We start from the raw sequence: 72089 nt of genomic DNA on the forward strand, positions 1-72089 counted from the left end.
AGGTTGTAGGAACAGTTTCCAGGCCTTCACCCTGCGTGCTGCCTCCAGCCCTTACAAGCACACAGGGGTACCTCTCACCCCCTTGGGCCCGTAGATGTAAGGAAGTGCAGTTTCTAAGCCCTGTGTCCCAAAACGGGACTAAGCTCGCCCTTGCCCCAGGCACTGGGAAACATCAAGTCTGCCCAGGAAAGAGCGCTGGATCTGTACCTTGACAATCACCCTTTCTTTTCAGGGCAGAGTACCATTCCCATCCCATTGGGGGTGGGGGGGTGCGGGGGGTTGGGGGGAGGGATGACACCTGCTCATGTCTCCAGGGGAAGATCAGCGTCCTGCCCCACCTCAGTCTATTTTCTGCAGCCATTCTCATGTATATTTCTCAACTGTGCATGTTCTCTGTGGTCTGGCAACCTGACAACAGTTTTTGTGAAGTGAGATATTGCTTCACTTCGCTCACCCTCCTCAAGATTCAGCCCATGGAAAACGGAAATTTGCAAATCAGGATCAGAAGCAGTGACTGTACCATCGATGCTGTGTGCGTGTGAGAGAGGCGGGAGAGGTCTGGTGGCAGAAGGAGATGTGCCGGGAATACATGAGGCTGAAAACTTAGCCTGAGAAGGTGTCACAGCCTGGAATCAAAAAGGGAGGCCTGGGCAGGCACTGGCAGAAATGCTGTGGGGGCGGGGATGCTTGATTTTAGGAAAGACAAGACTTGTTGAAAGAACAGGGAGAAGGACACAGAATGGTGGGGTTAGTGTTGGAGAGCAGTGAAAGACAAGGCATGCCAGGCAAGGTTGGGGAAGACTGAGCGAGACCAACAAGGCCAAGTGCAATTTGGGGGATTTGTGTAGCAGGCTTGTCCGTCTCCCTCTCAATAGCCCCTTTCCTTCATCTTCCAACCTACATAACTGAATTGCCTAGTTTATCGTCTTACTAGAATGCAAGCTCTGTAGGGCATGGATTTTTTTTTTTTTTTTTTTTGCCTATTTCTTTCAGTAATGTATCTCCAGCTCCTAGATTAGTAGGTGCCTAAGAAATAATTTATTGAATGAATGAATGGATTCAATAACATGTAATAGGTTGAAAGAGAAAAAAGAAGACAGTGAGCTTTTAGCTCATTGATAAAGAGTCTGCAGCTTTGCTGTGGAAACAAACCAAAGGAGGACAAAACACAATTTCCTCCAGGGGCTGGGTTTGGAGTGCAAGAATGTCTGTGGCCGATGGGTACCAGTTGCTGTAAAAACTGGAAAGGCTGAAGAGACCCTACCACTTCTAGATCTTCACCTCTGTATCTCCCCCCATAATTGTGTAAAGTCTAATTCCTACGATAAACCCCTCGTCCCGTCATTCTAATAGGGACCCGGTTCTCCTGCCTAAGCCTTCATTGACAAAGTTACTGATAACAGAAGTAGTCCAGGAGAACAGAAGGTGAGGATGGGAATCTGGCATTGGTTTTCCTAGTGGTTAGCTTTAAAGGCATTGACGGCCGTGTTTCCCCTGGTCAAAGGTACACGGTATGGCCCAGAGTGACAAACGTGTCACCTAAAGTACTGTCTAGTCACCTGGAGTCAAATCCCTACAGTACGTAAAGGCTTTGGATGGCCAAGTAGTTGCTGCTATAGAACATTTTAGTGGAAATACAGTCCTTAAATACACAGTCAGTATAGTCCTTATACTATAAGGTTGGTTGCTTCTAAGAGGGCTGGAGAGCTTAGAGAAGAAACTGATGAGCTTAGGGCTTTGCATTTCCAACCAAAGGTCTGCATAAGTTATCAGAAAGGCTCAATGACTGCTCTGAAAGAAACCATATCTCTATAGCCGCAGGGTTGAGATTTCTAAAAGCCAAGGCTAGTATCTAATTCTGCAGGTGGGGTGCCTTCCTACAAGATAAAGGATCTGCAGTAAACCAGAAGCAAATATTCAGTGCCCCCTCCTCATAGCTAGCATGCTTGTGTCTAAGAAGCAAGGGGTGAAAGTGGGAGTAGCTCTTCCCACTTTTAGATATAATAGCCCAGGGAAGGAGTTTTGGCTCTTTATATTGATGCTGCAACATTGAATTTAATAGTTCTGTAAAGCATCCTGCCTGAGGGAGAAGTGACTCCACCAGTAAACACAGTCAGTGTTCCATTAAATTGCAAGCTGGGATTTCCCTCTAGTCAGTTTGGGTTTTCTGTGCTAATGAACCAACAGTCAGTTCTGAGAGGCTGATTTTTGTTGACTGTCAGCTGGTCTTTCTTACCACCTGGTTTCCAGTTGACTTTGACCAATGGGAGGCACTGGCTGAAGATTCACAGGGTGGGAGGAGAGAGAGATTGAAGTATTTATTCATCTGACTCCCTCACTGCTGGGTCATGCGTTGACCGACAGTGGCTGTATTCCTCTACCAAAGACCACAGTCCCATCAGATGGACCTCTTGTATAGCTATAAACCTCTTTGCCTTCTAGAATTTGACACTTCAGTCCCAGGCTTCCTGCTGTTGTTAGATGCTGAGTGCTTAACCCTAGCCCCAGCTGTGTCAATAGTTCATTGAGTCACCCCTTTGAAATATGTGGGCCACCCTGCCAGTTCCCTGACTAATGCCAGGAAGTTATGACCTCGGTCTCATTTTGGTCACCTTATTTAATTTTCTTATTAGCTTTCATAATTATTAACTTGATTGCCTTGATCTTTTTTTTTTTTTAAGATTTATTTATTTATTCCAGAGAGAGCCAGAAAGTGCAGGGGGAGGGGAAGAGAGAGAGGAAGAGAGAGAAGCAGACTCCCTGCTGAATGCAGAGCCCAACATGGTGATTTCAGGACCCATGAGATCATGACCTGAGCTGAAACCAAGAGTTGGACGCTTAACCAACTGAGCCACCCAGATGCCCCTGGGTCTTTCTAAGAACAAAGTTGTACCATCTCTGAATAATTCATTTTGATCATTAGAAGAAAAGTTTTTTAAAAAGTGGCAGAACAGTTAGGCAAACATTTTTCAGAATACAAAAAGCAAAAAACCATAAACAAATCTGAAAGATTAGAATTCATCAAAGTTTAAAACCTGTTGCTTTTCAAAAGATACTCTTAAGAAAATGTAAAGGTAAGTCCACACTGGGAGAAAATATTTTAAAGGTGTATATTTGATAAAACAAAACAAAACTTGTATTCAGAACATATAAAGAGCACTTAGAACTCAAGAATAAGAAGACCAAAAAATCTTAATGGGCAACAATAAAGATTTTAAATGGACAAAAAATTTGAACAGGTATTTCACCAAAGAAGATAGATGATGCAAAGTAAGCAAATGGAAATCCAAATTAAAATTACAATGAGATAGCACCACACACCCACTAGAATGACTACTATTTAAATGGCTGAAAATACCAAATGTTGGCAAGGACGTAGAACAGCTAGAACTGTCATATATTGTTGGTGTAAATATAAAATAGTAAAACCACTTTGAAAGCCCAGTTGGCAGTTTCTTAAAAAGTTAAATATACACTCAACATATGACTCAGCAATTCTCCTTTTACACATTTACCCAAGACAAATGAACCTGGGCCCACATAGAAGACCTGTATGTAAATGTTCATAGCAGCTCTAGTCATCATAGACAATGATTGGAAACAACTCAAAACAATGCCACCAACAGGCAAATGGATAAATAAAGTGTGGTATAGTCATACAATGGAATATGACTTCACATGAAAAAGGAATAAATTGAATGTGCATGAAACAACATGGATGAATCTCAAAATCCTTATGTTCGGCTATAGAAGACGAACACAAAAGAGTATGTACCGTATGATTCCGTTTACAAGGAATTCTAGAAATTACAAATCTAATCCGCAGCCACAAAAGTAGACCAGCAGTTTGCCTGAGACTGGGGTATGGGGAATGGAGAGGAGAATGAATAAGACGGGCCCCAGAGGATCTCTTGGGGGAGACAGAAATATTCTGCATGTGGATGGAGATGGTAGTTACACATTTGTCTAAACTTGTTGAAATGCACACTTAAAATTTATGCATTTCATTGTTTGTCAACGATACTTCAATAAAGTTGATCAGAAAAAAAAAGCAGAATACATTGTTGTGATTCCCGCATGCTCAGACACTCCTCTTCACAAATCATTTTCGGATTGCAATCACAGTTGTTCAGCAGCAGCCTCTGGAACTGGATGACAGCCAGTAAACACACTCCCAGATGCTAGAACATCAATCACAATGAAGAGATCGTATTTCAACTCTTGTTTGGGGGATGTGATGTATTCCCTGACCTCAAAGAGGCCGCTACCACCTGCAATGGAATACTGTATCCTACAGATAAAGGACTGGACTCTGATCCATTATCTTACTCTCTCCTATAGTTTAACACCCATAATTTTTCTCCTTTTATCCCACAAGATTCAAGACTGTAGGAAAGCTATGCAGGATAAAGATTACAAATGAGGAAGTGTACCCAGATTTAAAGGTGGCCAGTTACCTCCAAGACAAGTAATTCCAAAGAGACAATCCTCACATTCCAGTAAAAATAGCTCTGACTCAAGCTCTGTCTCTAGCTGAGCTTCCCCAACACATACAAGAAAGGGCTTAGCGGTTTCAGGACAAATCAAATACAAGAACTCCCTACTTTTTCTTTGCTACACTCAGCAAACAAGCATCATCCTAAGCCAACAATCTGTCTTTGACTAAACAGGCTTTATATTTTAGTTATTACCGTTTTATACTTTCAGGGGTGAAGTGATGAAGCAAAATCTCTGCTAAATAGACCATAAAGTTTGTCACCAGTCCAAGAATTAGACACACCAACAACCTAGACAACATTATCTAGAGCTTTTTAAAAAAAAACTTACATGGAATCTGGCTTGTGGCCAAGGAAATGATACGAAATCGGCACAGCGTGAGGTCATGGGGAGGATGGCATTTAAGAGGGTTGGCAGACAGGCTGATTAAATGCATACACTGTGTAGACTCACTTCCCTAGAATCCAAAAACCTGAAAATTCAAAGACAATTTTTTGCTGAATTATTTAAGAATACTGGATGTTCATACTAAAAAAGGCAAAGGTATTTCAAGTGTGTAAAGTGGTATCTAAATCAAGAAAAGCTTATATTTGATATAATTTAACATTGTATGTATTGTCTCTACTCTATTTGAAAATTAAAAACCCAGTATTTCATGATAATAACTCTCAATAAGCCAAGATATTCAATTTATTAATCTAGAAGCTCCTGAGAAGCAGGAACTATTTCCTGTTTATGTCATCCCAATACCCAGCAGAGTGCCAAGCACAAAATGTACATTCAATAGGGTGCCTGGGTGGCTCAGTCGTTAAGCTTCTGCCTTCGGCTCAGGTCATGATCCCAGGCTCCTGGGATCGAGTCCCACATCGGGCTCCCTCCTCGGGGGGAAGCCTGCTTCTCCCTCCCCCACTCCCGCTGCTTGTGTTCCTGCTCTCGCTATCTCTGTCTCTGTCAAATAAATAAATAAAATCTTTATAAAAAAAAACTGCATTCAATAAATGTTAACTGAAATAAATGAAAGCATGCAGTATGGTTCAATTTTTTTAAAAAGGAAAAAAGCCATATATATATATATATATATATATATGAACATGAAAAAAATGTGGCAAGATGCACACTGAACTTTTACCAAGAAATACCTCATGGATTGGAGTCAATGGGGAGAATTTAACTCTTCCTGTACTATGTAACACAGTGGTCAGAATCACAGACCCAGGAGTCAGACTAGGTTCAGATCCCAAACCTACTTCTCATGTGTGTTGTTGAGCAAGTTCTTAGCCTCCGTGTGCCTCATGCCCTCAGTTGTGAATGGCAATCACAATAGTTCCAACCTTACAGGTTTAGGATGAGGATCGAGATCATGTATATAATGCACCTAAGGTGCTTGGCATTTAGCAAGTACTTGATTCATGTTAGCTAGTAAGGTGCACAGGTAAATATTTTGAGAGATGGCATGCCTACAAAGGTTTTTCTCATACTCTCATACTAAATTATGCTTGATTAGGTATAAAATTCAGCATTGGAAATCTTATTCCCTCAGAATTTGAAAACATTGCTCAGATGTCTTTTAGATTCTGACAATTCCACAGAGAAGTTTGGTACCTTTCTGATTCTTTGTTTAAAACTTGAGTTTTCTCTCTGGAAGCTTTACGATCTTCTCTCAGTCCCATGTGTTCTGAAGGTTCACCATGAAGACTTAGTGCTTTCATCCATTGTGCTACGCATTCAGTGGACATTTTCAGTCTGGCAACCCATGTCCTTCAGTTCTGGGAGATTTTCATAAATTATTTCTTTGATAACTTCATCCCCTTTGTTTTTGCTGCTCTGTCTCTTTGAAATGTCTTTTGTTGTTGCTGCTGCTTTTGTTCTCTATTGTTCCCTATTTTCTTTCTCCTTATCTTTTTCCTTTATATTTTGCAGAAATTTCAACTAATTTCTCAAAATTTCTATGGAGTTTAAAAAAAATCTCTCCTATGACATTTTTAATTTCCAAGAGCTCTTTTTGTTCCCTGAATGTTTTTTTTTTCTTTCTTCTTCCTGTTCTTTTCTTCTTCTTTTTTTTTTTACATAACGTCTGTAGTCTTGTTCATGGATGTAAAATACTCTCCTAGACTTTTGAAAATGTTAAGAGGTTGGTCTTTCTCTCCAATTTTCTTCTCCCTATATGGTCTCTGTTTCCTTCATTTTATTTCTCATTTGTTTTATTTTCTATCTTTCATATTAAAGACTTTCTTCAAATGCCTGGCATTCCTTCTCTGTCTGTTCAAATTTAAGAGTGGGGCACTAAAAGGTTGATTGGATGTGTTTGTTGATTGCAGGCTTCCCTGACAGATGAAATGAACAGGCCATGTCACTGGAGCCTCTCGGGTGTCATTATCTCTAGGTCTTTTCTCTTGAGCTAGCCAGAATCCCCAGAGAGATACCTTCCATTTCCCACCTCAGAGAAGCTTGAGCTCTGGGGGCTAGGAGGGGAAGAGAGCCAAAAGTCTCAGCACTCAGTATATAAACTTTTAATTGATCACCTTGTTTGTGGTACAGCACCAATCTGTAACAGTAACTGGTGTCCCTGGGCCAGAAACCCATTGTTCTCTAGTCTTTTTGTGGGGTGGGGAGTATTAGGGAAGGGCAACTAGCCTCTTAAAAAGGCTTTCAAATTGTCCATCTCTTTAGCCCTGCCTGCCTTCATCCCCACTTCTTGATGTACCTAAATACTTCCAAATTTCTGGGCCACTGAGTTGCTCAGATGTAAAAACTGGGATGCTCCTATAGTCTTTTCTACTCTTGGCTTATGGTTTAGCCTTTTTAGAGGTGTGCTAAACAAGTTACTCACCCATGTACTTTCCAACTTATGGTTTTCTCCTTTTCCTGTCTTGCTGGGCTTTTGCCTGTAAAAACATAACTTTACTGCCATTTTATTTATATTTCAGAAAGGAACAGAGATAAATGCAGGTACACAATCCACTTTTCAACCAGAAGTCACCCACAAAGTTATTTTCAAAGGAGAAAGTTTCAGTAGGATTCAGTAATGGATTATATATAAGAAGCAAATAAGAAATAAGTCAGACATAATTCCAAGATTTCTAGTCTGGGTGATCAGGAAAATATGATGTCATTTACAGAAACAGGAAAACTGGAAAGGGAACAGATGGGGTGAGGATGGTAACAGATGGTTCTGGTGGGTTTAGACATATTGAAATCGAAGTGATGGGAAACATCCAAATGGATGTGTTATGCAGACAATTGGAAGTGCAGTAATGGAATATGGGGAAGGGTGAAGGCTGGATATGTAGATATAGGAATAAACTGTATTTAAGTCTATTAAGGTAAGTGAAGGTAGGAAAATATTGAAGAAGTGCTTAGAAAGAATAGGAGGGCAAATACCTAGGCTTGAAGAATATCAAAGAATAGGGAAAAGAAAAAAAAAAGTTTTTACTGAGGAAAAAAGAGTATGGTTAAAAATGGAAGATAATCAGTATTGTATGATATTGTGAAACCTAATAACAGTGTGTAGGCTTGGACAACCACCAGGCTAGGAAGTGGCTGAGTTCAGACAGAACTTTGGGATAGAGCAGGAGGCCAAAAAAAAAAAGGGCCATTTTAGGGTATTAAGATCACAACTAGAGCTGAGGAATATGGACTCCAAGGGAGGCTGTGACACCAATACATTAGACTAACGGAAAAGGCCAGTTGAGATCAGAATCCTTCAAGTCAAGGTCAAAGCAGAGGCCAAGTGCTGGTGAGTCCATCCTGGCCAGTGTGCTGGGGGAGGATATAAGAACAGTAAAAGATGGAGATTCCAACAGGTAGGTATTGGAAGTCTCTGGGATGCAGGTGTAGGGTTCAGAGACACAGACATGGGGGAAATCTGGGCAAGTCGCTGAAACAGGGAATGAAATACACAAAAAGCAAGAGCTCAAATAATGAAGTACTCTGGTCAGAGGTGGGACAGCCGCAAAATCAGCTTAGGGTGAATCACAGGATGCTGAAGTAGGATCTCCTAAGAGCCTCCCTGCTAGGAACATGCCTTAATCCTAGATTTGAGCGGGGCTGAGCTAAAAGGTGGCAGTTAAAATAAAGAAAACTAATCTATTAAAATACAACATCCTATAACCCAGAAAGTCCATCTCGGCATTTACTCTAGAAAAATACTGAATATGCCCAAAGAAGCACATTCCAGCATTCTCATTGAAACATTGCTGGCAACCAAAGAATTGAAAACAACCTTCGGGTTCATCAATAAGAGAATAATTACGTGCATCCATACTGAAATAATGCATAGCAATAAAAAATAATGAGGAAGCTCTTAGTGATTGACATCAGAAGATCTCCAATACATAATGTTGAGTTGGGGGGATAAAAAGTGACACGATGTTATGAACTGTGTGAAACTTTATGTTTTTGAGAGGAGAGAGAAAGAGATCTGCCAAATGTAGAGGGTTCTGGCGGGGTAGAACCTGGTAATCATTGTAGATCATTTACATTTTGACATATCTCATACTGCAAAGATGCTGAGTCAGGAAGAACTAAGAAAAGGCAGATGGCTTTGGATGGAAGGGATCCGTCCCTAACCTTCAGGAGAGCCCCCGCAGCAGAGCGGTAGAGCAAGAAGATTGCAGGTTAGTGGGTGTGGTCTCTACAACTCCTCACCTGGGCCTTACAGATAAGAGAGGAACACCGAAGCTGTCACAGAAGGAAAGGTCTAGTGCAGAATTTTTAGACCAAGGGAGATCTGGGCATATACTTGAAGTGGGAAGGAAGAAAGCCCTTCTGTGGAGAACACAGGGGTAGAAAGCAGTGGGCTTGTAGAATGCTGAGGTTCTAAAGGAAACTGGGAGCCCACCTTGCCCCCTTATTTTACAGTTGAGGAAACTGAGGCCTGGGGAGGTGTTGCAGGTGAAGCCCATGGTTTGGAACCCAGACTCCATCTCTTAGTAGCGTGGGAACTGCTTTGAGCCACTATTTCCTCATCTTTGAACTGGAAATAAAAGTCCAGTTCAGAGAGTGGCGAGCCTTTGTTTCTACTTCTCTAATAATTATTATTCCTACTATTAATGAACATTTATAAATATCCACTATGCCAGGCCCTCTTGTAGTTCTTCACACAGACTAACTTATTTAATTTTCATAATAACCCTATAAGAACTATTATTATTCCCTTTTACAACACAGAACTGAGGCATCAAGAAACAGTACGTTACATGGCCAGAAAGTGATGGGTCAGAGTTCAAAGCAGGCAGCTAGCTCCTGAATCCAAGCTCTTAATTACTCGGTCTACTGCCTCTAAATTAGGTTACGTGAAGTGCCTGACACAGGGCCTTGCTTGTGGCGAGGGGTCAACAAAGTGGGAACAATTATCGCTAGTTTGAGAAGGAGCTAGAACACAGGCTTCTTGGTGGCCAGGTTTACCCCTTTACACCCCACGGCATTGGTCACCTTGTTCTGAGCTACGCTGGAGAAGAAGGAGAAATGAAAAAACAAAACAGAAAACCAGCTGCTCTCTCAGCAGAGGAAGTCAGGGCCCAAGTGAAACTCAGAAAGGGAACTTCGGAAGCCCGGGGGCCTTGTGGCCTATCGGTCAAACCCCATTTCAAGCTCGTTTTTTCTACTGGAGTTGCGCTGAGTCAAGGATTGCTTAACACAAGGGGAGCATCAGTCACCATTTGGTAGTCTTTCTGGCTCTGTGGAGATTTTTTACTCCACTTTAGAGTTGTAACACAACTGGTTTTTATCTCTTTCGTTGTGACCCCTCATCATGGGTGTTCAGACACAGGACACGTGTAGTGCCGCAGTGGCTTTCCACTAGGCTGGCCCATCTCCATTGAAAGGCTGTGAGAGTAGTGGAGCTCTCCTTCACCTTCTGCCTGAGAAGATCTCCACCGCCCTAAAATAGATGCCCTCCTTAGCAGCCTTGGTGAAGTGGCCAGGGATGGGAGTGTAGATCGCCACTGCGCAGTTGGGAGAGATGTGGCACAGACCGACCATGGGAACGAAGCTGCCCTTCAGCTCTCTGGGGAGGGGCACGCCACGCTCCTCAGGCCACATGTGCCCCCAACACACATTTTGGCTTTTAAAAAAGCGGCTTCGGCATCCAAGATTGTCGTCAAATGGAGGGGCTTGAAATGCTTCACGTGAGTCTACACAATGTACGTCACAATAAAGGCAATCACAGATCAATAGCTGCGAGATCCAAAATGGTCACTGCTCCTCTTCCTCTTTGTGCCTATAATAAAACTCATTAGGAGCTTAATGAGAATCGAAGGACTTTTTTCTTTATGTTATTCTGAAGATGTAGCACTAATTAGAAACCCAGAGTGTTTTTCCACAGAGCCTGGGGCAGAAGGGGGTGGCGGGGGGCGCCTGGGTGGCTCAGTCAGTTACGCCTCTTAAGACTCTTGATCTCGGGCGCCTGGGTGGCTCAGTCGGTTAAGCGACTGCCTTCAGCTCAGGTCATGATCCTGGTGTCCCGGGATCGAGTCCCGCATCGGGCTCCCTGCTCGGCGGGGGGTCTGCTTCTCCCTCTGACCCTCTTCCCTCTTGTGCTGTCTCTCATTCTCTCTCTCAAATAAATAAAATCTTAAAAAAATTCAGATCCTGGGTGGCTCAGTCGGTTAAGCGACTGCCTTCGGCTCAGGTCATGATCCTGGAGTCCCGGGATCGAGTCCCGCGTCGGGCTCCCTGCTCGGCGGGGGGTCTGCTTCTCCCTCTGACCCTCTTCCCTCTTGTGCTGTCTCTCATTCTCTCTCTCTCAAATAAATAAATAAAATCTTAAAATAAAAAAAAAAGAAGGTGGTGGCAGTTGAGTACAGGTAAGAGGTCCATTCGTTCCAGAAACACTTAGAAGGACCTGTTATGGGTTCTGCATTGAGTGCTTAGAGGGCAGGGGTGAGAGAGAGCAGAGTACAATCACTACCCTTCAGGAATGATAATTTACTACACTATAAGAGACAGAGCTAGGATTCTAGGCTGGTCAGAGCACCTGAATTCATCTCCTAGTTAATATGGGCCATGTGACTCTGGGTGAGTGACTTGGTCTCTGCAAGCTTCCCTTTCCTCACTGGTAAAATGGAATAATGACAGGACCGCCACCATAGTGTTGCTGTAAGAATTCAATGAGATAATCCATTTAAGAAATTGTATAGAATGTCTAGTACATAGTTAGAGCTCATTGTATGTTAGTTATTATTGTTGTAAATAACCAAAAGCAGTTAAGAATCACAGTAATCATGGTGATCATGAAGATAAAATTCATAGAGATGGAAATGTTTTGAATAGGAATATACCTAGAAGGGATTTGGCTCCCTAGGAGGTTGGAAGTTTCAGAAAACATTTGACAAGAATGAAAGCTGGGAGTTCTCCCAAAATAAGGATTCCTCTTCTCTTCAAAGGATCTCAACTCCAGTCCCACCTCTAGACTGCTACATGGCCTGACCCCACGGCCTTTTGCTGACTACTCCCTGGGCTCCGGACCTGACTTCATGGCATTGTTTCCTAGGACCCTGCCCCTCCAAATGCAAAAACAATCTTCCTAACTAAATCTTAATCTCCCCAACTCCACTTTCCCTGCTCCCCTGACCACAGGGTGGCCTAGGCCAGTTTTCTGCTATTCACACTGTCTCCTCGTTTAGCCTTAACATTTTTCTTTAAAACTTGTTTCTTTCGTGCACACTTCTTTCCTGCCCTCCAGAAACAAGATTAGAAATGTGACCAAAAGTCTGGGCAACTACTTTTCTTTCTTAGGGATATTTCCATGTGTCCTTTGCTGACCTGGCAAGATGTTTGAATGGGAGAAGGAGATTAAGAGTTTCTTCCAGGTGAGTTGGCCCCATGGTCACATGCTCCAACCCCCCACACTTGCCCTTTACAGCAAACACAATTATTATTCGTTGGATGTCACTTTTTTTAAATGGAGGGGCCCGTGAACTTCTTCCCTGGCCCCAGATGTCAAGGAAATGTGGCGAGGGTGCAGGGAAAGTGACAGGCCCTGCCCGAGGAGTCTGCCTACGGGCCTCCCGGTTAGCAGCGGCCACAGTCCAGCCCTGGGCTCTCCCTGCACCGTAGAGCTCTGGCCCCCTGGACACACCTGAATATTGTGGAATAGCTCACCAGGCCAGGCGGAGTGTTAATGAAAACAGAGTGCGTGGGAATATCTTCAAATCACCGGGTGCTTCGGGGTCTGTGCTGGGGCCCAAGCTGACCTGACTGCATAATAGACCCACCCGACAGAACTGGACGTGGAAGCTGGAGGTTTCTTTGAGACGGGCAGCCACTGGCATGAGAATGACTCAGGTCAAGTGCGGCTGGTGTCCTAGGCTCTGTGCTAACATCCCCTGGCCTGACCTCCTCAGGGTCCCAAGGGCCTGATGGTTATCTCCACACGGAACCTGAAGAGATAAGGTCCTAACGTTTCCATGAGGGAAATGCAAAGGGGACCCAGCCCTCCCTGTCTCCACTTATTTTTATTTTTTCAGTAGGCTCCCCACCCAGTGCGGAGCCCAAGGTGGGGCTTGAGCTCACGACAGTGAGATCGGGACCTGAGCTGAGATCAAGAGTTGGATGCTTAACAGACTGAGCCACCCAGGCACCCCTCCATTTGTTTTTAAAAGAAGGCCTGAGACTCCCCTGTCAGACAACCTCAGTCCTTTGGTAGGCGTCAGATTTGTCATGGTCCACATGAATTTGCAACTTGGAGGTTGAAATAGTTCCATTGTCTTATGGTTAGGAGTACAGGCTTTGAAAGTATCACCCCGCGGGTTACTCACTGTTTGGGGTTGGGGGGTGGTAGAAAAGGCAGCTTTGCAATGGATGGCTCAGTGGTCACCTCGAGAACCCATGGATCAATCTAAGCGTCCAGACTCCCCGTGGATGCAGTGTGCCGCATGCACCTCCGGCTAGAGTCAGTGATGCTCACCAACTGCACCTGCATCTCACAAGCCTTTAGACCTAACTCCCAATTCACAGACAATTCAGGGGCTGGAGAAACAAGTGAAATGACACCAGGAGGAAACAACCCGATCCAGAATGTGGGACATTCCACAGGCTCTCCAACAAGTTAGTGGCATGAAAGGGTGGGAGGGTTGCTTGAGAGAAAGAAGAGTTGACGTTTTCGAGATAGAACACTCCCAAAACACAGAACACAACAAAAGGCTGTGGCCTCAGACCAGTTACTGACCTTCTCTGGGCCTGACTTCCAGGGCTGCACGAACAGAACAATGAGTGGTGGTTCACAGGGCTGTGGTGAAGACTGGGAAAATGCCCAGGCGTCCAGGAGAGAGCTGCTGCTTGGGGAGCACCCTAGACATCCGGGTACCCACCACGATGTCCCTCCAGCCCAGTCCGATGGGGCGGGCCTTCCTGCTTATCACTTACCAGCCCCTTTACATAACAATACTGAACCCACCTTGTTGGAAATATCATCTCCCCAAACACGAAGCCCCTCATACACTCGGTCTTCCTGAGCTGAGGCTCGAGAAGTCACCGGAGGCCTGCCTGCATGGGGATCTGGTGAGACCTGTTCAGCAGAGGCTGGGGGTGCCCTGGGGGCACCCCCCAGGCCTTTGCCATTTCGGGGCGCCCTGCCAGGACTCATCTCTCTGGATCTGGGGCTTTCTCTGACTGCTAGAGCCTGCTCTGCCCTCAAGAGTGCGGCCAGCTGGACGCACCAGGCAATGAGCATCTCTCCCCCCTCCCCTGGCTCTTCTAGCCTGGCTCCCTCCTCTGGCACTCACGGGAGAGCTCCCAGGGGTGTCCTCTACACCGTTTCTCACGAACCCGCAGCACGGCTAAGTTCTGCTCACTCATAGTAGAACAAGCTAGATCATACCCCCTTTATTAGCTTTAATTCCTTCTCTGAGTTCCTTCCCCACCCACCACCTGTGTTTTCCAGGAGCACATCCTAAATCCACTTGCACCGGAAGCTTTGTCTAACACCACATACATGAGTTTACCTTTTACCCTAAGGGCAGTGGGAAGCTGGTGAGGTACTCACTAGACTGTAGCTCTTAGTAAGTGTCCCAGAGAACCAAGTTCTGCCCCACTCTCTGCCTTTCCTTCATCAGTGCTGGATTTTGAATCCAGGAGTCTTAAGTGCTGTGTCTCATTCACCTCAGCTACTTTCCATGTAGTGCCTGGCCCAGCGGGCTGCCTCTGGCTTCTCATCAACAGCAGCCTCTCCATCCTGCTTGCCTAGGGGCAACAGGCAAGGAAATTGGAGGTACCCCCAGAGCCCTGCTTACACAGGACCTATGTGGGCATTGTAGCCATCTCGCCTGTGAACTGTTACATAGAAATTAACTACTCCTCTCTGTTTGGAGGCATATGAAGTCTAAGTGTAAAATCCTGCAAAGGGCATCATGCCAGTTTTAGCAAGAAACATCTAGACGGGACGAAGGTTGGAGGGAGCCCCTGGCTGCCTGTGAGTCCAGCGCCAGGGACGTAACCTTCCACGGGATAACTAAGAGAATCCTGGAACAGACCCGTGGGAAACTGCCCTGCGCTAATAAAGAGAATGCTAAGCCCCTGCCTTGCTTCAGCATGCTTGAGCATGCTGACAAGACCCAGAACAAGCCATAAGCACTGAGATCAGGCAGCTGGCCAAACCATTAGCAAGGCTTTGTGTACTGCTCTTGGAACAACTTCAGAAAGAGTATGGGTCCAAGTGGGTATTATGATGGGAGACTCTTGGGAAAATCTCCGTAGAACCCTGACAACTACTGGGTAACATATTTTTCCTTCTCGTGAGAAGCAGATGGAATAAACAGATTGAGCCTGTTGTTCCATTATTCTATTGTTGTAAGCAAAAAACACCAAGATCTGTGTCTTTTTTTATTATTATTTCTATTATGTTCAGTTAGCCACTGTATAGTACATCATTAGTTTTTGATGTAGTGTTAATGAAGATGTTGAAAATAGAGCAATTGCACTACTGGGTATTTACCCCAAAGACACAGATGTAGTGAAAAGAAGGGCCATATGCACCCCAATGTTCATAGCAGCAATGTCCACAATAGCCAAACTGTGGAAGGAGCCGAGATGCCCTTCAACAGATGAATGGACAAAGAAGACATGGTCCATATATACAAGGGAATATTACTCAGCCATCAGAAAAGATCTCTGTCTTTTACTAAGATACAAACTGGTAGCAAGGGAGCAAATTTAAGATTAGCAAATACTTTGCCTATATCTGTTTGTTTAGCAATTGTGCTGATTTGCTTTCTGTTTGTATTTTAGATAGAAAAAAAAAAGAAAGGAAAGGAAAAGAAAAGCAGAAACTTGCCCCCAGAAGGTCCCCAAAGTAAGCATTGCGTTAAGATTGGATGTCATCATGGACACGTGATTTCTGCCCTGAGGAAAGGCATACATGAAGTCAGAGTGGCTAGGAGCTCAGCCACAGGGAACAGGAAGCCCTCTGTCCTCACTGCACTTCCAAGAGCCCTGGGCAGGTTTCCTGGGCCATCTGGACAGAGGAAGACTGTCGGGCAGAGGGCCAGAGCAGAGAGGAGGGTATCTCTGTATTGCTTCGCATTACATTTAGTGGCAAAGAAAAGTAATAAAAGAGGGGACGCAGGGAAAGGAAAATCTTTTGGGAAGATCTCTTTATTTGGTGTCCTATAAACGTCATCTCCAAGCAATTAAAAATGAAGTACAGACTTTCCCAGAACAGGGAAACATCCTTGATCTGTGCAGAATGCAGAACATGTGCATTCTACAACACATCACTGACAATGGAGGTTTCTGAACCCGGACACTAGCACTGGCCAGGCCAGCATTTCATTCAGTGACACCAGCCACCAGCTGAAGCGTCACTCTGGGCCACTTTGGCCCAGCCTGAACTTTAGGACATGTGGCTCATTACATGCCTCTTCACCCTGTTTTTATGACTTCTTGAAGGCTAGAAGCTCACATTTTCTTTTTTTAAAGATTTTATTTATTTATCTGAGAGAGAGAGTGAGAGAACGCAGAGAGGGAGGAGGATCAGAGGGAGAAGCGGACTCCCCGCTGAGCTGGGAACCCAATGTGGGACTCGATCCTGGGACTCCGGGGTCATGACCTGAGCTGAAGGCAGACAGACGCCTAACCGACTGAGTCACCCAGGCACCCGAAACTCACATTTTCACTTCTGGGTCCACAATTTAAATTTCTGGGGGGAAAAAAAAGACTCTAAAATGTGTTTTTAGTAGTCATTAGTAAGAGGAAGCCTTTTGCCTTAGAAGGAAGAAAATACACGTTCTGCAATTTAGGCCTATCTTGAGTGACTGTTTAGAACAGAGACCATATATTAAGGGGTAAATTTCAGTGTAAATTCTTGAGACAAACATCTATGGACAATAGTTAAAGTGTAACCTTATTTTAGGAAAGGAAAGAAGGGAGGGAAGGAAGAAAGAAGGCAAATATCCTAAAGATGTCTTTAAAAGGATTATTATAACCAAAGGTTGATGTTCTCCCAGTGAGAGATAAAATATATAAAAACTCCTTGACCTTAAGTGAAATCCGTGGTAGCAATACATTTTAAGAAACTCATGTATGGGGGCGCCTGGGTGGCTCAGTCGGTTAAGCATCTGCCTTCGGCTCAGGTCATGATCCCAGGGTCCTGGTATCGAGCCCCGCATCGGGCTCCCTGCTCAGCGGGAAGCCTGCTTCTCCCTCTCCCACTCCCCCTGCTTGTGTTCCCTCTTTCGCTGTGTCTCTCTCTCTGTCAAATAAGTAAATAAAATCTTAAAAAAAAAAAAAACTCATGTATGCACTGGCTGTCATCAGGGTAGCAGGCATGTGATGGTCTTGTTTTAGCATTTAATTCAATGATGCGCTTGCAGATTTGGGTAAAGATATAAATTTGATTCAACTGATCTCATTTAACAGCTTATGAAAAAAAGCTTCAATTTACCTTTTTTCCATTTGTTTTGCTTCAGCATTTCCCTACCAAGTAGGTCTGATTGTACTGTCACCCTCACATTCAATGTATAGATAAATATAGTGGGAAATAATCACTGGGAGGAAAATTAAGGTTTGGGTCATACATCAACTCTGCTTAGTTGGCATCCAAACACATAATTCACATTGCTGATCAGACTCCAGTGATTGCTTATCCATTACAGATCAATTGCAGAAAAGGCTGTAACATTATTAGAAGCATAATTTAGGGATCCTTTAAACATTTAAGATTTAAACCTCACTTACTGAATAGCCAATACACAGTAATTAACCCATGTGTGAAATTAAATTCAACCCTAAGGGATATTTATATACATGTTGTTTTCAATCCTGTTTGAAGCCTTTCTAAGCAAACTGTACCCTGAAGGATCAAAAGGCAGTCTTAACCAACCAGACTCCAAACCACCACCTATCCTAAAGAATATCACCTTACCATTCATCACCTGCATAATATAAAACATCCAAATGTATATATCTATAGCCCATTAAGAAACTCATTTGTCCAATATTAGGCTGTTTAAATTTTATAATGTACTACCCATTAACATCCACAATCATTGAGCAGTTGAATAGTTTTCTTTGTCCGTCGCTGCTCAGAACCCACTTCTACTGCCGTCAGCATTCCTGTTTGATCACATAGTATCTGGTGAAAATCTGCCTTTCTTTGCCCCAGGCTCCTTATCTCCAAGCGCCATCTTAACCAAGGTGGAGGGCCGAGAAAGTAGGGATGACCCTGGGAAGTCCATCAAAACTAAGACGAGAGTTTTCAAATCACGATCCTATAGACAAAAGTAGGAAAAGTTTTCACAGAAGACAAACAATCGCTGTTGTCTTGCCAGCTCTAAAAGTTGTAAGAAGTGTAGAGGTCACCTCACCCACCCTCTGATACCAAACTCCTACATAAAGCCTTCTGTCATTCAAATGTAAAACGTTCTACTGTTAGAGAGCAGGAAAATCCATGTATCTCCTCTGAATGTGTGTTGAGTTTCTGTAGAATTTAAATCCCCTACACAAGATTCCTTAAGTTTTGCACAAGGCCAGCTAGGTGTGGACCAAGAACAAAATCAGAGATTTCAGGCTGTGAAAAGCAGCTTTGAAGCTTTACCTCCTTCTTTCCTTTGGAGCTGAAGTCTGAAGAGAAAGGTTAAGAGTAGGGCCAATAGGCTCTTGGCTCACTCCCGGTCTTGAAGAAAGGAGTGTCTTGAAGGAAGGTGCTCAAAGAAAAGTCCATGCATTCTGAGCTGGTGCAAGGATATTGCTTGGGAGCTCCATGGTCCAGTTGCCCTTGGAGCTACTCCAAGCTGGGGACTCTAATCCCTCACTTGCCAGAATAGAACACTTGGCTATTGGGCGCTGCTTCACTCCGTTGCCTCTGGGGCCTCACCGCCTCCTCCTCTCTCTGGGCCCTCTGTGTTAGTCAAGTTTTCTCGGGCTCCTTAAGCATTAGACAAGCTTAACTAATCCTTTCTCTGCCTGAAGAGATTGGTAAACTTACATTCTCATGTCATATTCACAAATTCTGACTGTTACAAATAGCATCATGTCTTATCACCTTTACACACAGTAATGCGTGTGCATCACCATGCTTGAACTGGGGAGGGACCATTATACACATCATGGATAGTCTGGGGAGTCCAGGTTTTGGTGAGTGAGACATTTTAATGTTTTCCAGCTCTTATGGTTAAGAAATTACATCTTACATGTAACGCTATCGGTGAGATTAAATTCTCCTTTTCCTCTTTTAATGAAATTGAAATTATTTTTCACCATCATCCTTACAAAAATCCTTTCAGGGGGTGCCTGGGTGGCTCAGTCATTAAGTGTCTGCCTTCAGCTCAGGTCATGATCCCAGGGTCCTGGGATCGAGCCCCACATCAGGCTCCCTGCTCCACGGGAAACCTGCTTCTCCCTCTCCCACTCCCCCTGCTTGTGTTCCCTCTCTCGCTGTGTCTCTCTCTGTCAAATAAATAAATAAATAAAAATCTTAAAAAAAAAAAATCCTTTCAGTGCATGAACACTTTTTAAATGATAGTCCTTAAACACCACTGTCTTCTCCATTGAATAGACCCATCTGAAGTACCCTTTCCTTATTGGTCCTTTTTATATTTAGGTGTAAACTCCTTTAGACAGGAATATGTCTATTTTAATGGATTCTGACCAATAGGTAATAAGGACTCTCTCATTACATGCACTACTTTCTCGGGAGGAGGAGAATACTGGCTAATATTTACTGAGAGCTTAGTGTATGTCAGGTATTATTCGTAGAGCTATACATGGAATCAATCGATTCATTCCTCATGAAGTATTATTATTTAACCCCTTTTTACAGATGAGGAAATTGAGGCATAGAACAGTCAAGTTATTCTGTGCAAGTTATAAAGCTTAGAAGGGTCTAGTAATAAAAAGAGAAACAAACACGGTGTATATCCACTGCTTTGATCATTTCCTCAACAAGTAACCAACTCCTGCCACAAAGGCCCATATTCTCCACAGATAAAGTCTCTTGAAACTAAATAATAAAAAAGCTAAAATTGAGAGCAGAATCCCTCTCACTGGTCCACATCCATGAAGTCCACCATTTCCAGCATAATTTCTAGTTATCCAGTTGTTTGCAATACTTCCTCTGCCCTTAGAAATACTTAAACTGATTGTATCCAGAAATAAGATCTTCTTCAAGTATTTTAATCTTTATAATTAAACTAGTCTCTAGTTGTCAGAGGTAATTTTGTTTGCAGATACTATTAATATGTGATTCTTTCTTACGAGTCTCTCTGCCACAGAGAAAATTGCGTGTAAAATGCAAAGAGAGTTAAGAAGGAAAAAATTAAACTCAGATATCTTTTTAGATGAACTCTATTGGCTAGTGAGACTTTCTAAATCCATGTCAGCCTCTTAGTAAGTAGATTTTGCAAAAATAAAAAAATATATTTCTCTGAATTTCTCTACAGGGAAATGATGAAAACATAAGTAATATGTGATCATGAACAATTAATACTTGAAAGTGAGCTTTGTTTCTAAGTATGAAAAATAAAATAAAAATCACCCATAATTCCATTAAAAAATCACTACTTGACATTTCAGCACCTTTTCTTCCAGTTTTTTTTTTTTTTTTGGTCCATTTTTAAAGCATTGTTAATAAGCTATCTTTGAAAACTCAAGGTTTATTTGAACCCTCTATTCAAGAAGTTTGTCCCTTGGATATTTACTCAAAGAAAGAGAAAACACTAATTCGAAGAGGTACATGCACCCCTATGTTTATTGCAGCATTATTTACAACAGCCAAGATATGGAAGCAGCCCCCAAGTGTCCATCAATAGATGAATGGATAAAGGAGGTATACACACACGCACACGCACACACACACAAACACAGACACACACATGGGATATTAACCATAAAAAAGAATCAGATCTTGTCATTTGCAACAACATGCATGAAGCTAGAGCCTATTATGCTAAGAGAAATATGTGAGACAGAGAAAGACAAATACCATATGATTTCACTTACATGCAGAACCTAAAAAACAGAATGAATGAACAAAAAACAAAAACAGAATCATAAATACAGAGAACAAACTGGTGCTTGCTGAAGGAGAGAGGGTTGGGGGAATGAGTGAGGTAGGCGAAGGGGATTAAGAGGCACAAACTTCCGGATATAAAATCAAGAAGTCACAGCATAGGAAATATAGTCAAGAACATTCTAGTAACCTTGTATGTTGACAGATGGTAATTATGCTTGTCATGGTGAGGATACTGTAGTGTATAGAATCATCGGATCACTATGTTGTACACCTAAATCTAATATAAAATTGTATCTTAACTATACATCAGAAAAAGAAGGAGAAGTGTGTCCCTTGTCCCCAGGAAAAAAATTCTATTGTCTCCGTGCCCTCCTGTAATGTATTAATCCCCTTCAAAGGCAATTCAGTGTATTGAAAGAAGCATAAAATTATTTTAGCCGCGCTGCCGTTACCTGTCCTATTCGGAAAAGAATCGCTTCAATTAAAATCAAAGATTAACAAATGATGATTGGCGTGCATCCCCTCGTCTCTGAAGGTGATTTGGCTATTCTCAGTTGGTAGTTCTCAAAGATGTATTGAAGCGCGCGTGCAATAGAAGGGTCAAGTTTAGGACTGCTTTAACCCTCTGCTCTCCATCCCTGGTAATGGCCTTCCTGGTGTTAGAGATCTGTTTGACGATCGGCAGTGGCTTCTGTTCCTACCACTGAGCCTTTCACAAAGTAGCATAACCAAGTCAATGTTGAACTGGATTCTGTGGGCCTGGAAGGGCCGAGCGGGAGCCGAAGGGACATCTCCACGGAAACCAGCCTCCCAGGCAGCGGCCAGAGGGTTTACTGTGCGGTGAAAGAAAGCTAGAGAGACGCCATGAAGCGTTTCGGGGAGCCGCGGTGAAATTCTGACGGACCTTAATGAGGACGAGCCAAGTTCAAGGCCCCGAACCGCTTGCCCCCGGGTTGTGCCTTGAAGACCTTTGCTGCGAAATGGGCCCGAGCCCTTCTAAGGCTCGCCCTCGGGTGGCCACAGCAGCACCCTCGCCAAACGAAGAGGAAGGGGCCCCCTCCGCCAGCCGCGTGGCCTTGGCGCTCGGCCAGAATCCGGAAGGAAAGCGTTCCTTTGTGTTCGCAAGGCTGCGGGATGGGAACACAGCTCCGGGCAGGCGGCCGCCGCCTCTCCGCGGGCGTGGAAGACCCTCGGCAGGTAGGGGGCGCGCGCCGTGAGGTGTGCGCAGTCGGGCCAAGCGAAGCTATCGACGGACGCACTGGACTGTCTGTCTCCGTAATCCTACCGGCAAGTTTCCAAACGGCTGAAACCTAGGGGGCCGGCTTTCCACTCGAGGCTGCGTGTTTGTCGCGTATTCCGGGCACACTCGAACCGCTGTGTAGACTCTGCGCGGAGGGCTCTCTACCGATCCACACGAGAAGGAAAAAGCCATTTTGTTTCAGCTTAGTTTACGGTGCTCTCAGTGTTTATACCTAGCTGTGCCAGACGACTGAAATTATACAGATAAGATGGCATAAATGATGACAATCATATGTTTCAGTTGGATTCTAAATTTCAGTCATTCTCGTCAGAAGCATTTAGTGCATCAGGCTTTGTTGTTCTGAAAGCAACACGTGAGGAGTGAATTCATCCTAATGTGAATTCGGAAACCACCCCAAACAGAACTGATTTATTGCAGTACAGATGAGAGGATGAGTCACCCCTCCCCAACCCCACATTCTTCACGCAGACTATGAACTAAGTTCTGTCATCGGCAGAACTAAGAGAATTTTCCCTCATTAGGGTTGGAAGCTCTGAGCCTGAAGTGGCTATAAATTATCCTGGGATGTTTTATAAGACACATAAAATATTTATGACAACCACAATGATAATTAAACAGTGATTCTAACTTGGGAAGAGAAATACAAGTATATAATGCATAGGTATGTATCTATGTAATTTTTTCTTTATTTATATTCTGGATCAATAACACAAAAAGTTCCCATTACTGGTCAACTTGGCCAGAAAGCCTTATATTCTCTTTCAGTGTCAGGTATCTCTCACCCACACTGATTCTCATGGCTATTTTCCGAAGAGCTGACAACCTTTGACGGGGAATATGGCCTATTTTTATGTCTCCAACTTCCTAAGCACGTGAATGGGAATTTTCCTGTAGTTTCATTGAAGAGTTCCTTTTTTTATTCGAACCATGTATCCAGAGTTTTAAGATTCTGGTAACTGAATAGTGAAAACTGATTCTAATGCATTAAAGTCCCACCTGGAAAATAATCTTACTTTTGAAATGACAAAATCACATTAAAAATAACAAAGGGATGGATGGTGAACATTCTGATCACTAATTTTAAGAGACCCGTATTCTAACTCAGCTCCACCAAATGCCAAATTGTATGATTTGGGAAAATTACTGCATCAATTTCCTTCACCTATAAATCAAGGATAAAAATAAAACTGCCTGACACAGCCTCTGCCATTTTGGATGAACCGAATTAAATAATGAGGTGTTACCACTCAAATCATAACATAAAAATCAGGAGGAGTCAGGCTGCTGAAGAAAGTGTTGCCAGAAATACTTACATTTCTTAACTGAAAAGGTTTTGTTGTTATTCTTGTCATTGCTGTTGTTTCTGCCTTGTTCAGTGTGCGGGCATCTCTTGAAAGAAAATACAGACATGGTGAAGTTTTTAAGGTGGTCGTTCAAATGTTGTAAGGATAGAAACACATAATTACACAGGGATTTTTCCATTTAGAATGCAAAGTGAAACTGTGGGATAGTCTCTGCAACAATCTAGAAATTAGAATGCTTCCGGATTACTAAGAGGAAGGACAAAACTTCCTTCATGCAGCGTTGATCATGGTAGCAGTCCTACCACCCCGGGGTAATCAAGCTAAAACATAAAACCCATAATGGACCTCTTGAGTCCTAGCTGTTTCCTAACAAGGCTTACTCTGTAGCCCTAGCTTGCTTCATCAGGAAAGAATATTGATGTGTTGTATTATAGGGCAACTTGTGGGAATTTCTTTCCCTAGTTGGGGGGACTATTATTTAATTGGGAACATACAGTGCTAAATATTGCATACTCCTGTCCAAACTCATGCTCCATTTTTAAAATCATCTATCTGTCCTACCCATCTATCTGTCCACCCATCTATCCCATCTATCTGTCCTACCATCCATCTATTTCATCTGAAAAGAGAATTTATTTTCATTTCTTAAAGATAAATTTTTTCTGATTTCCGAAATTTATTTTGGAGCAATTTCATGAAATTAAAAAGAGTTTCTATTTTCCAGACCAAATTCTATGTTTGAACAATATTTGTAGTCAATACATTTTTTATTTTTCCAATCCATTATAATATAAATCCAATATAAATTCCATCCAGTATGAATCCAGAGAAGAAATGAGGAAAGCAAAAATTAAATCCTGGGTCTAGGCTAAATTTTATCCTTTGCATTCATGTAGGGTCTCTGCCTTACGTGTTTCATCTCCACATTCAACATATAGGTTAGACATATATATAACTAAAAAGGTACCAAATTGTATTAACAAAGTCTAATGATTAGTCTAATTTAATAGTCAATTTGTTTATGGTTTGTTTTTATTTCTCTCCCAATCCTTCAAGTGCCCAGGGCCATGTATTTTGACATCCCACTGGAACATGGAGAAACAAGTATTATTAAAAGTCATCCACCCCGAAGACTTCAAGTAAGATGAATTTAAAAGGCTTCATAAGGAATTTCTTGGATTTCATGGTAACATCCCTTTTTAACTCTAATAAAGGAGGGATATTGCAAATGACTACGTTAGTAAGAATGAGAATGTTGTTAAAGAGAATGCTGTCAGTTACAAAGACCTTATTTCTTTAGGATTTCCTTTTGTAATGATTTCACTTTTAAGACCACCACCAAAAGAATGGAAACATAGTATCAAAGACACAGGTCCCATGCGATTCAAAAGACCTGCATCTGGTACTGATGAGCTAGAGGACTGTGGAGAAATCACTTGTAACAAACAATAATAACAATCATAACAGCTAGGACTATTTAATTAGCACCTACTTCAAGTCAGATAGACTCTGCACAACTTGATCAGTGTCAATCATTTAATCTTCATACGCCTCTAGGAGAAAGGAGGTATTATCTTTGCTTAATACATGTGGTTTAGAGAATTAAGTAACTTGTCCAAGGACAGTGGAGGTCAGCTATCCACCAGATCTCCAAAGCCCATGCTCTTAACTATCAGCATCATTGATCTCTACGGACCTTCTATCCCTAACCTTCTATTGTTCTAAATGTTAACTGGTTGCTGAAATTGAGGACATCGGATTCCAAGGCAGCAAAGCAAGAGCTTTAAATGCATTCACCTTAATAAATATTTAATGAACTCCCTCTAGAGAGTTATAAATTCTAAGAACTCTTCATCGTAGAAAGGGAAAGAGATCTGAGTGGATCCTTGAAAATGAGCATCAGCTAAGAGAAGGGGTTGTTTGGGCTCTCCTGTGAGCAGGATCTATCACTGACATTTGAAAAAAGGAATTGGAAAAAAAAAAAAGAAAAAAAGGAATTGGAGCCAAATCCCACCTGCTACACAATTCACCCAGATATCTGGACAAATCCCAGAGGTATTTTAGTTCATTTGTTGGGAGGTATTTCTGTTTCAGTTGGTTTTTATTTACCTGTCTTCTCCAGAAGCTCACAATCATTGTTTGAAGTTATTATATCTTTTGTTCACAAAAGAAGCATTTTCCCCAAAATATTGGAAATCTCAAAACATTTTTATTTAAATAAAAATAAAGTATAATTATATCGAATTGATACATAGTTTTAAAACTTTTGAGCAAATCTCTAGCTAAACTGGACAATTTAAAAACTTAGTTTTCTTCCTAAATCAGATGTACCTCTTCAGAGGAATGTGCTTAATACGTGTTCCTGTGGAGGCAGAAAGCCGAATAACTCAGGAGATAGGACTATAACCAGTGAAAAGTATTCATGTAGCAGTCTGTGGCTCACAAAGTACGTTTTATATCTATCAACCCTAAAGCAGCTAAAGTCAGGCTTTGATTCTCAGATCAGTTCAAGCTCACAAGGAGAACTTTCGTGTTTCAGAACCAAATACTATATCCCCACATCCTAACCCACCATCTTAAAAATCAAGACAAATGAATCATTCGAGTGCAAAGACTATGTCTTATTCTGTCTTATATCTTCAGTAACTAACACTTAACATGTACCCCCCAAAAAGCTTATGAATGAATGGTGAATGAATGACAATGAGCCCCATTATCGCTGGTGGGAACAAAATTCAAAATGCATTCTCCCTGCTATCGCAGACCTAGAGCATCCCTGAATTGTAAGTCTAATTGACTAGCTGCCAATGTCATGGATTACGAAGATGTAGGAGTGTTTGTTGAACCCCAGAGCTGGGAAGCAGTTGGGCTTCAGCTTTCCTCGGAACCTGAAAGGCACAACCCTCTCTGTGTCTCCCCTAAGCTCTTCTCCGTGCATTTGCTTTATTCTTCCTGCAAATCGACTTTCTCTGCTCCTCAAGACCACTTGGTGAAATATGGCCACCCTCAGTTCCTGAATTTACATTTTATAGTTCCAGTCAGACAGACAGATCAGCCTGGCTCTCTTGGCTCCAATTCAAAATTCCTGGGAGGAAAGATCTTATTGGCTCAGCTTTGCTCATGATTCCAGTTCTGTTCCAATAAGCTATGACCAGAGGATATGCTCATGCAGTAGAAATGTGGGCAGAGAAGCCCCCCTCCCCCACCCCGATAAATTCTGGAAGCAGCTCCCAGAGAAGAGGGAAGTCACTGGGAACTTGGCAGACACTCCCAAAGATATCAACTATAATTATCTTCACAAATGAGGCTCAGCACATTTTCCACCACAAATGGGTTTTTGAGAGAAATAATAAATGCTGGGTTCCCATGACATGCTAATTAATAGCCTAATCTCTGCCAAAGAAAATTCTAAAAGTATTTTTAATTATTAAACCAAATCTAATTGCATCCTAAATACTTTGAGTTGCACATTTGGCACTCTCCACTTCCTAAACATCTACTCCTCAAGTAAAGAGCAGGTCATGAACTAAAGTTCTTCAGATCGGGGCTGCTGAATTCAGAGAGCCTCTGCCAGGGAACTCTGAATCCAACGTGCCTACCTCGTGTTGAAAAGTTGATCACCACTGTCCCTCCTGGACTGATTCACCTTCTCATCCAACCATCTCCGGTCCACCTAAGGGGGAGATGGTCAACCGCCCCCACCCCCAGGGCCCCATGTAATGTGATTTTCTCAGATGACTTCCTCTTTCATCTCCCAAGATTTTCTTAAATCTTTTCTTAAATCTCACCGTCCTGCAGGCTTATAGTGATAACCTCGTGACAGTTAGTTACACGTGACAGTTGGTTACCTTACCCTGACGCTCCTGGTTCCCATGAACCACCACTATCTTTTCTTTTCCTCAGAACACTGACGTCTAACACACCAAGCTATTGACTTCTATTATGTTCACTGTGTATTTTGTTCATCACCTCCCCGCCAGTGCTAGAATATTATTTTTCCCACAGGCAGAGATTTTTGTCTGTTGTCTTCACTAATGAATCTAAGTGTCTAGAACAGTATCTGGCACATAATAGGTGATCAATAAATATGAGTTGAATAAATGTTGAATGAAGGAATGCAGAGGGGGAAAGATGAGTATAAGCCCTGCAGGTGGGAGATAGGGAGGGCGGTTCCAACCTGGGTGGTTTTATTGCGTTGTTTTCAGTATTATATAATTAGTCACAAATGTATTCTCTTTCCTTATCTTTTCTCTTTGCCCATTTTCGATTATCTGTTTCTTTGTGATTTGTGAGAGTGCTTTATATATCTTAGATCTAGCCCTTCATTAGTTACACGTGTTACAAATATCTTTTCTCCATTTATGGTTTGCCTTTTCATTTTGTGCGCGCGTGTGTGTTTGTGTGTGTGTGGACACAAAGATTTCCACTTTAAATGCTGTCAAATTTCTCAGTCTTAGTCTTTATGTTTTGTATTTCTTGTATTTTGTCTGAGAAATTTTTATTTTCCCCAAGGTCATAAAGATACTCTTCTTTAATTCTTTTTTTTTTAAAGATTTTATTATTTATTTGAGAGAGAGAGTGTAAGCGAGAACGAACACAAGCAGGGGGAGGGAGAGAGAGAAATAGTCTCCCCACTGAGCAGGGAGCCCGACTCGGGGCTCGATCCTAGGACCCGGGGATCATGACCTGAGCTGAAAGCAGACGCTTAAACAACTGAGCCACGCAAGCACTTCTTTACTTCTTTCTGAAATTTATAATACTTACCTTTTCACATTTAGGCCTTAATCCATCTGAAATTCATTTGTGTGCAGATGTGAATTTGGAATTTAACTACTTTTTTTTCATTTGAATAATCTATTGTCCTGGGGAGCCTGGGTGGCTCAGTCATTAAGCGTCTGCCTTTGGCTCAGGTCATGATCCCAGGGTCCTGGGATCGAGCCCCGTGTCGGGCTCCCTGCTCCGCGGGAAGCCTGCTTCTCCCTCTCCCGCTCCCCCTGCTTGTGTTCCCTCTCTCGCTGTCTCTCTCTCTGTCAAATAAATGAATAAAATCTTTGGGCGCCTGGGTGGCTCAGTTGGTTAAGCGACTGCCTTCGGCTCACGTCATGATCCTAGAGTCCCTGGATCGAGTCCCGCATCAGGCTCCCTGCTCGGCAGGGAGTCTGCTTCTCCCTCTGACCCTCCCCCCTCTCATGTGCTCTCTCTCTCATTCTCTCTGTCAAATAAATAAATAAAATCTTTAAAAAAAAAATGAATAAAATCTTTAAAAAAAAAATCTATTGTCCCAATACTCTTTATGGAATCATCCTTCTTTGACCATTGATTTAAAAAGTTACTTCGGTCCCATATTCAGTTTCCAGAGCTTCATGAGTCTATTTTCAGGCTCTCTCTTCTGTTGCATTGGTTTATTTGTGTATCTCCATAGGAATTTCTCAGTCTTAATTATGTATCTTTAAGTCTTAATATCTAAAACAGTAAGTGCTTTTATTTTTCTTTTTCAGAATTATCTTTGTTATTTATGATGCTTTGGTCTTCCATGTGAAGTTTGGAGCTTTTTATCAAGTCCATTAAAAACTTTGCTAACATTTTGATTGAAATGCATTCATAGATTAATTGGGGAAAAATTGACCACATTTATAATACTGAGTCTTCTAAACCACACACATTGCATAAATCTCAATTTACTCTGATTTTCTTTTAGATCTTTTAATAACGTTTCATAATTTCTCCACAGGGGTTTTGTGTGAGGTTTTTTTTAGGTTTGTTTCTAGGTACCCGTATCAGTCAGTGTTCAACCAGAGAAACAAAACCAGTAGAAGGAGATTATATATATGTGTGTGTGTAATATTGCAAGGAATTGGCTTACGTGATTGCGGAGACTGGCAGGGCAAGTCTGAAATCCACAGGGCAGGCCATCAGGGAGGTCAGGCTGCAACTGCAAGGCATGAGCTGCAGCTGCTGTCCATAAGTAGAATTCTCTGTTCTTCAGGGGAGCCTCAGCTTTGCTCTTAAGACCTTTTAACTGATTGAATCAGGTCCACCCAAATTACTTAAAATAATCTTCCTTACTTAAATCATTATGAGGGTGCCTGGGTGGCCCAGTCAGTTAAGTGTCCAACTCTTGATTTCGACTCGGATAGTGATTCCTGAGCTCGAGCCCCGAGTCAGGCTCCATGCTCAACATGGAGTCTGTTTGGGGTTCTCTCTCTCCCTCTGTCTCTGCCCCCCCACCTTTGCGTGCACTCTCTCTCTCAAAATAAATAAAATCTTAAAAAAAAAAAAAAGTCAAATGCTTATGGACTTTAATCACCTCTACAAAATAATGTCACAGCAACACCTAGATTAGTGCTTGAGTAACTGGAGGCTATACCCTAGGCAAGTCAATGCTCACCATCAAAATAACATCGTGGAGGTTTTCCCCTCCTATTATGAACATCTTGAGTGAAATCATGGTATTTGTCTTTCGCAGTCTGACTTATTTCACTTAACACTATACTCTCTAGGTCTGTCCATGTTGGAGCAAATGGCAAGATCTCATCCTTTTTTATGGCTGCTTAATATTCTTCATGTTCAACGTTTTGATAATGCTTGTAAAACAAATCTTCCAACTTACATTTTGATGCAGCTCTCTTGTACTGGGTAGAAAGGTAGAGAACAACTCAGTCTCTGATGTCAAGCTGTGATCCTGGCTCTAGTTTGCCATCTTACATGGTGCATCTTTAGGTCTCCTTTAATCTCAAGAAATAACTCACAGCCATCAGGAGCCCTAAACGCCTTATGGATCAGCTTCCTCTAAGTATGTATTTCTGCTTGTTTTCTGGTCCATGGAGATATATATCTTGTATTAAAGCCCAACCACATCTTTTTGGCTTTATGTTTTATTTTTCATTTGGGGCAAAGAAAATTATTGAAGTGTGAACTCATTGTAATGCCTTGACCAGAAATTCCTCCTTGGGCTCATGATTTCTTGCTTCCAGGTTGCCCTGGACACCTTTACCTTCTTCTGAGAACCTTAAAGGACATACATTCTTAAGTTATGGTGCCAAACAAATGTTGCAATTTCTTTGAGCTTCTCCTGCCCATCTTTCTCTTCCTGTTACTATGCAGGAAGAACCATCTCAGGTTAGTGTGTCACCAAGCTCAGTGACTTCTGCTTGATTTAATCTCCATTTCGGAGTTTCCCAGCTGACACTTCAACTGATTAGCCTGACCATTTGTTTCACTTGAGAAACCAAATAACCCAGAAACCTTTAGACAGACAATACATTTTTTATAACATGAGATAAAAAAAAGGTGTCATTATACCATACCAGTTCTCCAGTAATTCCTTCCCTTGTATTCTCTCTGAAGATGATGAAGTGAGGCAGTTTGCTTCCCCAGCAACAAAAAGGAACGTTGATACGGACCCAGAATTCTGGGGGAATTTCATTTGACTTGTTTTGTTTAGAGAAGCCAATTTTCCAACAGTTTTTTCTGCAGTGCTTCTCAGGCCAAGTGCAAATACTTATGGGAGGGATCCTATTTGCAATGTTAGTTGCTGCCATCTAGTGCCCTTTGTGGAGGAATAGTGTGATTCTTAGTTCTTTTCAAAGGCCAGGAAGAAAGTAATTGCCTGGAGGAGTTCTTAAAGACACCTACTCTTTAACTCGTATCAGAATTATGGGTTTAAATACAATGAGGCTGAAAATAGAGAAATATATATTTATATTTTCAAAGAAAAAGCTGGCCCTAAGAATTTATGGAGAGATTGTTTTGAAAAGCTGAAAATATTCAAATAGCTGGGGTCTTCAGATTCAATTTTTCAATAATGCACCACAAACAAATCCTCTGCGGTCTACCCTGATGTAGTTCCTGTGTTCACCTGAGGCACTATGGGAGCCAGTGGACCCCAGCCTAGAAAATCATCAGAATCCCCCGGGGATATATTCCAAAGAAACGACTGAGAAGCTGGACTTCAATGAAATTCAAACCTTCTGCTCTGCCCTTGACATTGTCAATAGAATAAGAAGGCAAGTAGAGAAGATAAAAGAGGGCAAGTAAGCATATGAAAATACGTTCAACATCATATGTCATCGGGGAAATGCAAATTAAAACAACAATGAGATACCACTATACACGTATTAGAATAGCCAAAATCCAGAACACTGACAACACCAAATGTTGGCAAGGATGTGGAGCAGCAGGAACTTCTTATAAAACTAAACATACTCCTCCCATACAACCCAGCAATTGTGAGCCTTAGTATTTGCCCAAATGAATTGAAAACAGATGTCCACACAAAAACCTGCACAGGGATGAGTATGGCAGCTTTATTCATAATTTCCAAAATTTGGATGTAACCAAGAAGTCCTTAAGGAGATGTATGGATGAAGAAACTGTGGTACATCCATATAATGGAATATTATTCATCACTAAAAGAAATTAACTCCCAAGCTATGATGGAGATATGGAGAAAATTTAAAGACTGACTTATTTATTTGAGAGAGAGAGAGAAAAAAAGAATGAGCAGGGTAAGAGGCCAAGAGAGAGACAGAGAAGCAGACTCCGTGCTGAGCATGGAGCCCAACATGGGGCTCGATCTCACAACCCTGAGATCATGACCTGAGCTGAAATCAAGAGTTGGAGACTTAACCGACTGAGCCACCCAGGTGCCCTTATATGGAGAAAATTTAAATGTGTATTGTTAAGTGAAAGAGGCCAATCTGAAAAGGCTATATACTGTATGATTCCAAAAATACTGACATTTCAGAAAAGGCAAAACAACAGAGACGGTAAAAAGATCAGTGGTTACCAGGGGATAAGAGGAGGAAGGGAGAGATGAATGGACAAAACACAAAGGATTTTTAGGGCAATGAAACTATTCTGTAGGATTACGTCAGTGGTTACATGTCATTATACATTTGTCCAAATCCAATGGCTGTACAACACCAAGAGTGAACTTTAAACTATGGACTTTCAGTGATAATGACGTGTGAATGTAGGTTTATCAATTGTAACAGACGTACCGCTCTGGTGAGGGATGTTGATCGTGGAAGAGGTTGTGCATATGTGGGGGCAGGGAGTATCTGGGAACTCCCTGTACTTTCCAGTTTTGCTATGAACCTAAATCTGCCCTAAAAATTAAAGTTTATTATTTATATATATAATACGTATATTCATTCCCAGGACATATTCTAGACCTGTTGAATCACAATCCCCAGTGAATAGCCCAGGTTTTTTGGTGTGTGTGTGTGTGTGTGTATGTGTCTGTGTGTGTGTCTGTGTGTCTCTGTGTTTAATTTCAGGAGATTCTGATGATAAACCAGGTTTAGGAACAAGTAGAAGAGGAAGGAGCATGGGATTTGGAACTGGATTCAAACCTGAGTTTGAATTCTAAAGTTGCCATTTTCTAGCTGTGAAGCCTTGGACAAGTTCTTAACCTCTCGACAATGGGGAGATCATCATATTTACCCACAGGGTTCATGGGAGGATTGAACCAGATGACATATTGTGACCTTGGGACTGACAGACAAGGGCAACTGTAAAGGCTCCTGAGCCTCATCACCAGAAAGAACTAGATCCTGAACCAAGTCCAGGAAATGGCACAAACACTGCCTTGTCCTCCCCTCAGGCCCTGAATACTCCCTTCGGTCACTGCTAATTCTTCTTCCCACAGGTGCCTGGATAGCTCTTTCCTCTTGGTCTCCATTCCCCGCAGGTTCTGATCTGATCGGCTGCTACCTCTTATGCCAGTAGGTCCCATTGGCCCAGCAGAGAAGAGAGCCAGATAAACCTCTCTCTTACTAATCCTCCTCACCTCTCATGACATCCTTGGGCAGTTCTTATGCTAAAAGCCCCACTTTCTCCACCTGAGGTGAGAATGGAACAGGGAACCACTTTCTACCACAAATGCAAATTGTCTGGCAGAGGCACACGTCTCAACTAAAGATTATTTGTCTCTCCTCCCTGTCTCCAAATGCTTTGCCCTCGTTTTCGTCCTTGCCAGGTGAGCTTTGGGCTGTGCCAGCAGAAAGGAATGCGGGTTGTTCTCCCTAGAACAGCTCAGGCCCAAGCCCAGAGACCAGGGAATTGTTCTACAGAGAAGTAGCAGGAGGCACAGGTCATGCTCACCATGAGTGCTGGCTGCTCAGCATCCATTTCCCTGTCTCCTTCCTCTCTCTTTTCACTCTGGTCACCTTGAAAGCTGGCTTCCAGGTCTACCCCTTGATAATGCAACCAATCAGACTAAAATGAAAAATAATTTCAAAATAAATCATCATTTGCCTTTAGCGTTGGACTAAGGTGGGAGTGGTGCTCACACTGTTTGCTGCAGTGTGGTGTCCTCCTCATTTTCCTCCTACTTCTCGAGCCATCTCTTCGTGTCCTTGGCCAGCTTGTCCCCATCCACCAGCTTCTCAGGTTGGAGCTCCTCAAGTCTTCAGTCCTTGGCTCTGCTCTTCTCACTCTTGACCTTACGGTCAAGATGGTCTTACCCATGACTATGGTTTCAGTTATTCTCTACTCAGGGATGATCCCCAAATATGCGTCTCTAGCATAGACCTCTCCTGTGAGCTCCATACCTGTATATCTCATTATCTACTCAACATCTACACTGGTATGCCTCAAAGGCATCTCAAACTCAACCTGCTCTAAACTGAATTTGTATCCTCCTGTTATATCTCATTCACATCTGGCCTTCCCTAGGGTTCCCATCTCAGTGAATGATAACACTATCCATCCTTTGTATTTGGAGGCCATTTGGACCCTTCACTGTTCCTCACCATCTATAACAAATCTTGTTTGGTCAGTTTTAAATATTTGTAGAGCCCACTGATTTCCTCCATGAGCCCTGAGCCCATCACCGTTGTCCTCCTAACTGCCCCCCACGCCCCCCGCATCAGGGATTGCTCTTCTCTAGTTTCCACAGTGCAGCTGGAGTGATCATTTTTTAAAAGCAAATGTAATCATGTCACTATTTTGCTTGATATATGCCAATGGCTGCCCATTGCTCTTAAGAAGACCAACATCTTTAGAAGCTTCATCAGGCCCTGTAAGACCTGGCCCCTGCCTACTACCTACCTCTCCAGCCTCTTTTGAGCATTTCTTCCCTTTACTCTGAACTGCAGTCAACTGACTTCCTGCAGTTCCCTCAACGGATCCTGCTCTTTCCTACCTCGGGGTGTTTGTGCATGTTGTTCCCTCTACCTGGAACACCTTAGTCCCCTAAAATTTCCTAAATGTCCAACTTCGGCTGGAAATTACTTCCTCAGGAAACTTTCTTGGACTGCCCCCTTGCTCCTTCCCCCCTTGCATTAATTTTCTAGGGCTGCTGTAACAAAGTACAACAAACTGTGGGGCTTAAAACAATAGAAATGTATTATCTCACAGTCCTGGATGCAGGAAGTCCAGGATCAAAGTGTTTGCAGGGTTGGTTCCTTCTGAGAGCTGAGCAGAAGGATCTGTTCCACGTCTCTCTCTTAACTTCCAGTGGTTTCATGGCAATCTTTGTCACTCCTCGGCTTGTAGAAGCATCACCCCGACCTCTGCCTTCATCTTCACATGGTGTTGTCCCTGTGTGCATACAAATTTCCCTTTTTTAATGAGGACACCAGACATACTGGATTAAGAGTCACCCTGCGCCAGTATGACCTCATCTTTAACTAATTACATCTGCAAGGACCCTATTTCCAAATAAGGTCACATTCTGAGATTATGATTATGGGGGTTAAGACCTCAACATATGAATTGGGGTGGGGGGCACAATTCAATTCATAACACCCTCCATTCCCAAGGTGGAGTTCTCTGGTTATATACTGTCATCGCCCTGCCCTGTAGACTTTTTCTTCAAAGCACTGATCACAGTTGGTAATTATTAATGAATAATCATACAAGAAAAATGTATTTGTTCCCCCACCAATTATAAGCTCCATAGGGACCATGTTTGTTGACCACTGCACTCTCATGCCTGGCATGCACTAGTTGTCCAGTATGTACTCACTGAGTGAACAGATAAATTCTACAGCCCTCCAAGGTCCCTGCCCGCACATCAGTGTGGAGAGACCCACGTTTGTCTCCCAGGCCTGCTCGACCACTTCCAGAGCATTAAGTCATCCGAGGCAAGTAGTAGGATTAAAGGCAGATCCACTGGTTCATCATTGGCTTCCTAGTCTTAATGACCCTTTGAAACTCTAACATGATCTCCCCCATAAAGACAAGCCCCTGCTAGGAAAAAAAAAAAAAAAAGGCAAACAAAACAAAACAAAAAAACCACATCTAAGATTTGTAAGCCCACTGCACTTTCATTTTAAATGCTCCGCCTGGGTGCCAGTGATTATTATGGAGGAGACTGAGGGAGCTTCTCTGGAGAGCTTAATACAGGTCACTTCCCTAAGGACTGGAAGAGTCCACTGGATGGTTAAGGAATGAATAAAACAAACGCCTGGAGCTTCTTTCATCTCGAATACTCCAAGCCCCTTGTTGTCTGATAACTTTGGACTTGGTCTGTCGATGCAGGCAGAAAAGGATTCTTAGTGTTTGGACTCTCTGACCAATATTTAGATCAATAAGTCCCTGGCAGCAATGCAATAGAACAATAAAGAACCCAGATGAGTTGAAAAGTCTTTTGCACAGATACGACCGCAGTCCTGTTGAAATCGCCTTCCCTATGCGCTCTCAGGAATAAGTGCTGCTTTTGCAAAGTATTAAGATAGTTTAATGTCTGGCTTTTATGTTTCATCATCTCATGGCATGAGGAATGCTGAATGCTCTAAATGTTGGACTTCTAGAAGCTTGAACCCATTGACCTGCCACAAGTAATTACTTCTGAAACGCTCCTGAGCCAGCAAGAAGCCAGAAGGACTCACAAAGCAAAGGTGAACTGCAGCACTCACTGGAGGGGGTGGGTAACGGGGCGGGGGGGTGGGCTCTCCTTTTCATATCCTCCTTGCACAGAAGACTTCAAAGACAAATGTGACTATGAAGTCACTCAGCGTTAGGACCTTCCAGAGCTATCCATTCTCTCCTGGGCCTGCCTCCAGCTGGCAACGACTCTCATCTCTGAGGTAAACTCTGGGCCCTTCTCCACTTCCTGGTGAAAACAGGGAGATGCAGATAAGAGAGAGGAATTTTACTCGGACATTGGTAATTCTAGAAGTGCTCAAATTTATGAAAAATCTGGCATAATTCTTTCTTTTTATTCTTCTCCTCCGGTTAAACCTTTCTCCTCAGTCTCAGTTTTCAGGAGAAACCATTTCTACGAGGTGTTCCTGACTTACTTACCATCACCTCCCCAAAAAGGAACCCTTGGGAAAGGTCTTCTGAAGAGCTTTTCCCTTTTATTCATTTGTCAGCTTCTGCTGAGAAAATACCCCTCGTGTAGACATGAAAACTGGGAGGTAGTAAACTTTCAGCACTTTCCACTCCTGCTTCCTTTTGGAGGCAGCTCGGCTGCACACCTGGCTGATTTGGTAGAAGAGGTCAAGGCCAGGTGTGCACTGCTGGCGGAACTGTAGAGATGGTCCCCTCGGGAGGCTCGCAGCAGCCAACACAGTCCCTGTCCACAGGGCGGCAAAAAGGTATCACTGAGCACATCTGGCTGCCGTATCCCTTCCCTCTCCTGGCCACAGCAAGGGGCGAACAAGGGTGTTTTCACCCCTGGTTGCCCTTAATAACTGTCTGCACTGTCCCCCTGGGGTTTATGATGCACCAGGGGAGATCGCCAAAGTCACAAATAATCAACTTCCTAATATACCAGGGCTTATATTGGCATATGGGAGTACAGGCTATAGAAATGGGTTCCATTTAACCATGCAGCGGCTCCCCTCCAATGTCATGGCCAGACAATGGCAGAAGAGGCAGGAAGAAAGAGGCCAGTCTTACCCAACCAGAACACATTTCTGGGGAGATAGTGATAAGCATCTATTGACAGGGTAAGCGATAGTTCATCAAAATGAGATGTGGAAACATAGTTCCATTTAAGGTGTGCAAAACTCTACAGGAGCCTTAGAAACTAAGTTATACGCACAGCAAAGCTCCATTCACAGAGAGCTACACAAAGGACTCAGTGGGGAGCTACAACAATCCACCTTTGACATCACAAGAGATCTCAATGGATTATAACTGATGGCTGATTAAGATCTCACTCTGTTCCCCTCCCCCAAAAAATGGCAAGTTGTGGATTGCAGAGTCAGTAACAAATTACCCCATTCTAACGAGTGTGTCATCTTTCACAGCTGGAACTTGAAAAGAAGATGCAAACTTCAGGGTATACTCCCGGGAGAAGACAATATTTACATAAGATGCGAATGCTGGAAATGAACCGTAACAGACAAGAGGTAAGTATGAGAAGAGAGAAGAGGAGTGTCATATTTACCACGTTTACTCCACATCATCACTGCCCTCGCACTTGAATGGTTTAGCATCTGTCCCCAGGCTTTACTTAGCATTTTAAATTTGGTCATTGGCACCGAAGCCTCAACTACTGGAATTGGGAAACATCAGCAAGATCCCTTCTGCCACTGACCCTGTTGAGCCTTTTCTTTGTTTTCAATCATAAGGATGTATCTGTGTCCCAAGTCTCTCTGTTCTTGCTTTCCTTTTTTTTTTTTTTTTCCTCTTCACAAATTGCTCCCATGACATTCTGGCTCCAGCAGGAAAATGAGGTTAGATCACTTGTCTCGGTTTAGGAGAATAGAGGGGGGTGAGTGGGTCTTTATTTTGATACCTAGGCATCCTCCATAATGCACACCATGGGATTATCCTACAAGAACCATCTCTTGTAACAAACCCCTTTACAGTCATGTCTCCTGCAATTGTCATATTCCATTCCTCACTCTGGAATTTAAGCCTAAAGCCACCGTCTTCTGCAATCCCAAGTATATCGGTGGCCTACCAACAAATGTTTTTACAAAGGTCCTCCTCTTAAATCAAGCCATGCCTTTTTGAGACTGTGGGCATACTCTCCTCTCTCCTAACAAGCCTGTGCCTAGAGAAAGTTTCTGTACCTTCTAATAGGAAAAAGAAAACTGTGTTCTGGTTAGGGGACCAGAATACACATAAGCACACAACTTGCAGAGTGGCTGATCTGGTGACCTATTCTGGTGACAGGAGCTCAGGGGGGAGAACACTAATCCATTATAGCTGATCATTTTCAGAAGAAAAGTCTTCACAGGGAGGCAAGAATTAATAAGCAAAAACCGAGGGACCATAAAGCCAAGAAAATCCTTCAAAGCATCCCAAGACATGACAGGGATCTTCCAACCTTGTTGCCGGATGAAAACTTGAACAGAAGAAGTCCAGGTCAGTCATACAAATTTTTTTAGCAGAATAAAATATTTCAAGTGTTTTTAAAATTTCATCAAATAAACTTCCGGTGGGGGGAGGGGGAGGAGGGACAGCAAGTAGCCTTGGGTTTCTGCTGATAATGTACTTCCTGGAAAGTAGGGATCATACTGTCATATAATTGGGGGCGGCTGTGAGGAAAAGACAGAAGCTCAAACACTGTAGGAAGATGTCTCTTTTTAGAGGTTTCCCAGGCTTCGCGGGCATTCTGGCCATGCCTGCTCCATCCCTAGGAAGAGGAGAGGCAAAAGAGCCTCAGCTTGTGGTTAAAGAGAATGAAGCACGTGGACTTCTATTAAATAGCAAACCGGTATCAGTCAGTCTGCTGCCCTCTGCGGACACCTGCCCCTACCCCGCTTCTCCCCCGCCAGCCCTCCGAGGCTCATCCCGACTGTCTAAAACTGAAGCCAGCATCACGGCCCACCCCAGGCTTGCTCCTGCTGCATCTGCAGGAGTGGGTGAGCCCTCCACGCTCTCAGGCCAGAGACCTGAGGCCTTGCCAGTCCTTCTCCTCCCCCTCCTTGCAGCTGGTCAGTCACGAAGTCCTGTCATGCCACCTGGCACGGAACTCGTACCTTTCCACATTCCCAGTGCCACCCGCAGGGCATCGTGTCATACCAGGCTGTGGCTCCAGCCTCCTGACTGTGTTCCTCCCTCAAGTCTTGCCCTTCTTCCATCAACCCTCTGTCCTGATGGTTCTCGGGACTGTCCCCAGGCCACCAGCACCAGCATCACCCCACGGAGTGGCTGGGTCCCAGGCAGAGTGATTAAATCAGAAAATGTAGGGGCAGAGGCCAGCCAACTGGGTTTAACACCCCCTTAGGTGATTCTGATACCCCTAAAGTTTAAGAACCGTGGCTCTACTTGGTAATCAAAGTATTGGCCACAGAGCAGCAGCATCTGCATCACCTGGGAGTTTATTAGAAATGCAGAATTTCAGGCCACACTCTGGACCTACTGAATCAGGGTATGCATTTTATCAAGATGCCAAGGTGATTCTCACGCACGATCGTTTTAGAAGCACAGAGCTAATAGCCGAGTAATCTTATAAAATGCCAATCTGACCATATCATTCTCTTGCTTAAAAAAAATCCTCAGTGAGGGGTGCCTGGGTGGCTCAGTCTGTTAAGCGTCTGCCTTTGGCTTAGGTCATGATCCCAGGGTCTTGGGATAGAGCCCCACGTTGGGCTCCCTGCTCGGTGGGGAGTCTGCTTCTCCCTCTGTCCCTCCCCCTGCTCATGCTGTCTCTCTTGCTCTCTCTCTCAAATAAACAAAATCTTAAAAAAAAAAAAAAAAAAAATCCTCAGTGAGCCTCCATCAGCCTGAGGACAATCTAAACTCTTTACCCTGGGGGCACCTGGGTGGTTCACTCAGTTGAGCATCTGACTCTTGATTTCAGCTCAGGTCATGATCTCAGGGTCGTGAGATGGAGCCCTGCATAGGGCTCCCACACTGGGCATGGAGCCTGCTTTAGCTTCTCTCTCTCCCTCTCCTTCTGCCCCTCCCCCCTCTAAAAAATAATAAGTAAATAAAAATTTATCCTGGTACTCTAAGCCTTTAGGATCCTGGTACTCTAAGCCTTTAGGATCTACTTGTTGCCTACCCTTGTGGCTGTCTCTGCTGCCATTCTTGTGCCCGACTTCACCTCCAACCAGGCCAGACGACTCAGTGATTTCCAACAGACATCCTGTTCATAGCCTCTGTGCTGTGTGGTTCCACCAGTTGCAGCCCCATTAAGTTTGCCCAGTCCATATTCCCCCAGGGCAAACCCACCCTTTGAATATATAATATTGGTCATGCACACAGCTTGCCGTGCTGGGATCCGAATCCCCACAACAGCAGGACTGACCACGGAGAGATCTGCAGAAATGCCATGTCTCTGGAAGTCCTGAGCGTCTCAGATGCCAAGTTGCCAGCTGAAAGAGACACTGCTCCTGCTCAGAAGAACAGGATGCTTAATCAATAAGTTAATTAAATAAGAAGAGGCTGAATAATTGAACATCTACTTGGGGAATCTATTTAACCTATACTCCCAGTGCCAGAATGAAATATGCTATGTAGGCACAGAGATAAACAACTTCTACAGTTTAGAACCTATTGCCAAAACAACCCCAAAAAGTGTCTCAGCTTAAGTTAGATACTTAGAGTCATTGCTTGAGGGCAAGCCAAGAGAAACCAACATTGGTAAAATCTTTGGAAGATGCCCCAGATCTGGAGGGGCCCAGGAAAGATGGTGGCACACAGAAGAGGGTTTCTCTGCATTCCTGATGCTTTTTACAGCTGCTTCATTTTGTTCTAATCAAGGTTTAAAAATTGATTGATTGATTGATTTTAGAGAGAGGAAGAGAGCACGGGAGTGGGGGGAGGGGCAAAAGGAGAGGGAGAGAAAAATCTCAAGAAGACTCCGTGCTGAGTGTGCAGCCAGACTTCGAACTTGATCTCACAACGCTGAGATCATGACCTGACCGAAACCAAGAGTCGGACACTTTAACTGACTGAACCACCCAGGCACCCCTCTAGTTAAGGTTTGTTGAGTGCTTGCTTGTTGCAACTCCTTGTTGTGAAGGAGTTAGTGCTAGCTCTCATGTGACAGAGCCAGAGTTCAAGGCCAGGTCTTTCTGACTCCAAAGGCTCACTTCACCATCCCCACCCCCTCCTATACCCTCATCAGGAATCCAGGGATTTGGAGCTCTGTCCAGGACAACCTTGGCAAAGTCTGCAAATAGAGGGGGGTGATTCCTCAACCTTGGCCGCCCCTCTACCAAGCCCACTGATTTCACCACCGCGATAGGCATGTGCTCGAGCAATGATTCCTTTTTCCTTATTCCCAGGTAGCATCTTTGTTTTCTCTGTCTACTAAAAGCAGTTTGTTTTGCTTTCTCCTGAAAGTGGGGCAAAGTCAAGATCATAGATTTACAGGAGCTTTCTGCTAGTCCAATTCTGGTCGTTAAGATTCTGCTGTACCCACCTCCTCTTATTTAATGCTGTATTTGCCCATTTTTGTTCCCTCTTGGGAAGGTGGGATGAGAGTTTTGGTTTCTTATAAGATAAAAGTCGCTTTGTTTTCTGCTGCCTCTTTAAAATGAAATTTTACATATACCTTACATTCACCCACTTTAAATACATTTCATATCTATTTATATAATGAATTACACATGACTTGTATAATTGTATGAGAATTACATATAACTTACACAATAAATTACTTATAACTTATATGATGGCTCACTTGTTCCTAACTTACACAAAGCGAACACTGTTCTATGGGTGTACAATTTCATGAGATTTAACACGTTTATGTGGCTCCTGCCTTTTCCAGAAGCCATGATCTAGTATAGGGTAGTGGGTAGAAAAAGCAGTGAACTTGAAATCAAAGTTCTTCATCTGAGCCCCCAAAAATACATTTCTAAATGTAAACTCCATGGGAGCTTTTTGTTTCTAGAACAGTGCCTGGTACATAGTAGCCTCTCAATAAACATTAGCTATATATTTTTCTAGATAGCTTTATTCTACATATAGACAGAGATTATAGCTAAGCTCCAGTTGCTTAACCTCTCTGAACCTCAGTCTCCACATCTGTAAAACAGGAATAAAGCCTTGTCTACCATGTAGGGTTTATGGAAAAATTAATCCAATATGTGTAAAAGCACATCTAAATGTAAAATGCCAAACCCATGCATGGAAATACAGGCAACTGAAGAAAGATGGAACTGAGAAAGATGGAAAGAAAGAAAGATGGATAGTAAAAATCACTATCTACTTCAGGGGAAGCGGCACCTTTGAAACATTGTCACCTTCACAATTCTGGTCTTATCCGGCCACTGGCACCATTATCCACTTAGTATTGTTCTTTAAAGTATCCTGAGTGTGTGTGTGTGTGTGTGTTTTAAATTCAGCCTTGTCTATGAAATAAGTGTGAAATTATGGGTTTGATGGAATGGTGATACATTTTGCTAAAACATATATGTATTATAAAATACATAACCATCAGACATTTTTAACACTTTAGAGAATCCCTGTACTACCTGAAATCACTCCCTATTTCCCCCCACTGGTCTCTGTTGCTTTTCTCTCTTCCCAAATTAATTTTGAAGGTGTACGCACTCTCCTCTGCTCTGCTCACCCAAAACCCATTTAGGTTTTTCAACGTATTTTTCTTTTTCTTTTTCCTTAAGTCTAGCAACCCCAGAGAATCAAGCAGGGATTTATAAAAATGTAACAAGTAAAAAGACATCTAGCTGAGAAGTTCTTAAACTTTAATGCTATGTATACAAAACCTTGTACATAATACTTCATGAATGATTTAAGAGAGATCTAAGAATAAAATGGACCGTGTGAATTTGGCTTCACGTACTAACTTTAGGCCTGCGTTATCGTAACATCAAGAGCGGGGTGGTACTTAAGCTGTTATTAATATTGCATTAGACCCACCATTAACAAACATTCTCTTCCTGTTTCAAAGCTCCTGCCTCTAGTCCGCAGAAAATTGCTGTTCCCAGTCTGAACAATGCCACTGGTGGTTCTTGGCTCGTTGGCGGAGCAGGGATGGTTACACCCCCTGGCCCCGATGAGTGAAGTCTTTCCCAGCCCAGTTACCAATACTTCTTGCCTCCCCAAACTCTCTGATGGCTCACTCGCTCACTCATCTGTTCATAGATGTGGTTCCTGGCTTTGCAATAGTACAGACAAGGAACAAGGAGAAGTCCGATGACAGTGTAACTGGGAGACCTCAGTTGAGAGGTCTGAGAGACTCAGGTTTCCATGAGGAAGTGATATTTAGACTAACACAGGAAGTAGCCAGACAAAAGGGACAGGAATCCATGTACGTGTGAGGACCAAGATGCTGGAACATTCCGAACTGTTAATGGTCACAGTATGTGCAAAATCTCTTGAGTGGGAAGGAAACTGGCAGATTCTAGACACTGGGTAGGAAAGAGAGATTCAGGTAGCGGTCAGAGATGGTTCTGAAGGCACAGGCGGGGTGCAGAGCACACGGGGTCTTGCAAGTTGAGTCAAATAAGGACTTTGAACTTGAGTTTAAGATCAATGGGAAGCCACTGAAAGGTCAGGGGAGCCACACAATCAGGCTTACATTTTTAAGCATCACTCTGTCTACCTGTGGAGGATGGATGGGAAGAGAATGCAAGAGGACATGGGAAGACAAGTGATAAGGACATAGCAGAAGTGCAAGTGAGAGATGGTGCTTGGACCAGGAGAGCAGGGTGACAGAAGGGAAGGAGCCGGATGTGAGGTATTTAGGAGATAGAATTGGAAGAACCCGGTGATGGATCGCATGTGGATTCGTGGAGAGAGCAGGAAGACCGGGAGGTTTCTTGGGTTACTCTTGAAGAACTAGGCAGACAATGGGGCAAAGCTAGGGCAATTTGCTGAATTAGGGTAACTGGGAGAAAATGAGGGTTTGAAAGAGAAAGAGAAGACAAGTGTGACATGTCACCGGGAGACAAAAATGGAGGCGTCAAAACAAACAAAAGTGTATTGTAGCTCAGGAGAGAGATTGGGGCTGCAGACATGAATTAACTATGGTTTTTGGTCACTACTATATGTATAGACAATAACAATAATTATAATAACATTCAAGTAGCCCCTCACCGAGGCAGAAAGGAAATTAATGAATCACAAGGACAAACGCTCGCATTGAGATGCTTGATTTCCTCATATAACAGTATGCAGTGTAACAGTGTGCAACATCAGCTATCAAGGGCTTAAATAAAATATGCCATAAGTTTAATAAACAATTATCCTTAAGATGACATCCAAACATTACAGATGGTTCAACCAGATGGAGGGGACATTCTGGGTTTTGACCCAGGATGATTTTCCTAGCTCGGAAGTGGCCATTGCTTTTGCTTTGTTAAAAGCCAGCCTTGCTTGAATAAAGCACCTGTTGTTCTGAAGTGCATTAAAAAAAAATTTTTTTAAGTTTTATTTATTTATTTATTTGAGGGGGAGAAAGAGAGAGAGCATGAGCCAGGCAGGGAGGGGTAGAGAGAGAATCTCAAGCAGACTCCCCACTGAGCATGGAGCCCGACCTGGGGCTTGATCCCATGACCCCAAGATCATGACCTGAGCTGAAATCAAGAGTTGGACACTTAACTGACTGAGCCACCCAGGCGCCCCCTGAAGTGCATTTTAAAAGGGCACTGGGTACAGCTTAAATAAAAAGCTACATACATACATACATACATAATATCCTATGCCAAAAAATAAATGATTAAATCTCTTCTAGAAAGTATAGAAAGTAAAATAAAATGCATGATCCTTTGAGCTATCTAGTTCTATAGGTCTGGGGTGCAGCCCAAACATTTGTGTTTCTAAAAGGCTTCATAGGCGATTCTATATGAGGTGAGAGTGGATATGAAGGTCAGGAAAAGTGTGTATCATGCACCTAGCACATAGTAGCTGTTGAATAAATTGCACTAGGTAACATCACCCGTGCAATACTCTTGCCAAAAATGCTTAACCTTAATCTAATCACAAGGAAACAGACAAGCCCAAATTTAGGGCCATTCTGCAAAACAACTGATCTGGATTTTTTTTTTTTTTTTGAGATTTTTTTTTTTTTTTAATTTATTTGGCAGAGAGAGACACAGCAAGAGAGGGAACACAAGCAGGGGGAGTGGAAGAGGGAGAAGCAGGCTTCCCGCCGAACGGGGAGCCCAATGCGGGGCTCGATCCCAGGACCCTGGGATCATGACCTGAGCCGAAGGCAGATGCTTAACGACTGAGCCACCCAGGCGCCCAGATCTGGATTCTTTAAGAATGTCAGTGTTAGGGAAAAAGAAGAAGACAATGAAGGGGGTTTGGAGGAAGAGGAAGGGAGGGGTCGAGAGTGAGAATGAGGGAGAGAGAGAAGGAGGAGGGCAGAGGAGGGAGAGAAAGAAGAGAAAAAAGAAAAGAAACAGATAGGGAAGATTATGCAATACATAATCCTAGATTGGATCCTGGATCTAAAAAATAAAACACAAACAGGCAAACAAAAAGCAGCTATAAAGAGCATTATTGGGACAACCATGAATATTAGAATGTGGACCATATATTAGAAAACAGTAATTTATCAATGTTAAATTTTCTAAGTGTAATAGTTGTAGTTAAGTAGGAAAAGCACCCTTGCTGTTAGATTTGTGGTGATATATTTGGAGGGGATGTAATTGCAACTAATTCTCAAATAGCTCAGCTGAAAAGCATGAGTGCATGCATGCATGTATAAAATCAAAGCAATATTGTGACAAAATGTTGTCAATGAGTTGGGATATATAGGTATGTATTGTATTATTCTTGTGACTTTCAGAAGATTTTTAAGAATTTTAAATAACAAGAAAAACACTTTTAATGCTTACAGAGCTTTATATTTATATATATATATATATATATAAAGTTGAACTCATATGTAAATATATATGATATATATTTCAACATATATATATATATATTTCAAAAGAATACCAAGCACATTATTCTGTGTTCATAAATATCTAGGCACTTAATAAACAAATCACTGTTAGGAGAAAAAGAATTAATTAAACTTTAAATTTTGTGTAGGAAATTCACAGAATGAAGATTTGGGGGAACATCAAGCAAGGAATGACTGTTGTCCCCGGAAAATTGGCAAAATGGAAATGTGGCTCCATGAACAAGAGGCCCGGGGTCAGCTTCTCTGGGACAGTTCTAGCTCTGACTCAGAGGAGTTGAGAAAAAGCGAGAAGAAACCACAGGCACTGGTGAGGACCAGGACAGAGAGAATCCCACTTTTTGATGAGTTTTTTGATCGAGAATAAAAATGCTGTTCACTAACCTAGAAACTGAGTGCATTGAAAGCTTGCTTCCCTGTAAAAGTTCTTCAGGTTAGTTGTATGAATTATTTGGAGGAAACCCATTCACTGTCTTTTCATCTGGAGTCTTACAGTTAACAGGTTTGTCCTATATTATTAACTACGCTGCATAACTGCCTCAAAACTGAGGGCATTTGATTGTCCCTCTTTTCGGTGGCTTGTGGGGTTCAGCTGGATGATTCTTCTGCTGGCCTCTCGTGGGATCTTTTATGCAGTTAAAGTCAGATGGCAGCTAGACTGGAGTATTCTGAAGGTTCAACCAGGTTGTGCAGGCAGCAGGACCTGACCCCTTCCCCTGTAGTCTCAGAGCCTCTTTACATGGTTTCTCCATCAGAGTGGTCCCTCCATCAGAGTAGTGAACTTTTATGTCAGCCCAGGACTCCCCACAGCAAATGTTCCAAGAGGAGGCAGCAGACCTACCAGTCCTCTTAAACCCTCGAAATGGAACGGGCTCCCCACCACTCTCACCACATCCTATTGGTTAAAGCAAGTCACAGTCCAGGTCACAGTCCATGAAAGAGAGGGCTATACAGGACACGAATTGCAAAGTGTGGTCTATTGGAATTCCTCTTTGAGACTTGCCACCACACCATACTTCCTTTTTTTAAAAAAAAAGATTTTATTTGACAGAGAGAGAGAGACAGCAAGAGAGGGAACACAAGCAGGGGTAGCGGGAGATGGAGAAGCAGGCTTCCCGCGGAGCAGAGAGCCTGATGCGGGGCTCAATCCCAGGACCCTGGGATCATGACCTGAGCCGAAGGCAGACGCTTAACGACTGAGCCACCCAGGCGCCCCACCACACCGTACTTTTAAAAAGCAAATTAGGTCTTATAAAACAAATAGATGGGAAAGTAGATTTGATACAAATGAAAATGAGTTTTTAAAGAAAAGTCACAGTAATACTACATTAGACACTAAGTCCAAGGAAGTCACTCCTTGGGAGTTAGTGGCTTGTTATAACAGAGAGACTGCAGGAAAGAGGGGGGATAAGGTCAAGTGTGGAAGGTCATGGCGAATGAAATTTCAAAAGTAAATAAAGATCTCTTAGATTATGAGGTAGATCTTAGGACTCTTTAAGACTAAAAGGAATCTTAGAAATGTTCAGTCCCAAAGTGACTCTATTAACAAAAGTCAGATTTTCAGGCAATTTTAAGAGCTTCTTTTGTGTAAAATCTTAGCATAATCTAAAAACACTTGTAAGCCATTCAGAAGCTTCTAAGAATTTAGGGAAACTTTAAAACAAAACAAAACGAAAACATCCATTTAAGCCTTCTGTAGGAAACGTCTAAAAAGAAAAAAAATAGGGAAACACCACCCAAATTTGACATTCAGTGCATTCAGATCAGTCACTAAGAAGCCTGCTGAGTCAGGGGACAAACCTTCGTGTTCTTGCAAGGATGGAAGACTCTTAGGTCATCCCTGGGCATTTCTGTTCCCACCTCCGACTTTTCTGTGGTCAGTGAGAAGCATATTTCCTGCAATGAAATACATAAGTTGCTTGACCAGCCAGCCTTCTTGAAAAAGTAAGATCTCTGAGAGGAGAAATGAGTCCAACCCATTCCTCATGTCCTCACACATTACGGTTTATCTGGAAGAGCTTAGAACAGTTGCTGAAGAGAGTGGGGGGCTTAAGCATGTCTTCATCGCTCTGGGCTGTGACTTGAGATTGGACAACACCCCTTCTCTCAGCTCCCTGGCCTGTGAGCTCCATCCGGGCACCGGCCACATCTCCTCCCTGTGGCACCCCCACTTCCTAGCACAACATCTGGCACAGAGTTTATTATGAAATGTTTGTTGAATTTGTTAACTTCTGTGTTAACTAGGCAATTAGAGAGGTGCTTGTTTCTCCCCAGCTATGCAGTTGTTCATTCTAATCTCCATCATTTCCCAAGACTCACAGACATACAAGATTGATGATACAGTTAAAAAAAAGGGGGGGGGGATTTTTTTCAAAAGCTTTTGGAATTTATACATCTAAATGGAGGGCATAAACTAAGCATTGCCTTGGGATATTGGAGCAAGTGAGGATGTCACAGCTCAAAATATTTTTCAGGACTCTATCCGAGGAATGTTTTCCCTATTGGAATGTATTTGCTCGCTCCATGTGGAACTCCCCCTCACTTAATTATAAATTCAAGAATTTGAAATTATGGTAATAGTGATTATAGTAATAACTGCTAGTGGGCATTGACTGCTCACTGTGGCAGTACTCCCCAGATGCTTTCTGTCTGCAGTCCTCACGACAACTCTGTACGTCGGTATGAACATCATCCCCATTTTACAGATGAGGAAACTGAGGCACAGAGCGGTTAGGTAACTTGCCAGAGTGATCCCGCAGAGCGGCCCTTTGGAGTAGACTGTTGCCGACCAGGAGGGACCTGAGGGGAGCCAGGAGCACCTTCCTCCTCTCCTCAATTTTACCTCGAACTCACCAGCTGCATTATGTGGCATTCCACATTTTTTTTCTATTACATGGTGGATTTTTTGGTTTTTAGGGGTTTTTTTGTTGTTGTTGTTTGTTTTTGAGAGGGATAATAATACACTGAAAAGGGGGAGAGCTCTGTGGGATTATTTTTTAGCAAGGAGGAGTTTCCTTAAAGCCTAATAGCTTCACCGTGGGCACAGAACAGGATAAGACCGCCTGACAAATAGCTCAGGAGAGCAAGTTTCCAGGAATGAGGAGAGGGACACACAAGGGCAGAGGAGAGGAGAGCCAAGACAAACTTACTTTCTTCACAGTTTGGCTGGGGAGCAGGATCCTGCACAACCCCACAAGATGCCCCATCCAAGATGGGATTCAGTTGCACCCTGTGGCAAGGGCCGGAGGGCAATGCTTCTCAACGCAGCCATGGGTTAGAATCACCTGACAAATAACCAGAAAACTAACAGCAATTAGGATTAATGGGCCCACCTTCCCATTTACCTGGGCTGGGGTAAAACTCTGGCACTGGGTTGGTGTTTCCTTTTTAAGTTCCCAAAACCCAACCAAAGAGGTAAAAAATCTGTACTCTGAAAACTATAGAACATTTAGGAAAGAAATTGAAGAGGACACAAAGAAATGAAAAAACAGGGCTCCTGGGTGGCTCGGTCGGTTAAGAATCTGCCTTTGGCTCAGGTCATGATACTGGAGTCCTGGGATTGAGCCCCAAGTCGGGCTCCCTGCTCAGCAGGGAGTTTGTTTCTCCCTCTGCCCCTGCTCATGCTCTCACTCTCTTTCTCCAATAAATAAATAAAATCTTTAAGGAAAAAAAAAAAGAAATGGAAGAACATTCCATGCTCATGGATTGAAAGAACAAACATTGTGAAAATGTCTATACTACCCAAAACAGTCTACATATTCAATGCAGTACCTATCAAAATACCACCTTTTTAAGTTCCCAGGTGAAGCTAGGGTGCAGCTAAGGTTGAAAACCACAGCTTGAGTGGTACGAACATTCTATTTTACCAGCTATCACAACTTCCATCTTTAAAAGCAACAACTTCTGAAGTAATTTCTCAAAGGTAAGGACATGAAGCCTGGAGCTCCACAAATAGGAAGAAAATGTCCGTTTTGTTGGTGATTGTCTGAGAACACCAGTCCTTTACTTAATCTTGAATTTGTTGGGGGGCAACATAGGGCCATCAGTAAACACAGCTATTGTTGGCAAAAACTATACAATTCAGCCTGGAGGCACAGTTGTCAATTTTCTTCAGCTGAAAATCTCCTGCTTTGAAAAAATAAAAAAAGGCTTATCTATGGCCTAATGCATGCTTTCTCTTGTGAAAATAGTATTGTCCTTCTTGCTCTGAATTTTTTATGAGAAAGAGAAGTGTCTCTCCTTTTTTTTTTTTTTTTTTGCATCCTTTTTTAAATATGCTTTTTTTTCAAATTTTTTTTTCAGGTAGGAGGCCATTTTTCTTCATCTGTCTCTTTGGAGGATAATTCTGGGTTACTATGCTGGGATTTAACTAAAGGTGACTCTTGCCGAAGTCATCTGTGAAACAGTCACGTAAACAAACAGATACGGTTTTCTGCCTCCTCAGAGCCTTTAAAAAAGGAAAACAAAACACCAGCTCTCCAAACCACTCCCTTTCTTACCAGGACAGCATACTTATCATCAAATCATTATTCATATCAAGTATTTTCTGCCTTGAATGAACAACAAAAGCCTATTTCCACATAATACTGCAAAAGGTCACTAATTTAGAATATTCTAGGGAAGCCTGGGAGAAGGTGGGCTAAGGGATAGGTTAGGAAAGGTCAGACAACTAAAAATCTGGATTACATCTCATTTTTCAGGAAACACTATTTTATTCAACTACAGAATAAGCAAAACACATTTGAAAACTTAGATAATAGTTAAGGTTTATTTTTAAGTGTATATTTCATAGTAAGTCTGCAACTCATTCATACATTCATTCATTCATTCATTGAATCATGCATTCAACAAATAGGTTTTGAGTATCTACTATATGCCAAGCACCATTCCAGATGCTGAAAATACAAGCCATAAACAGGACAATGTTCTGAGGCCCATGGATTATGTTCCAGTGGGGAGCAGACAGTCAAATACATGATACAATTTCAGGTCATCTTTGAAGAAAAATGAAGCAGGTAGGAGGGTGGCATGGATGGAGTGGACTGTTGCAAGCAGGTGCTCAGGGAGGGATGCTCTGAATGAAGGGAGGGTGTGAGCCATGAGAAGCCTGGGGGGAGAGCAAGTACAAAGGCCCTGAGGTAAGAATGAGCTGGTAATGCTCAAGGGCCAACAGAAAGGCCAGGATGGCAGACGGAGCAAAGAGAAGACTGACAGGGATAACCTCAGTCAGAAAGGTCATCAGGGCCCAGATGGAGGGGAACCCAGAGGACCACAGCATGATGATGAGTTTTAAGTGTAATAGAATTTCAAAGGCAGAAGGGCTTGGTCCTAATCTAGACTGACATCCCCAATATGATCATGAACAGAGGCACACAGACCCACTAAAGCCACGTGGCCATAGCTGACTGACCTGGGACTGACTCTTGACCCAACTGAGCCAGTCAGAGAGGACCTCAGTCTCTGCTGGTGGCAAGAACCTTGGTGGGTAAGTTCAGGAGCAATGGCGGGTAGGTTCTGCTCTGCGGGCCAGAGACATAGGAGCACTGCCCTGCAGTAAAGAGAGACTGAGGCACAAGGGACCCATCAAGGCCCCATAGCACATCTGGTCTTCATCCCTAGCCCTCCTGAGGCCCTGTTGCTTCCTGTTCTTCATTCTGAGACTGTTTCCTTCTAGTAAGTTCCACCTTCTGCTTGGGCCAGCTCCGCTTGATTTTCTATTTCTTAAAACCAAAGAATCCCACTAATAGATTCCTTACACAACACCACCTCTGTGCCTCATGGTGTCACTCTAGAGGCTGTGGTGGTTAGAACTGGCTACAGTGGCCGGTCTTAGCTCGCCAGAGGAATTATGAGCATCTCTTCCCAAATCCAGGTTCAGTGATGTCATGTCAGCCACAGAGGGAGTATTTACATCACAAAAAAAAAAAAATGGCAAATGTTATAAATCAGTGCTGTTTTTCAGAGAGCTGGCTGTTAAACATTTAGCAGCACACCTGTCTAGAGGTGAAGACCAACAGGCTCTAGAGTCAGAGTTTACATCCCAACTCCGCCACTTCTCATCTTAGGCAAGCCATTTAACCTCGCTGGCCACAGTCCCTTCACTGTAAAATGGCAATTATCATAGTGACGGAGAAATAAGACAATACATATAAGGTGCTTGGGACAGTACCTGACACATAATAACTGCTCAGTATATGTTAGTTAATATGGGCTGTATTATTCCCATTGAAATTAGAAACAAAATTAGAATGTTTTGTGGTTCTAGAAGTCTGGTCTGTTCGCCAAGACATGAAACAAAAGCTAGAAGTACATAACCACGGAACTGTGAAAATAAATGTACCATGATTCACAGATGTGATTATATGCCTACACTGCCCAAAGGAATCAACTGAAAAACTTTTAAATAATGGAATTAAATTGGTGTCTAGATAAAAGAGGTATATTTTAAAGCCAACAGCCTTTGCAAATCATTTCTCAGAATTCATCCAACAGAAATAAAAATACCCATGGGCCAAGGTAAATATTCAAGGATAAATAGTGGGGTTACTAAGGGAAAAGTGTCAGAGCATACTCTCTTGGAATGTTCTTTCTCTGTAACCCTAGCTCTCAAGTTCTCACTTCCATTACTGGTCGAATCTGTCCTCTTCCAGTTCAAAGTACTTCAGGCATTTCTGGCTTAAAACGCATTCTGTTAGGATTCTCTCCCCAGCCAGGATCCATGTCTGGGGTAAGAAGGACAGGCCTGGATGATGACCCTGTCCTTGGGAGAGGTGGGGAATATCTCATCAGTGCTGCCCTTTGTCCTCTCTGGCTTCAACTGAGAGATACTCATCTTGATGATATTGGGCATCGACCTCCCTGTCCTTAGCACTCACCCCAACCTCCCTGGCTGATGTTACTTCCTACTGTACTCTCAGCATGGACCTTGTAGCATGCTTGCTCATTTGCAAGTCCTGTGGTTCTGTCCTGCTGACTTGGGCCCCACCTCAGTTTAGATGGTGCTACTCATCCTCCAAGAATCAACTCTATTTTCTATGCAGTCCCAGAAGTGGGCTGTCCATCCCACGTGCTGTAGAGTCCCCATGGCTCTCTTTTCATCCTCCTCCCATCCCTCTTTGGAGGCCTTGGAAAACCTTTTCCGATATTCTCTCTGTAACCCGCAGGAGTCAAGGCTTAGGGCGTGCAGCTAGGAAGGCCCTGTCTGCAGAAACATGCCCTGTTGCCATTAGTACCTTGCTGTAGCCCCCAGGTGTTGCTACACAGAGGGCCCATGATTTGAATTTTTTAACCCCCCCCCCCCTCAAAATATATGTTTCTATCCACCCTGCAGACAGAGACATAGCTTTTATGCTTTTAGGTCAACAAATCTTCCTAAGGGCAGCAGTGACAGGCAAAATATTTGACTATACTCAGAGCACAGGTAGCAATCAATCAGTATGGCTCTAGCCTGGTTCTCTAAATAGGACTTACTGAGTAGGAATCTACCTATGATCTCTACCTGATCCCTCAATGATCATACTAAATGTAAATGGTCAACAACACAGTTTATTTTTTTAAAGATTTTATTTATTTATTTATTTGACAGAGAGAGAGAGAGAGGGCACAAGCAGGGGGAGCAGCAGGCAGAGGGAGAGGGAGAAGGAGACTCCCCGCTGAGCAAAGAGCCCAACACAGGGCTCGATCCCAGGACCCTGAGATCATAACCTGAGCCGGAGGCAGTCCCTTAACTGCCTGAGCCACCCAGGCGCCCCAACAACACAGTTTAAACACAGAGGTGGCCAGATTGAATGCAAGAGTAAGAACCAACTCTGTGCTCTCTACAAGGAACAAACTTTAAATATACTGTCATAAGTAGGTTAAAAGTAAAAGGATGAACAAGGTGTACCATGTCAACACTCATCAAAGTGGCCATACTAGTATTAGACCAAGTAGACTTGAGAGTGTATAACAGGCATCATAGCATTAGCAGCCAAAGTTATATATCCTACAAGTTTAGCAAGGATGGAAATAAAATATCATATTGCATGCTCCCCCTCCAGCATGAAAATCAAATCCCCAAAAGAATCCAACGGCCATGCTGCTTCACATCTCCACCACTTTGGGAGGGCAGGCCCAGGTGATTGAGAGCCTTGCAGAACTACACGGAGTTGGGATGCAGAGTCCCCCCAAGAAGGGATTCAAGGACACTGAATAAACGCAGCAGATGTCCACGACAAACGGATGCTGAGGGACTGGCTATGTCCCTAACACATCACGCAGGTGTAAAGCAAAGCAATGGCACCATCCCATCCAAGAACAACACGTCAGTGCTGGAGAAGATTGCGGGGGTTCTGGAACAGCCTTTTACCAGGAAATGACCCTCTGAGAGAATGGATAAAGAAATACTCTTCAGAATTCATTAGCACAAACTCTAAATTTGGATTCCAGGAATGAAAGATGTTAACGTTGAATCCAAGTTTCAGGAAAGAGACACAATGTTATTTTACAATGTCCTATTTTTTTGTATGCCAATAGACTTACTCAGATGTTCCTGTCATCCTTCAACATTGCCCCAAAATAATTTCCTCCAAAAATATAATCCAAGCCTTATCTCACCATGTAAGTTGGGAACTCTCTCCATCAACTTCCAGTCATAAGACACGGGGAGGCTTCTTGAGGGCAGATAAGACTTAGGATCAAGTGGAACACCTCACACCACAGTCTCTAAATGAAGGAGAATTTAGGGGCCTTCTATCCCATCCTCTCTCCCACAGGGGTTGAGATAACTAAGCACACTCAGAGGTGACCTTCACGAGAGACAGGGTGACTGATTTTGATGCATGCCTATTTAGCTTAATTGGTAAATGTCTTAATAACTATTTGAAAAGAGACTTATTTTTCACTCAGTGTGTTTTACAACATAACACAGACACACACACACACACACACACAAACCAACCACCACCCATACCCCCCATAAATGAAGCAAGAGCCTCCAGTATTTCTCTAGAAAGTATATCTACCCATTAGAGGCCTTCAGTCTAAGGGTTGTAGAAGTTTGCCACCTACTGACCTTTTGCTGAAGTACCTGGTTCTCCTTGAAATACTGCAAACAATCATAATTCAATGCCAGCAACATGCATCGAGGTCTGTAGTCTTTTACTATTTCCCGATAAAATGTGAAGAGGTATTTTTGCTTTTTTTTTTTTCATTTTCTTAAGATAAAATCCTATAGGGAAGAGAACCTTTAAAAGCTCAAAGATCTCACACAGACATGAAAGTGTTCAGTGTTAATGTTCATTTGAAGGCCCTCTGCTGGCCATCCTCATTACATGTCTCCTTAGTTTAAGGGAAAAAGAAAGAAAAAGTGGGGGGGAGTAATCACAAAAATTTGGGAACAGTGAGACTGTTTTCTACCATCTTTCAGTCCTCACACCCAGTCCAGCATTTCTTCCCCTGCTTGTTTTCCTCTCTGAGGTTTGAGTCACCTGCCAGGCATTCCTTATCCCCCTTTCTGGAAAACAGGTCAGGGCATCTGTCCCTCACCTTCAGTCTTGTACTGAGCTGGCTTCAGTTTTTCCCATTACTCTTCGCAAAGTCCGTGTTATCTAGCTGATGGCTTCTTTCCTGATGTCGTGTTTCAGAGGTATTCCTAAATATAGGCTATGTAGGACATACCAAGTGTTGAAAATAATATCTAATGACCAATAAGCTGGGAGCTCGTAGAGGCAGACACATCGAGCCACCCACAGGTACTACCCAGTGATGCCCTGCAGACCAGGCTGAGGTTCCATCAGGACAAGGTGCATCACCCACTGAATTCTGAGGGCAGAGTCTGTCCCGTTGTTTAGTCTCCCTCCCTACTCCCATTTTTAATTTTTTCCCCATCTCTATCTCCTCTTCCAAATCTGCTGGGCTACTCTGCATCTCTTCCCTTTACCCTGCAGGCTGGGATCTTCCTGGAAATATTGGGAAATGAAATATCTGTCTACAAGTGAGGGAAAGCTGAGCCAGAGGAGTTTTGAAATCCCTTGGGGTCGTCTGATTCTGTGGTAATCAATCAATCTATTGCAGATCTGATTTAAAAAATGGGGGTGCCTGGGTGGTTCATTTGGTTGAGCTTCCAAATCTTGGTTTCGGCTCAGGTCATGATCTTGGGGTCGTGAGATGGAGCCCCACTTCTGGCTCTGTGCTTGACTCAGAGTCTGCTTGAGATTCTTTCCCTCTCCTTCTCCCTCCCCCATGTCCCTCCCCCAGCTCACACATGCTCATGCTCTCGCTCTCAAATAAATAAATAAATAAATAAAATGTAAAAAAATACTCCTAAAGACAGAAATGAGTTGCAAGTTTTCTCAATAAATGAAAACTAGCTAATGAGGATTGACCTATAAGAACTATGACTTGTAAAGGGGTATGGTTATAATGATAATAAAACTTAATCATCAGCAAATCAACATGGAGGTCCAAAGACAAGGAATAGGAAGATTGCAGAAAATACAGACAAGAAAAAGTATTGCCAGAGCTAGAAATCTTTGAATTGTCGGGCGCCTGGGTGGCTCAGTTCGTTAAGCCACTGCCTTCGGCTCAGGTCACGATCCTGGAGTCCCGGGATCGAGTCCCGCATCGAGTCCCGCATCGGGCTCCCTGCTTGGCAGGGAGTCTGCTTCTCCCTCTGACCTTCCTCCTTCTCATGCTCTCTGTCTCTATCTCATTCTCTCTCTCAAATAAATAAAATCTTAAAAGAAAAAGAAATCTTTGAATTGTCGGTGACAGTCTTCATTAGTTTCTTACTCTAAATGGTAAGATGTGAACAGAAATCCCTGATGACACACAGCTGCATCAGACCCTGAGCAAAGACTCATGGTTTCTGGCCAGAGACTAGCCTTGTAAATACTTTTAAATATTCTAGAATAGGAGAGCTTCTCAGTGAGGACCTACGATGTTACTTCTCTGTTGCCGCGTAACAAACCACTTCAAAATTCAGTGGCTTCAAGTAATTATTTTTTCCTCAAAGTTTGCAGTTTGGGTGGAGCTTCGTAGGGCAGCTTATCTCTGTACCGTAGGACATCGGTGGGCACTTCCGGTTCTAGAAGATTCACGGCCAAGATGGCTCACTCACATGCCGGCAAATTGCGGTTGGCTACCAGCCAGGAACTGTCAGCCCGGGACTTCAGTTCTTTTCCCTCTTTTCCACTGGAGTCTCTCACTGTGGCTGCTTGGGCTTCCTTCTGACATGGCAACTGCTTCCAAGAAGGAAACGGAAACTCTCAGTTCTCTTAAAGGCTGGACTTGAGACTGGCATCGTGTTACTTTTGTCATGTTCAGTTGGTCAAAGCTGTCAGAGGCCTAACCCAGATTCAAGAATATGGGGAATACAGGGCGCCTGGGTGGCTCAGTCGGTAAGCGTCTGCCGTCGGCTCAGGTCATGATCCCAGGGTCCTGGGATCGAGCCCCACATCGGGCTCCCCGTTCGGCGGGAAGCCTGCTTCTCCCTCTCCCACTCCCTCTGCTTGTGTTCCCTCTCTCTCTGTCAAATAAATAAATAAAATCTTAAAAAAAAAAAGAATATGGGGAATACATTTTTCATATGTACAAACTCAGCCTCAGAAATATATATTTCAAATATTAATACTAATATTTGAAATTAATATTAATATTTGAAATATATGAAATTAATATTTCATAATGTGAATTGAGAGAAAACAGAAAAAGGCACTGAGGGAAATTTTCTTTTTCCTTCACCACCCAAGACCACTTGCAACTTCTGCTTCATGCAGAGTTCCTGGAGAAGAGAAGAGAAACCAAGGTGGGACAGGAAGAGAAGGTGTGAGGGGGAACTGCAGAGATTGTTAAGAGAGTTGTTTCTCCAAACATCACACTAAGATGCCAGCTCCATGGGGGTAAGGACTGCCGTCTGGCTTGTTCCCTACTGTAGACCCCACACTAGCCTAGCACAGGTGCTTCACCAATATCTGTTGAATAAATAAAGGAATGAATGAATAGATGGTAGGAAAAGACCACCTCAAGTTGGTTTTTTTTTAAAGATTTTATTTATTTATTTGTCAGAGAGAGAGACCGCACACACAAACAGGGGAAGGGGCAGGCAGAGCAGGCAGAGGGAGAAGCAGGCTCCCCCCTGGGCAGGGAGCCTGATGCGGGACTCGATCCCAGGACCCTGGGATCATGACCTGAGCCGAAGGCAGATGCTTAACCGACTGAGCCACCCAGGCGTCCCCAACCTCAAGTTTTGATGCAGCTGAACAGAGTAGGTAGAGGATTTGGAATTGTATAAATATTTTATATTAGCAAGAATAAAATTAAATCAAAAATTAAAAAGCATTGTGTAAATACTGAAAACAAATAAACCTAAGTATATCAAATTAGTGGCATAACCGCACAGAAAATAATTGTTTCAAGTAACTGTGAAATACAGCATTTTAACTCCATATCCTGAGTGGGATATAAGATAAAAGCCTAAGAGTAAAAGAACCATAAATAACATGAATCATACTGGTTATCTTACTGATATAGTAATATTTGAAATGATTATGTGTTTGTTATAGACTAAAACATGTAAATAATTATGAACCAAGATTTTCAGCATAAAAGATAAATCTAAAATCGAAGAAGTTCAGTAAAACTCTATACCCTAAAATTTGAATTGGAAATTTCAATATGAATGCATGATTCTTTTTTCTTTAAAAAAAATATGTATTTCCCAGCTCTAGCCACTAAGAGGGCCTGGAAACAATAACAAGCCAGTAGCTTTGAGCACCCCCTCAACCCAAATCGTGTCTTCTAAAGACCATGTCCTACCAATAGAAATCAGGACTCCTTGGAGAAATGACTGATTCCAGTAAGCAGCAGGAGGAGTGTGCAAGATGATCCGGGCCACTTTGTTGGGCAAGAAAGTGAAGAAATTATCAAGTTCTATTGCAATCATATTTAAAGGTGACAGTAACCATCCAAAGGGGTTCCAAATGGCCAAAGATGGATTAATTTGAGCAAAGAGAATAACTGCAATGACTTAAAAATATGAATTATAAAAAAATCCATAAGTTCACAATAAGGGCAAACATAATGATCACTTTGGAGATTTCAACCACACCAACTCATTATTCTTAAAATTAGTAAATAACAGGAAAGAACTAGCAATTAATCCTGCCTTTCCTGCATAAATTGGATTTCAACATAACCAAATAGCGTGAAAGACAATTCTTCTTTGTAGAAACATTCCTACTAAATAAATGCAAACAGAATGATACAATTAGATGGACACCACTTTGCAACCCCTAATAAAATAATGAATCTAAGCAATGAAAATCAATAAATACTAAATCTTTAGATGAAAAAGTGATGGAAGTTTCGTAATGGAGAGATCAGGCTGACACAACCTGAACCTACTGACCAATCTTTTTATTTTTTATTGAAGTATGTATCAAGAGCTGTAAAGGGTTTGAGATTTTACTCTATTTACAAGCTAACAGATTAACCTGCCAAATTTCATGGAAACTGATTAAAGGTATAGACTCTGGGTTAAAGAGTACAATGGTTAATTTTATATGTTAGCCTGACTGGGCCATGGGGTATCCAAATATTTGCTTAAACATTATTTTTGGGTGTGTCTGTGAGGGTGCTTCTGGATAAGATTAACATTTGAATGTAGACTGAGTAAAGCAGATTGCCCTCCCCCATGTGTAGGCCTCCTCCACTCCACCCAAGGCCTGAATAGAACAAAAAGCTGAAAAAGAAAAAATTATCTCTGTATTGGAGCTGAAACATTGCAGTCTTCCCCTGCCTTCAGACCTGGATTTGGACTGAAACCACTATCCCACTAGGGGCTCTCCTGCTGCTCAGGCCTTCAGACTTGGACTGAAACTTAAACCAGCAATTCTCTGTGCTCTCGCAGCTGCATGATTACAATCTTGGCCTTCTTGGCCTCCAAAATCACTTGAGCTAGTTCCTCATAGCACATCAGTCTCTCTGTCTGTCTCTGTCTCTCTCCCTGCCCCCGCCCCCTCTGCCCTGTGTGTGTATTTCTCTGGAGAATCCAGTCTCATACAGAGATCCAGGACCATCAATTACTCACAGCAAAAGCAGTGGTTATTTTTAGTATCATCATTTTTACACTGGTTCCCTGAGCCTCATTTCTAATAGAGCAACAGGAAAAGGGTGAGATGACCTTGTACACGTAGGGGGTTGCTTTATAAGAAAGGAATCCCAAGCTTAGGGAATTCTGATATTCGACACTGTACAGCAAGCTTGTCTGTCCTTTGTTCCAGCAACAGACACCATCTCTTTCTTCATATGCAAACATCCTTGAAAAGATAATGTAGACAAAAGGCGGTGAAAATCTTGTCTTGCAAAACATAGGGAGATGCAAGAGCCCCATGCAGAATTGTCTCCCATTAGTCTAATCTCTGGATCAATCTTCACATCACTAAAAATGGGACATCATATGTCTCCTGATGTGATGCAAGAGGTACACAGCACCACCTAGGAGTTATTCTTGCCAAAGAGGGTGTATCTGAATCTAATCAAGTCTCAAGATCTCACTGCTAGTTTGAAAGTAATAGAAGAACAAACAGAAGAACTAGCGGATAAAAGAATAAGTTGGACGAGGAGGCAATCGGCCAAATTTAGAAGATGGGAAATTGTACCTCATAAACGACCCAATATCTTCAACAAACAAGTGGAATTTTAAAAGATGGGAGAAGAGGGAATAGTTACAGGTTAAAAGAGACTTAGGCTACGATGCCACATGTGGACCTTGTTTGATCCTAACCTAAATGAACCAATTATAGAATCGTTTTTAGAGGATGGAGAAGCTTTGAGCATGGATGGGGAATGATACATTATTAAAATTACATGGAAGTATTATTATTGTTAGGGGTAATATTTTTAAAAATCCTTGTGTGTTAATTACTGAGCTATTTGTGGATAAAATGATATGATGTCCGCATTTGCTTTAAATTACTTCACCACCACCACCCCCACTACCAACAAAAGTGGAAGGAGGAAGATGGAGCAAGCTTGGCAAGATGTGGTTAATTGTTGAAGCTGGTGACAGTACATGAAAGTTCATAATACTATTTTCACCTGTTTCATTTTGAAAGTTTCTATTGAAAATTTAATAAATAAAACTGTGGAAGAATGAAAAAAGCAAAAACAAAAGCATAAGCGAGAGAAATGTGTTATAAGCTTAAAAGGTGGTACGGGGCCTTGGCAGAATTACTTTAACTTAGACTTTAGTGGAACATCTCAGATCTTTGGAAGCCTGCCCTTCAAGAGAATAACTTCCATCTTTTGCTTTTCCATGTAGAATAGTTCATACCTTTTGCTCAGTGAGAAGACAGAATTCCTATGGCAAAACACACACACACAAAAACCAAGTGAGGTGGGAGAAGGGAAGTAGGGAGAAATAGAGGAGGGAAAGGAGAGAAAAAGAATGATACAGATGTATCCCCCTTTCTCGTGGATTTTATAGTCTAGTAGAGGAGACAGCCATTAATGCAATAGTCATGCAGATGACTTGTTTAATCATCAATGGAGGTAAATGCCATGAAGTTAAAGAGGAAATTTCCATAAGAGCAAGCAGCATAAGAACTTAGGAGGCAAGGACACCCACCCTCCCTAAGGAAGTGACCTTTGCCGGTGCTGAGATCTGAAGAATAAATGGATATTACACAGACAAAACAGCTAGGGGAAAGCTGTTTAGGACAGTCAAGAGAGAAGCCCTTGACCTTGGGATGCAGGGAGGAAAATACACTGAAGGGGGCACCAGAGTATACAAAGGAGGCATCAGCAGCCCCAGTAGAAACAAACAATGGCGGCTTATACCGGAATGGTGACAATGGAGATGGAGAGAAGTGGACTCATTGGGCAGATCTTTATGGAGTAAAATTAGTCCAACTTGGGGATAGATTAGTTATGATGATGGGTATAGATGTTTCATATTACACTCTTGGTATTATTTCTGTGGCATCCCCCCAAAGCACTGAGCTTTAGGGGCTACTGTGCTAGTAATGCACCACTGGATGGGTTGAGTTGTAGGGTGCCAGGAAAAGGGACCATGAATCGGACTGATCCAAGTATTTTACACAAAATCTGGGAGACTATTAGGAGAGAGCTGGGGGCTACTGTCTAGCCTCTCTCAACAACCCCACCCACCACACTCACACACATTCACACCCACTGCCAGGCTCTGAGGAAAGAGGAATCGCTTGATGTCAGGAGATCTGGCTTTGGGTTCTGGTTCTAGCTCTTACAAGTGGGGAGATGTTGGTTAGTTCAAGTTTCTGGGTCATGAACACAGGTGCTGCCATTGAGGTCTAAGGACCACGGGACCTTCGACTCCTATAATGGGCACTGAGCTGAAATGTTGAGAGGAAGGAGCTGACGGAGGTGGGAGGTATCCAAAGTAGCACTTTAGATCTGGAGGTGATGAGCTCTACAATAATCCTTGGAGGGCAAGCTGGTCTTTTCTTGTGAAATCACCCAAATGGTCCTTTTTATTGTACAAATGTAAAGGAAGAAAACCCTCTATGAAATATTTCCACTTCAGAAGATGATCTTTGCTTTCACTTTGCATAACCAAAGCCTGGTTCCCACTCCACCATGAGAGGGCAAGACCCAGGACTGTAGCAGGCAAGTCTACTGTTTTCTCTAATGATTGTAGATACGGGGAGAGGAGAGAAGGAGGCTAGTATGATTGCTCCCAATATGCATGAGTCCTACAGTTAGGCTTACTTTCATCCATGACAGTGTCTGTTTTCCTGAATAGCATCCTTTGGAAAGGAAAAGCAAAGTCAAAATACAAGAGGTTGCCCGATACAATGTTCACTGCACAAAGCACTGGATTTAAAGACGAAAGACCAAGAGTCAAAACTCTTTATGTCCACTTACCAGCTGTGTGATCACACACAAACTTCATACTCTCTGCACCTCCCTTTCCTCATCTGTGGAACTGTGATAATAAAGTCACCTCACCAGGTAATTTATGATGATTGAATGCAACACTCTTTGTGAAAGCACTGAGAGTAAATGATTAAATATGTGATGATTGATAGTTGCTTTCTTTCTGCAGAAGACAGTAATTTTTTCAGTCATCTGTCCTTGTTCCACAGGGAAAACCAAAGAAAGGAAACAGACTTTAACCAGGGTCATGTGGCATGTGTACTCAGTCTGTCTCCAGTCACTTCTGAGTCTTAGTTAATAAGAACACTAGCCAACCAAACCCAAAGTCCTGAAAGCCTGGCCCTTCGGGTTGGCCGCCTGGGGGACAACATGCTGCAGCTTTGCCTGGTCGACCAAGGTCCTGGCTTTGATGCCACCCTTGTCGGACCAACATAGCACAGCCTTGACACATGAATGTTGATGAACAAACTGATACATCTGTCCTGTAACTGTAGATGCTGGAAGCCAATTTTCATCCCACCGATACACTTGTTGACTATGAAAGCTTGCATGGGTCTTCATGAAAAAGGACTTCAACCACTTCCATTTTGACCCCAAACTTTCTAATTGATTAAGTTCTTCTTTCTAGCCCATCTCTTAACTCAGGCAAAAATCTCTTCAGGCAAAGGATCTCCTAATGGGACCTGAAACTACGCCCTACACAATAAGCACTGCACTGAACCAGCAAGACCCTGTGTGACTGAGCCTAAGACAATGATCAACTTGACCTTCACTGCCCACCTGCACGTATTCACCAAACTTTCCTCATATAAACCTGGAAGTATTTCTGGCACTTTGGAGACAGGCTTTGAGATGTTAGTCTGCTGTCTTCCCGGTGTTGGCCTCACTGAAATAAATCCCTTTTTTGTTTCACCACCACTCATGTCTCTGTCTTTGGATCTTGTCCTCAGAAAAGTGGCTGAACCTGGTCTGGTTGGGATCCCCAGAGCCAGGTGCTCTTGCAACCCTGCCCCTCGGCTACACTAATGACCAATTCTACCTTGCACATGACTACCTATGACCAACTACAGCTTCTAAACTAGAATTCTCCTGAACTTGAGTGAAAACGTGCTAGTTCAGTGTTTCTCAAGGTGTGGTCCCTGGGCCACTTGTTCCTGAAACTTCCGGGAATCTCATTAAAATGGAGGCAATCCCCAGCACTACTGAATCAGAATCTCTGGGTGTGTGCTCAGGGACCCGCACTGTTAACCATCACCACAGGAGTTTGGATGCTCATTAGAGTTTGAGGACTGGTTAAGAAAACTCATTCAAACTACTAAGGCTTCAAGGGCTATATATCATAAATAATACTTCAAGCCTGAACAGTGGTTAAGTATATTGAAGTGCTGAATTCCAAAGTATTGGTTATAATTTTAGAAATGAGTGAAATCTGGTATGTGTAAACTCGTGGCAAAATCTGATTTTTGGTATTTTACCTACATTAATCAAACACATTGGTTGCACTAAAATGGGCAGATCTGTCCATAAGGTAATAAAAATGATTGACTAATGGCTTCAATTGGGTGTTACATCAGCCTCTGATAGTAAGAATAAGCACAGTAGATAACCACTGGCCAAGTCAATCACTAGCTGTAACAACTGAATGTGAACCTTCACTTCAGGCTTTTACTTGTCTGCTTTGAACTCAGAATGAGAGTTAAGTAGGAAAAACATCTTACATTACACTGAGGAGCAGAACCTCCACTTCAGGCTTCATTAAAGAAAAGAAATATACTGTCCCTTCCATTTCCCATAGTTAAGGTAAAAATTTGGTCAGTGGGGCTGGAGCCAAAGAGACTCATTGTGTGGTTAGGACACTGGATACACACAGGAGAATTGACCAAATAAGTACATGTATGGAGGTTAGTGGCAGCCAGGTTTTTCAGTGATGGAGAAGGGAGTTACAAATAGGTAAGAGAGAAAAGGATAAACCCTGTGTTGTTGGATTGGAATTGAAGGTATCAGTGTAAATTCATGGTTTTTGGATATACAGATAGATGGAGAAATGGATGGATGGATGGATGGATGGATGGATAGACAAACAGATGTGTGTATACATGTGAGTGTGTCATACTTCCTAATCTGCTGAGAAGACCTAAAAGCAATGATATTCCAGTACCAGTGAGCACCAGGTTCATGGTTTCTAAATTCCATTCTCCACTAAAGGAATCCAGAACTCTTTAAAGAAATAACTGATTCCAGGGCTGCTGCAGGGAAATAGCAGGTGAGCCTAGAACATCGTGTTGTGCCAGAAAGTGAAGAAGTGCTCAAAGAATGATAGGGGCATGTATAAAGGACCCAGGAGCCAGCTTGAGGGGCTAATAAATAATAATAGGGACAGGTTATAACACACTGAACAAAATAGAAGTCCATGAGTCCATATGGATATAAATTAATTACTATATAAATAAATGAAAGGAAATGAAAAGCTCTACCTTATAAGAGGATTCCAAATAACAAATATAGAGGAATAATGGACTTAGCAAATCACCATTTGGCAACTGTCATGGTACTAATTGATTTAATCATGAATCATCAATAGATGTGAAAACTAATGAGTGAAAATTTGATGAGTGTAATATTTAGATAATCTCAATACATCTCCCCACAAAATGCTTATTCATTGCTTACTAAGAGATAAGTGAAGTAGTAGTTACTAATTCATAATAAAGTAACCAGGCAGACACCATCTTAACCAATTGACACAAGGGAACAACAACAGTAATAGGACAAATAAATACTATGCGCCTTTTGATGTTATACACTGAGAAGAACACATCACTTTGATATGTTCCTGTCAGAAATGTATAATCTGAATCCAACCATGGGGCAACACCAAAAAAAAAAACAAATTGAGAAATATTTTACAGAGTAAATTTTTAGAATTGTCAATGTCATAAAAGGTAAGGAAAGACTAGGGAACTGACTGGATTGAGGGAGACTAAAAGAAATGACAACTAAATACAACTCATGATCCTAGACTGGATCCTGGAACTATAAAGGATATCATTGGGTCATTACTGGGACAATCAGCAAATTTTTAGTGAGGTCTGTGGATTAGATGATAATATTGTTCAACATCAATTTCTTGTGGTTATATAAAAGAGAGCCTTTATTTTTAGGAAATACACGTTGAAGTATGAAGGGACAAAGGGGGCTCAAGTCTACAACTCTCAAATGGTTTGGAAAAAATTAAGGAATATCCATGAGAGAGGAAATGATAAGGCAAACGTGGTAAAATGTTTATGTAGAGGAAGCAAAACTTGTCATCTATCCTGTTAGTTTCTTTCCCTGGGGCTGCATATTAAACTGACAAAAAAAAAACAGATTAACAGAAGAAAAAGATTTATTCATGTACACAAGGGAGCAAGCGAAAGAAGTAGCTGGCTTCTTAATTGGTTTGAGTGAGAGGCTTATATACCTAACTTGATGGAGGGAAAGGAGAGAGAAAGGGGTTTCTTTAGGAAAAACAAATGGGTTTTTAGGAGAACTATTGAGAGATAAGAAAGTGATAGTGTTTGTCTACAGAGGTATGAATGATCTTTCTGTCTCCTTCTGGGCCATAAAACTCCTCAATGAATGAATTTGGGGAAGGCTTTATCTAGGTTTACCCTTCTGGGAGTAGATCTTCCCAAAAGAAGGAATTTATGGTAGTCTTGTTTTCCAGAAATTGCTGCTTTTAGTCAGATAAGGAAAGCCCCAGGAAGGTTTCTTCCTGCATCTCTTGATTCTCAAATATCTTGAGCTTGAAATAATCTTTATACCAACTCTGAGGTTCTGAGTGGTTCCCTACATTAACAATTGGGAAATCTTGATGAAAGATACATAGGAGTCCTTTGATGATAATAATAATAACATAGTCTGTTGCAAATTTTCTGTAAATTTGAAATTATTTTAAAATAAAAAGTTTTTTAAGTATGCATACCCTAATCTCAGAAATTGGAAATTTCATTAAAAAAGAAAAAAAATCATCCCAAGTGCCAACTCTGAAGGGTGGATTAAATATAAAAGGAAAGATTTAATCTCCATAAATAAGTGAGTAGTACACATCTACCCTTGAGGAAGAGAGCCTTGTAAGGAACATTAGTAACTCAATCCAGGTGGAAGGAGGTATTGTCCAAGATGCTCAGAGCTTTGCAGTAAGAAAGGCAGCCCCTCCTGTCAGACGACAGATCTCAGCTGAGTGTAGGATAACCACATAGCTGAAGGCTCTGCCCACTGCTTCCTGGGATGAAACCCATTGCAAAAACGGACCTTGTGTCCACAGTTTGATTCTCTTGCCCCAATTCCCATCTTCGAAACTCATAATATTCAGATCTTTACTGCTAAAACAACAGGTACTTGCTTTTTTTATTTTGCAAAATGCAAGTCTTGATATTTTCCACTAATAACAATAATACAGGCAAGTTGCGTGTATTAAATACTTACTCTGCGGCAGGCCCTCTCCCAAATATGTTACCTACGTTGTTTTATTTGATCCTGCCTATTTTCCTGTGAAATAAGGACTATCATTATTCTCTTCATGTTACAGTAAAGGAAACCAGATGCTCTGAGTGATTAAACTCTCCAGGATCACAAAGCTGGTAAGCGGCTGCATCTGGCTTTGAACCCAGGCTTTCTAATATCAAAGCCCATATAATTAACCACAATACAAGATGCTGTGTGCTATGCCTCAACATTCTCTGTTTTTTTCTAGACTCCGGTTTATAGTAATAACTCAGGGTCAAGATTCTGTGACAAATATACCATCTCAGTGAAGAGAAATCCTGAGGTGCCCAGATGGAAACCAATTTAAGGTAACCATCTCAACCCAAACCCAAGAGGGAAAGCGCTCTGCAAATAAGAGCTACCTCAGGCCCGAGCTGACCCCTGAACTGCCAACACCTCTGGGTTGTCTCACTGTCATGGCCAACTGCTAAGTGTTTAGCTACCTTTAGTTGGCTTTGGTTAAAAGGCAGACAGAAGAGGTTGTTTATAAAAGATACTGAAAAATTGGGGCACCTGGGTGGCTCAGTCGTTAAGTGTCTGCCTTCGGCTCAGGTCATGATCCCAGGGTCCTGGGATCGAGCCCCGCATCGGGCTCTCTGCTCAGTGGGGAGCCTGCTTCTCCCTCTGCCCACCCCCTCCTCATGTTCTCTCTCTCTCTCAAATAAATAAAAATCTTTAATAAAAAAAAAGATACTGAAAAATACTTATCCCCATTTTTAATTCATTTTCCTCTATATTCTTAATTAGAGATTCTTGACTCAACATTCTTTCTTCCTCAGCTGAGTGTTACTTAGGTCAAACAGCTACTCCTGAACAGTATGTACTAAAATAAAATGGGTGTATCCAAGAGCCGGGACAAACCTGGAAGAAAATCATGATCCCCAACTCCTAGTTCAGTCCTAGCAGCTCTCAAACTTTTTTTCTGTTCCTGTACACTATGGATGATATTTAAAGTGTGACATACCTCCTTACACATCTCCTGGAGGAACCCTACTCATTTCTCTTCCATTCAAGAAAATATATCAGAATCATGTGAGCTCAAGTGACATCATTATAGGGATGACATTAACTCTGAAAAAGAACACCTTTTGCAAACATATATGTGTTAACTACTATCAGGAATAAGTCACAAATAGCTATGGATGTGATATATATTATTTGTAAATATTCTAGATTAAATGTATTGCTTCCTATCCCCTCTTCTTTTGCAATTATTTCATTTTACCTAGATCACCACCACAGCACCATAGCAGACCTGAGGGAAGTATAGTGGAAGCATGAAGTCTGTTAGAAATTGCTCCTGCCCCAGAATTCATACTCGTCAAGTCTGGACCTATCCATCATCAGCTGGGAGACAAGGATAGTGAGGACTGGGATATGGAAAGCAGGACTGGGAACGTCTCTCTTTCTCTCTCTCTCTCTCTCTCACACACACACACACACACAGCTTTACTGAGGTATGATTGACAAATAAAAATTGTATATACTTAAGGTGTACCATTGGGTGTTTCGATATACATATACATTGTGAAATGATCACTGCAATCAAGATAAAAAACATATCCATCACCTCATATAGTTACTATTTCCTTGTTCCCTTTTGTGTGTGTGTGTGTGTGTGTGGTGAGAACACTTAAGATCTATTCTCTTAGCAAGTTTCAGGTATACAATACAGTATTGTTAACTACAGTCACTTTGCAGTATGTTAGATCTCCAAAACTCATCAACCAGCGGAAGTGAAGCTTTATACCCCCGATCAACATCTTCTCACCCAGCTTCTGGCACCCACCATTCTACACGCTGCTTCTACGAGTTTCACTATGTTAGTTTCCTCGTATAAGTGAGATCATGCGGTATTTGTCTTTCCACGTCATTTCCACATACAGGACTCCTCTGGTTATAGAACTTTATCATCCAGGCCTTGGTGGCCTGACTTTGGTCACATTTGTCCCAAAGATCCAAAAGGATCAGAGGATGGGTTCTTCAGCCCAGGTGGCAGCCACTATTTGTGTAGTCTCATATCTGAGTTCTACCCTTACATCCTCAGACCCCAGAGAGCTGGAGAGGTTGATGCTCTGTCCTGCGAGTGCCTTGTGTGAAATAGGCTCTGAATACTTCGGCATTAAATGATGATGATGATACATTTGAGTATATCATGTCACAGCCGTTGCTAATATTCAATCAGCACCGCAAATAAATCAAGTCACTTTTATTATTTCTATTTTCCAGATGAGAAAATAGAGGTTCCAAGTACCTAAATAACTCATCCAAAGGCTGTGTTTACAGCCATGATTTGAACCCAGAGCTCTCTGACTCCCAAGCAGTGCTTTTCACCCTGACTTCATTTTGATGGGGCTGAGCCTTTTCGTGACCCTCCCCTTACACCACGACCCTGGAGGCGGCTCTGGTTTTCCCGCCACAGGCCCCCAGTAGCCCGTCGTCCCTGGTCTGCAGAAACACAAAGATGCCTAGGCTGGCCGCTGTTTCCCGAAAGGGCCTCAGTCTCTCCACCAGCCTCTGAGCCCTCGAGGCACGCGGAGCGAGCGTTACCTGTTCCGGCGAGCGGACTGAGATGGAAGCCGTCAGGGAGGAGTCGGAGGGCGCAGGCTTGAGCAGACAGGGCGGCTGGGCCGGCACGGGGAGTGCGGGCGCTGGGCCGGGCGCCGGGCCGGCCCCTCGGCACCCGGCAGGGCCGCTGCGCCTTGACTGCCCACCAGACCCGGCCTTCCGCCTTCCGATACGCGCCGAGCTCAGACGGCGCCTACCACTGGGCGCGGCGGCCCTCTGTGGCCGAGATGCTGCCAGAAGGGGGCGCAGCTGAGCACGCGCCCCCCGCAGCGCAGCCGGCCGAGGGACACACACACCCCCCCAGCGCAGCCGGCCGCGCGCGCGCACACACACACAGTACTCGCACATGGCCTTCTTGCATTTTGCCTTGAAGAGGAGGGACAGAGAGAGGCTACACGATGCTGGTTATGACCCGAAAAGAGAAAATTAGGCTGCTGAAAAGATCCAGCCAAACCGCACTACTTGCAACGCCCAGTTTGAAACAGCTTACAGGGAAGAGGACTTCTCCCTCGTTTCCTAATTAATCTTTCAAAATTTGCCTTGCACAGCTCTGACTCACAACACATCTGAATGCTTATTTAAGTGTTCCCAAGCTTCCCATTAGAAGACTGTCTGCTTGGAGAATACAAAGAACTCCAGGATCCCCAGGCTTTCCATTAGCACTTTGTCTTCCCTTCCCTAGACTTCTGCCGGCTTGGACCTCACGGACTACTTGATGTGAAAGGAGTGGAGGTTTTCTTCTACAGAGCCAGGCCCAACGTCTAGCACATAGTGCGTGCTCAGTAACAGGCAGAGGACTAAATGATGTGTTCCAGTGGGAACGGACACATCTCTTCCAATGCCCACAGCAATCCACCACTCCTTTGGAGTTTGTGCTGCATGGTTTCCCATTGTCTGCCCAATGCGGATTCATTGTCCATGCTCAGACTTGGGATCAAAAGGATTAAAATTACTTCCCAGGTATCCCTCTACCTACCTATCCAAATACATAAGCTGGTAGTTGATTTAATTAAATCCCTGAAGGTTAAAAAAAAAAAAATGAGGCTCACACAATAGTTATATGACCATTCAAAAGAGAATTCAGTACTTCCCAACCAAGTCGAAAATATGGTTGACTCACACTTACAGAGAAATGAATCATATTTTCCCCGGTTAAGGCAAACTAAGCAAAAAAGCTGCCTACGTTTCAAGGTAGATGTAATGATTTTTGCTGACATTCATTTGGAAAAAAATAATACCCTTACAATATTTTAAAATGTCTTTTTGTACAAAGTAAAATCATTCTGTATTAAGACTCAGAACCCTCTACTTCAGTCCACAAAAATCTCTAATATTCTCTCCCCTTCTTCTGCCTATGTAAATAACCAGACTGTTGGCCCTAGCTGGTTGGATCCCTTTTGCTTCCATCTATTTTTCTATATATAAAAATGACCCTGTTTCTTGGCCTTGATTCTCCTCGCTGTCAGTAGGCTGCTTTGCCCGAAAAGGTGTGTTCCTGTCCTTGGCCTTGCCAGCAAATGGAGTGGATAGCTGATTTGACAAGGTTCTTGGGGTGGGGGAGACAGAAGTAGCAATATCAGGTGGCCAAAGAATGGGAAAATTTAGGTTACAGGTTAGACAAACTTGAACATGTACACTGTAAGTTTTAAAAGCACTGTTAGTTTTCAAAGCACTTGTTATTCCTCATAACTGAAGTTATGCATGGATAACTTTAAAACAAAACACATGTCCAACTGCATTAGGTTTACGAAAAGTTATTTCATTTGGGATAAAATACATGAATCAGATATCTCAATTTCCATACAACTTCCTTGTTCAAATTCCTAGGTCTAATTTACGATTCAG

General features: G+C 42.7%; 1 protein-coding gene across 1 annotated transcript; it reads left to right on the top strand.

Moving 5' to 3' along the window:
• Nucleotides 1-24576: 24576 nt before the first annotated feature.
• CCDC198 (coiled-coil domain containing 198) lies at nucleotides 24577-46620 on the top strand. The gene is made up of 5 exons (XM_034992658.1): nucleotides 24577-24648; nucleotides 36271-36357; nucleotides 37717-37818; nucleotides 38638-38782; nucleotides 46385-46620. The coding sequence occupies exons 1-5, from the start codon at nucleotides 24577-24579 to the stop codon at nucleotides 46618-46620; spliced, it is 642 nt and encodes a 213-aa protein (XP_034848549.1).
• Nucleotides 46621-72089: the final 25469 nt, after the last annotated feature.

This window comes from Mirounga leonina, unplaced genomic scaffold (assembly GCF_011800145.1).
Source record: "Mirounga leonina isolate KUSES-001 unplaced genomic scaffold, KU_Mleo_1.0 Mir_82, whole genome shotgun sequence".
Classification (NCBI taxonomy): domain Eukaryota; kingdom Metazoa; phylum Chordata; class Mammalia; order Carnivora; family Phocidae; genus Mirounga; species Mirounga leonina.

What these genes read in the sequence shown, in the direction of transcription:
- CCDC198 (XM_034992658.1), top strand. Translation starts at nt 24,577, where the DNA reads ATGTATTTTGACATCCCACTGGAACATGGAGAAACAAGTATTATTAAA. An exon ending in GAAGGACTCACAAAGCAAAG is followed by an intron (nt 36,358 to 37,716) that starts GTGAACTGCAGC and finishes CATCTTTCACAG; the next exon opens with CTGGAACTTGAAAAGAAGAT. An exon ending in TGAACCGTAACAGACAAGAG is followed by an intron (nt 37,819 to 38,637) that starts GTAAGTATGAGA and finishes GATCATTTTCAG; the next exon opens with AAGAAAAGTCTTCACAGGGA.